The 65,552-nt window shown below is 42.4% G+C and overlaps 1 protein-coding gene across 1 annotated transcript; it reads right to left on the reverse strand.

Moving 5' to 3' along the window:
* Nucleotides 1-49,915: 49,915 nt before the first annotated feature.
* Nucleotides 49,916-52,621, reverse strand: LOC139925834 (toll-like receptor 4). The gene is made up of 3 exons (XM_071917326.2): nt 52,556-52,621; nt 52,246-52,409; nt 49,916-52,148 (listed from the first exon to the last, which is right to left on the reverse strand). Exons 1-3 carry the CDS (start codon nt 52,619-52,621, stop codon nt 49,916-49,918), a joined length of 2,463 nt encoding a protein of 820 aa, XP_071773427.2.
* Nucleotides 52,622-65,552: the final 12,931 nt, after the last annotated feature.

Below are 65,552 nucleotides of genomic sequence, written 5' to 3' on the forward strand. Positions count from 1 at the left end.
CAATTTTGGTTTGGCTGAATATCTTTAGCCAGGCAGGAGTTTCATAGGAATCAAATACAATTCAAACACAGTAATAATGCTTTATGCCAGAATATTGCAAGTCACAAATCTACTCTTATATCCAATATCCAATAGAAATATATCATGAATGTCTCTATATACCCTCAACCAACTAGTGCCTGTCATATCTTCTTCCTGCTGCCTGATGCTGTTTTCTGTTTAAAACGTTTTTTGATCGGATGTGTATTTCCTTTATTGAGAGATTTATTTTTATATGAAGTTCAGGTGCCATATCAGTGTATATGTACTGACTCATGCTGTCAGAAACTAACTCTAATACCTTCTCCGCCTCCTAATAGAGGTTTATTTCTGTATGAAATGATGAAGATGTGACTAATATTTAGTTGCCAGGCCAGTGCGTCTGCAGAAGTATAGCTACATGAACCTGCCTACTTGACCTCTGTCTGTTTTCTATTCTTGTTCAAATGAAATAAAGCTGCATACTGCATATTGCGTACTATTGATCTATTCCTATTCAAATGAACTGAATTATATATTATAGCAACATACTGCTTAGTGCAAAATACTACTTCCTTATTTGAAATGAGATAATATATTTTTATGGTTTATTAATATTCATCTCTACAGCACAGGATCCAAACTGAATTGTTTTCCCTCACTCTGGGAGTCACATATAAGTACATGTGGCACATTCTGTACATGCTATCAACATCTTTAAAGTGAGTATATATATACAGTATATTTGATAAGGTGTATTGTTTTTATAATGCTAGTCTACACGCCACAACACTTTATGTAAATATACTATATGGATATCTGTACACCTGTTAATGTGAATACGATGGGCATAAATGCTTCTTGAGGTTTCACATATCTCCCTCATTGTAACATTCTGTATATATTAATTAGATTGTCATCATGGTTCCACTATTTCATACAGTATACATATTTAAACTGTCAACAGATTACACTTATATAACACCACAATTGTTTTCATTGTTTACATTCTATTTGTAGGGGTCCAAGCATGTCCACCATGTCATGGAAAATACTGAAGCTCTACTTGTTTCAAACACAAGGGCTAAAATGGAAACAATGATAAAAACAACTGAAACTGTTAAGTACATAAAGCAGAACCAAAATATATGGAAGACCCACGTTTCACCTGCACACAAAGATAATAATCCATGGACAGTGACACTCAGCGTTCACTTTGTATTGCGAATGGCCTCGCAAAAATGTACAATTTAACACAACTTAGCAAGTCTTTCATCAACAATCTGAATAGAAATATTTTTGATACTTTATGATGATTACTAAGATAAACATGACTGAATTGTTTACGTTTGGAATGCCCTGTATTGTTGGGGAAAGATAGATATTTCCTTCAGTTGAAACACCCTCTCTGCTTGACTCAATTACTGTAATGAACATGTAAAAAGGGGGAAAAAAAATCTCATTTTCAGCATAGGCCAGCTGCCCCAGCATCTTTATGTCTCAGAGATAATGTTTGGATCTATTTGACCCGGTTAAGTGTATGGAGACTAAATAGGAGTAAATGGGTCAAAAGTAGGCCAAAACTTATTTAGGTCTTTGCAAATGTTAGAGATAAAGTTTATTGCCCACATCCTCCCTCAGTATTTATTTAACTAAATCTGTCACCACACACACGCACACATACAGACACGTACACTGAACAATGAACAGCATTGTCACCCTCTTTGATATATTTTCCTCCCCACTTCTCCTCTTCTTGCCTTCTCCTTCCTCTCCAGAGTCTTACACAGCTAAGAAACTGTGTGAGCTGAAGAGGGAACCAAGTGAGTTGATCAACAGAAGTACTTAAGACCTAAATGGCACCTCCACCCTAAGTTCCCTCCAGGGCCTGCATGAACTAAAGTCATTAAAAACTCTGTATTATAACTTCTGCTCCTAATAATTCTCCTAATCTGTCTCTGTTTAGGGGTGGTGACCCCTCCCCTGGCCGCTCTGGTCAAACCAGGGACGGTGTACAGCTATGAGTGGGTGGTGCCTGTGGGTGCTGGGCCAGTAGAAGGAGAGGGAGACTGTCTGAGTTATCTCTAGTACTCTGGAGTGGATCCTGTTAAAGACAGCAACTCTGGACTGGTGGGACCGCTCCTCATCTGTCGACCTAAAGCACTGAAGAAAGGAGCACAGGTGAGGAGAGAGGGAAACACAAAGACACAACAAAGGACCATTACTGGTCTGTAAGTCACTTTTCTTCTTCTCTCTCTTTCTTTCCCTCTTCTCTTTCTTTCTCTTCCCCTCCTACAGAAGAACTATGATAAACAGTTCCACCTGCTGGCTACAGTGTTGGATGAGAACTTGAGCTGGTATCTGGACGACAACATTAAGACCTTCACCACGGCAGGATGGAGGATGAGAGCTTTATGGAGAGCAACAAGATGCACGGTGTCCACCTCTTTCTTCTAAGCAATGAATATATGTATGTATGGTATCTTTCCAGGGCTGTCTAGTGTCCCCCCTCATCCCTTACTTTTCTTCATAATAGAACCATGTTTAACCTCTTGCTCTGCCTCCTCAGCCCTGAACTGCATCTTGCTCTGAAACCTTCCAGGCCGGTCCACCTGTAAAGACAGGGCATTCTATGTGAAATGTTAAGCCATCAATGGCTTTGTGTATAGGAACCTTCCAGGCCTGACCATGTGTAAGGGGGACAGAGTAGCGCGGCACCTGTCAGGACTGGGTTCAGAGATGGACATCCACAGCCTCTGTTTCCACGGCAACCGCTTCCTACCGCCAGAACAGACGAGACAGCATCATTGTGTTTCCTCACATCTCACACACTGTCACTATGGAGCCGGACAGCATGGGCATGAAACATTCAGCTTCAGCTTCATTTCATTTACTAATCACATCAGATCTCTCCAGTGAATCTCAATGGCCTTTCAGCTGTGGATCCACTGTCCATCAGTGCATTACATTTTAGTGTCAGTGTTTCATTCAATGTCCAGGTCCTGAGGAAGAAAAGCAGACAGACTCTACTGCTAACAAGTTTGTGTTGCACATTGCTAGTTTGCTATATTAATACTCTTATTGAACTCAACAGGAAGATTCATTTAGTGAAAACCCAGCTATTAAAGAACCCATGTAAGAGATTTTTCTCCACCTGCTTGGCTTGACTTGGACATTAACCAATCATCATTGAGCCAACAATGTATTTCACACTAGTAAAGTATTATAATGCAGAGTCATGAAACAGCTGAAAGTCCAATGAAATACATTGCAAAGAACACTAATATGACATACTCAGGAATCAAAGATATGGTTTCTACTACTTTTCACAGACATGCCATCTGCTTATGTAAACATGGTATATGTGTATTTGCAGGACATGACAATAACTCTTTAGTCAAACAGCCACAACGACGAATGGATCAGAATTTCAGAATCAGTTTTAGTTATTTATCAGTCAAAGTAGTTTTTAGAATAGAAAAGACTTTTTGAAAACAAGTTTTCTATCTGCCAAAGTGTCTAGAAGAATCATTTGGTTGGTGTCTAGTAGTGTTATTGTCAAGCCTAGCATGTGTGTGTTACATCTAATGTGTGTGTGTGTGTGTGTGTGTGTGTGTGTGTGTGTGTGTGTGTGTGTGTTTCAGGTCAGTTTGAAGTGGTGTCTGCAACAGTGAACCACCATCATGGCGGGATGTGAGCCAACTACACGGTGCAGAAGTGCAGCATGTTCAAAAAAGAGACAGAGAGACAGAGAGTTGGACTGAGAGACGATGGAGAGGATGCTGATGATGATGTGCTAGGTGCTGATGTGTGTGTGTGTGTGTGTGTGTGTGTGTGTGTGTGTGTGCGTGTGTGTGTCTTTAACAGGAAAGAGGAGAGGAATCTTTGGCTGAACAGTAGAGAGGAATGGATCAGCGTCTGGAAAGAAGGAAAAAACACATGTAAACAAACTCAAAAAAGTGGCTCCAAACAGTCATTTTGTATGGAAATGTGTATTTTTATAATTGTCTGACAGCTTTGATAAGACAAAAGGTGCCACATGTGAAACACAGTGAAGCACTATGTCATGTAAAACAGCTTATTCACTGGAAATAAAACCAGATGCTGCTGTGTTGCATGAATGAGATGATTTGAGCCAGGAGGTCTGGCTGAACACACATTGCTTCTTGATTTTTTCCTCTTCCTGTCTGCTGAAGCCGACACTTCAGTGATCTGTGTGTGTTTTTTGAGTGTGTGTAAGAGAGGAAGAGGGAGGGAGAGAGGAACAAAGTAACAAAGATTAAGGTATTTCCCTACCATGATCATCTGAGCATGAAAAGAAATGATTTTGAGCATGAAAGATGACTTGTTTTTGCAAAGAGCCATTTTCAAAAATACAATGAATGAATGATTTGTGACCAAGTGTAGAAAATGTGATCAAGAACATGCTGTCACATCATCAGCATGTAAAATATATAGATGGAGGTAAGTAGTGATGGAGGCCTAGTGGTTTGGTCATCAAAAATAAACAAATAAAATAAATAAATAAATAAATAAATAAATAACAATAAACAAAAAATCACCAGTCTTTATAGAAAATCATCTTCCCCCCTTTTATACAAGTTTGATACAGCTTACTACAGGCCAACTATTAATTTATATCATGAAGATTTTTGTCACCTTAAAAAATGGGTAAACTCTTCCACAAATATAAAGTTGGTCAAACTGGCTTTAGGTGGTTTACTCTCCTACAGAAATGAGTCCAGACGGCCAAATGCGCATTATGAATATATTTACAGATGAAAGATGTCAGAAAAAGAGACATTGTTGTAAAAAGGTCCATTAGTTATTTTATGGTTCTATGTTGCTAGCTGCTAGTTCTTAGAGTCAGAGAACAGCTGTGTCACATGTGATGCCACAGTGCAACATTCCCTGTTTAAATGCTGTTTCGAATGAGAATCATCACTTGTCCCAACAGACTTGACCTGACAGCACGCTTCGACTCAAGAGACATCTTCACATCGCTCGGCTATATTCATTTCTTCATACATTTAATCACTTATTAATTCATTTATTCTTTTATTTAATCATTTTTCGTTAATTCGTTCGTTTATTCGTTGATTTGTTTCGTTTTAGGTGGACTTTTTGTTTGTTTTTTGTCCGGTTTTTCTTTCGTTTTTTTTTTTTTTTTGTTAAATTTTCACAGGAAAAGCCGGACCTGGTTAGGACTTGGCACCATGGGTAGCATCCTCTCCAAACCGGTAAGACTGACTCATTTTCATCTTTGTAGTGGAACAAATTTGTCTTTCTTGTGCGTTTTCACGGTGTAACTTGAGCTACAAGTAAGAAACTTTGTGAAGGATGTGAAATGCAGTTCAGAAAAAAGTCGTGTGTCAAATGAGATGTGACGGTTCCGAGTAAAACACAGTAATTGTTTCATTAATTATGAATTATTGTGGATTTTTATGGGTCCGTGGGGTCAAAGTGTTGCTAGTTCACGGAGCTTCCCTCTAAGCTTCTCTACAGCGCGCGGACACTGGACTTGTTATTGTTTGAATGAAGCACGCGCTTTAGCTCGACCCGCTGTTCTGACTTTAGAATGCTTTTGACCTCAGAGCGAACATATACACACACACACACACACACACACACACACACACACACACACACACACACACACATGATGTTTCAATATTCAGAAGAAAAAAATGGTTTCTGCTGCAAGAGCCACGACCAGCGATATTATCTGTTTAGATAATAAATAAATAAAAACTTTATTTAGACAGCGCCTTTCCAAACAACCGTTTCAAAGTTCTTTACAAAGCAAATAAGATATTAAATAGATAGCATACAGTAAAAGTAGATGGAGGAAACAAAAACAAATGAAAATAAGAAAAAATTACAACAGGGATAAAACAGGACATAGAATTGCACATTATTATTAAACAGGGGCCATTCCTAAACAAAATTTTCTCTTTATTATATCTGAAGTACTCTTACTCCAATTAAGTAAATACTGTGTGTTTCAAAAGCGACTATACAATTTTTAGTTAACAATTACATTAAAAATAACAATTTCATGCTTCAGGATCCATTTCCTCTGTTCAGTCGTCCAATTAAGTGTACCTGCAGGAAAAATATTTAATAATACAGAGAAATATTATATATAAAACTGTATCGAATTTATTTGTATTCATACATTATGCCCTGATGAAGACATAGTGTAGAAACCATGGTCGAAACTTTGGCTCAGTAAATTATTATATGTATCCCATTATATAAGTGTGCTGCAACTCTCACTCTCAGCGATCTGGTGGAAGATTCTTGCTGCCTTCAGGTGCTGCTCGTTTGGTCGTACTTTCGATTGTTCCAGTCGTAAATACAACCCCTCGTGCATTCAAGTACTTTTTCAGTCAGAAATAACTAAATTGACCCTGCACAAAAGTAGCTTTTTTGGTGACTATTTTTTAAACCAAATGGTACAGAGCTACTTTGTGCTACAACAGCAGAATGAAGAGGAGAATATTCACAACAGTTTTGTAATTGATTTTTTAATAAGTGTATTAACTAAAGTTGTTGTGCGTGGCACCAAAAGTTAAACAAAAAGTGAGAATGTCACATCTTGGCTTCTTGGTTATCATGTAAAATTTGACTTTCCCATTGGTTTTTACCATTTTATTGGGTCGTTTAAGCGCGCTCTTCCATAATTACAATTTTTCTGACAGCATTTGAACGCAGCATCTGCTCGCTACTGTTGTGACTGTTGGCGCGGTGCAGAAGAAGTGCGGAAAATCTGGGAGATAAGGTAACCTAGGCCTGAATATTGGACTTTTGGACCCACAGTGCAATGGTTTGGCTTCAAAACATTTGTATTATGCTGTTTGGATTAATTTATGGTCATTTTTACCTTTTTGGAACTAAATAAACTATCTCTATTCACTCCAGTTGTTTTGGAAAAAGTTGCTATGAAGCTGCGCTAGCTAGCTTGATGTGTGTTATAAATACAAACTTCGCCAGTGTTTCAGCTGACAGGAGGGTCATTAGATAATAACAAAATTTCAATTTTTGGGTGAACTGTTTGTTTAAGAGAGCTAAAATCCACCAAATAAAATTACAAAGCACTTTGTTTAAATCCTTGATAATATTCATTGGACCAATGAGACATGAACAGATCTAGATATTCCTTCTGCTTTGGACAATGATACCAGACCAAACAAATAAATCTCTCATTAGCCATGGATTGGATTTTTTCTTCAATTGAACAAAAATAGGATTAAAATTCAAATCTCTCTGTGGTTCATCTTTATATATAATTATACCCAGGTACATTGCAGTATATTTTGATATTCACCTTGTTCTTTCTAACAGGCTGTTGATGATGGCACGTGGCCGACTCCTAGCCGTGTCTCATCCACCGTGGGGAAGAGACGCTCTTCTCTCAGCCTTTCTCCCCTCTCCTCTCCTTCCTCCTCCCCCTCCTCCACTTGTTCTCCCTCCTCCTCTCCCCTCTCCATCACCATCTCTTCCCTCTCTGCCTCCATCTCTTCCTTCTCTGCCACTATCTCTTCCCTCTCTGCCACTGTCTCTTCCCTCGAAACTGCCATCTCTCCCCTCTCCACTGCTTTTTTTCCCTCCTGCTCTTCCCCCTCCACCCCTGTTCCTCCCTCCTCCTCCTCTTCCCCCTCCACCTCCACCACTGTTTCTTCCTCCTCCTCCTCTCCCCCCTCCACCACTGTTTCCTCCTCCCCCTCCTCTCCCCCCTCCACCACTGTTTCCTCCTCCCCCTCCTCTCCCCCCTCCACCACTGTTTCCTCCTCCTCCTCCTCTCCCCCCTCCACCACTGTTTCCTCCTCCCCCTCCACCCCTGTTTCTCCCTCCTCCTCTCCCCTCTCCACCACCATCTCTCACCTCTCCACCCCCATCTCTTCCCTCTTTGCTTCCATCTGTTCCCTCTCTGTCTCCATCTCTTCCCTCGAAATTGCCATCTCTCCCCTCTCCACCACTCTTTCTCCTTCCACCTCCTCCCCCTCCACCTCCACCCCTGTTTCCTCCTCCTCCTCTCCCACCTCCACCACTGATTCTCCCTCCTCCTCTCCCCCCTCCACCACTGTTTCCTCCTCCTCTCCCACCTCCACCACTGTTTCTCCCTCCTCCTCCTCTCCCACTTCCACCCCTGTTTCTCCCTCCTCCTCCTCTCCCACCTCCACCCCTGTTTCTCCCTGCTCGTCTCCCCCCTCCACCCCTGTTTCTCCCTCCTCCTCCTCTCCCACCTCCACCACTGTTTCTCCCTGCTCGTCTTCCCCCTCCACCCCTGTTTCTCCCTCCTCCTCCTCTCCCCCCTCCACCCCTGTTTCTCCCTCCTCCTCTTCCCCCTCCACCACTGTTTCTCCCTCTTCCACCATCCGCCCCTTGAACTCCTCATCAGATCCAGACAGCCAGGACCTGGGTGTGGAGAACAGCGCCATCGACAGGTAGAATATGACGCAGGCTAATTAAGGCTAATGATATATTTTTACTGTGGCTTTCCAGCAGGAATCCAACCATCACTGAGAGCTCCATTCTCTTCCATTATTCAATTTGTCTGGTCAAACCAACTTAAAGGGACACTGTGATGTGTTGAATTCCCACTAAATACTGCTTGTTAGCACTGCTTTCATTCATTATGGAATTGGTTGCCATGGGTAGCCAATGAGGTAGCTGTCGACACATCAGTATCCATGACTTTCCATGAATGATGCTGCCAATACAAGCATGCCATTGTTTAGTTGACTGAAGTGTTTAGTTGATTCTCTGTTTTGTGTCCATCGGCTGAAGAAGAAAAATAACCCTTCAAGTCAAAAAGTCAAGGTTTCCCTTTAAGTGGCTTGTTTAAAGTGAATGAAAGTGGTTCCTGCGATGCTGAGAAATGTTGTGGGGTGATATTAACATTTTGAGATGAAACTGTAAGCATCATGTATGCCTCAGTATCATGGTCAGTGTGCCTGTGTAGCTGCTTTGTCCTAAATGAAGGTACACTGTTTTTTAGGATTCCAGCAGTTCCTGAGGCGCTTGGCCAGGAAGCACCGACCGAGTCTCCTGGCATCGCTGCCACAGCAGGTACATTTAATAACAGACATATTATGATATATATGTATGTATGATATATATAGATTTATTGTCCATGTGCCACTCCAAAACTGCTCTCTCATTAGTTCATGTTTTTCTCCTCATAAGTCTCCTTGGAGCTGCATTGCTCTGGATCTCTGGAGAGGTATTACTGTTTTTCTCCATGAAACAGGTTTCTCATACAGCAGTGGAAACCTAGGACAGTTTAGAGATCAGATATGTTGCTTACAGATACATTTCCAGTGAATATTCATGTTTTTCTGCCTTTGGCTCCATTATTTTTTGCGTTGCTCAGATCACATCCCTGCTAGTCTGCCTCTCTCTTACCCAGCCCCTCTCTTTCTCCTTCTCTCTCTCTCTCTCTCTCTCTCTCTCTCTCTCTCTCTCTCTCCATCTTTCAGGCCAGTGCAGGCAGAGGGCAAATCCTTCAAGTCCAGGAGCCTGCTGTCGTTCTTCAGCTGGTTCAGGAGGAGCAAGACCCAGAAAGGCCAGAAGAAGAAGCTGGGGTATGAGACAAAAATGAAATTGATCTACCTTCATTCAATTCCTGTTTAATTAGTATACGGCAAACAAAATCCAAGCAGGAAAATTGTAATTATTCTAATTGCACTTGACAGTATTAGCATATTGGAAAAGCAAAGTTTTAGACTGAGGTCATCTCTAAGACTTGGCAGAGTTCATTTTCTCATCACTGCCTATTTAGTTCATTATGCCCATTTGGTAGACTGGACAGTTTGGATATCTGAGGTTCAGATAAGTCAGTCATATCACTGCCATTACAAACCATGATTTTTCATCAGGTGTTGTGCATAGTTTCAGTCAGATCAGTTTTCATAAAGAATTGCTCTAGGTTCATTAAAAGCACCTTGGGCAACAGAACATATTATAAAGTATATATATTTTTATTGATGTGCTTTTCGTCTCAGGTTGCCAAACGTTGGGAACACCTGCTTCTTGAACGCCACTCTCCAGGCCCTGTACAGCATCCCAAGCTTCTGTGCTGACATCATGGGGCAGGAGGTGCTGTGGAGCCCCAAGACCAAAACCAGCCTGAAGCTGCAGAGGTACAGTAGAGCAAGAGATCTTCACCCCACACACTAGGCTACAGGTTGACTGAGTGATTCATTGCTTTACTGATTGTTCCCTTGGTATTAAAAGCAAGTCATAAATACTTGTGCTCTCAATCTCCTGTTCTCCAGGTACTTTGGGGAGCTGTACAAGGCGAGGCAGGGTCACAGCTCCTACCATGGAAAGAGGAGGCTGCTGAGGTCGGTCAAGAGCAGCTTGGCCGTGTTCAACGAGGAGTACGAGGAAGACTTTCAGCAGGTACAAAAATGAGTCTAGCATTCATGATTTCTTTTGTACTGCAGTATTTGTGTGATAAACATATTTTAATGGCTTGCTGATCTCTTACAGGATGCCCATGAGTTCCTGATGCTCTTCCTCATGGGCATGAAAATGCAGGGCGAGACGCAGCAGGGGACGTCCACAACACCGGACTACGTTTGTCCCACTCTGAACTTTGAGTTCAAGCTGCAGTCTGTCCGCACCTGCTCCAGGTAACTCAACAGCAAACTGCATTTACTATACTCATGATGTTTTATCTGAACAATCACAGAATTAAACATGAAACAACAAAGTACATCACTTATCACTGAGGTTCACAGAACTGTCCGGTGATCTGAGTTAAAGTATTTTTCTCCTCCATGTTTGTTTTTAAAGCTGTGGTGACAAAGTCTTCCAGGAGGAGGGGCACAACAACCTGTCTCTGGACCTCTCCTCCTGCCTGACCGACAGCCTCGCACTCTACTTCAAAGTCAGTATACAGAGGATCAGTTCAGTTCTCCATACACACACACACGCACACACACACACATCTATGTTAGTGACTCTGTGTCTTGTTCCTTAGGCATCAGAACTGGAGTGTACCTGCTGGCAGTGCCTTGGCCACCAGGCGACAGTGTCCAGAGGTTTCCTCACTCTACCCAGGTAAGTCCCATACATGAACCTGCCCATGATGTTGTAAACTACACTGTCTTTCTATAGTATGTGTTAATGGTACTCTCTCTTTTAATAGAGTGCTAGTGCTTCACATGAAGCGCTTCTGCCACGATGGGGAAGAGCTGAGGAGAGTGGATGATGCTGTCTGCATCCCTCCAGTCCTTTCTCTGGCCTCCCTGTTGGAAGAGCAGCAGGATGTACTGAGGTAAACCATTACACTCCATATTGGAACAACTGCAATAATAACTTTAAACATACTATATACATATTTATTGAGTAAATTTCACCAGAAATACCATGAAACGGTTTAATGTACATTAAATGCATGTTATACCATCCAAAACAACTCTAAACAATGTAATGGAGTTATTTTGATTATTCTCACTTCTCTGATTGAAAAGCTTTTCTCTTTCTAGTTCTTTTGAATGAGCTCATGACTGTCTGTCAAACTGGCTTATACAGGACTTATAGATTTAAGAAACTATAGTCTACTAGCATGAATGAGCACCTGCCTATTACTGTACACGTATGTCAGTTTCCTATATATATTTGTCTTGAATATCACAATGATCAAAATGGATGCTCTTTCATTCAAAGCTCCCCAGGAGGCAGGAAGGTGTCGCCTCAGGCAAAATCCCTCCCAAGCACAGGTAAGAGAAATTGTGCAATTTAATCTAACTAGAAACACCCAACTTTAGTTTGTAAGTTTCCAAGTAAAAGAAGATTCTGTGGTGTGTTTCTCAGCATCAGTCGATCAGCTGGAGAGCTCAGGAGACAGAGACAGATCCCAGCAGGGAGCTTCTGTGGTGAGAGAGAAATAGGGAGAGACAGCAGAGATGGAGAAAGAAAATAAATGTATAAGAGAGAGAAAACAGTCATTTTTCAATGAACTTTTGAGAGAAAATGTACTGAATAGTTACTCATGGATAGAGTAGTTTAAGAGCCTTATTAAAAAGGAAATGAACCCCTCATCACTCACCATGTTTCTTTACAGCAGGATCACAGTGTCCAGAGCAGCTACCGCCTCTCTGCAGTCGTCTCTCACCTCGGGGAGAGCATCGACTGCGGTAATTAATGTCACATACATCAGACATAAATATGGATCTGGGACACACACACACACATATAAACAAACACACCAAATAAAGTTTAATCTGCACTGTGTTTCATGTGTCCCACACAGGTCACTACGTCAGTGACGTCGTCGAGGGACACGGCGGGGAATGGGTGACCCTCGATGACTCCCGTGTGACGAGGACAGACGAGGCCGCGGTCCTGAAGGACAGAGAGGACACCGCTTACCTCCTGTTCTATGTCCTCAGGTAAGGCTTTGCCCTCACTGCTTACAAGAGGAATCAATGAACTGGTCTGTTTTAGCCTTCAAGCAAACTGTAAGTAAGAGTAAGTCTTCTTTGTCCTCTTTTCCTCTAGTGGTGCAGGTGAGGGGGACCCTGCACCTCTGTAGCAGGAACAGGAGTCATCAGGAGCTGTTTGCACCACCACCAGCTGTTTGCTCCTTAGTACGGTGGCCATTTTAGGACATCCTCAGCCGCCTTTGTCATTCGTAGATCTACTTTGTCAGATTTAGATGGACTTGTATCAGGTTTAGCTGTGTTTTGTCAGACTTAGATGGAGTTGTATCAGGTTTAGATGACAAAACACAGCTAAACCCAACACAAGTCCATCTAAATTTGACAAAGTAGATCTACGAATGACAAAGGCAGCTGAGGATGTCCTAAAATGGCCACCGTAGTTTAGTTCTTTTGTACATAGTTCTTTTTTCACTTGCACCTTTAAATTAGGCACTTAAAGGATAACGCTGGTGTTTTTTAATGCATTTCTTACCGTCAGCAAATTCTATGAAAATAACAAAATCAACAATGCGTGTGCTCTACTCTCATTACTTTTCGACTTCCCACGTTCCCTTTTTAGCCTTCAACACGGAAGTCACTGGCTCCAGTTGTAAGCTAAAAACCTTGAAATACAGCTCACAAAGACATAGTTTCTTTTTTAAAGATCGCTAACTGTTACCACGAAAAGTCAGACTGTTGTAGTTATTACCAAATCTAATTCAAATGGGAACAAATTTTTCATTACTATTTTCAGTGCTACGGAACTACTTTCCTGAGATGGAAAACGTGTTTACGGTCGGCTTATTAAGTTGTTTGAGGAAAAAGTCGGCCGGCCCGGTGCATCGTGATGATGAAATATGCTGCCAGAGCAACGGCATGGCTCTGTGACGTGTTTTTAATAGTTTTTTTAATAGAATGGAGTTCTATGGCTGCTGAGACATGGCTGTATTGGGCATCGGCTACACGGACGAGACTTGTTGGCAAATCAAAATCATTGCTGATTTTGTTATTTTCATAGGATTTGTTGACGGAAAGAAATGCTTTAAAAAACACCAGCATTATCCTTTAAGCAATAAATTAGTTTTTCTGAACTAAAAAAGCTTTTTTGTCCTAGCCTTTTATTTGCAGTGTGCAGAATTATTTTCCCATTTTTCTAGTTTGCAATACTTTGATTCTGTTTATCAATTACAAGATTTGACAGTATTATTGTTTTGATAGTCAAGACTGAAACAAGTCAATGTTACTCTCCTAATTGCTACTCTATAAACTTTACGGTATAGTGCATGGATTTAACTATAGAATTCAAAGAAATAAAAAGTCAAAGGTTGTGTTGTAAAACAGAATCAGTACAAGCTTATCAATATTTTCTTACACTCCTAGAAGATACTGCCAGCCAAACTGATACTGCCATTAGAGTCTTTCACTTCACCAAGAATGAAAGTGAAAACTTAATGTGCAACTTGATTGCAAAATTTAAAGTTCAACTTAAATGTTCCACTAAGACTTTGGTTCTCAATCTGGGTTCAACACAAAACTGTTGTCCTTGAAATACACACCAACCTGAAAGCATTTGTATATTCCCGTCTCTGATATGAGCTGAGTATCTAAAGCCTTGTCAAGAATGTGTTTGACTTAAAAGCTGCTGCAAAACTTTAACAGTGGAACATACTGCAGCGTCCTTCTTTCTTCAGCATCCAAGATAAATTCTGTTGGCTCCACTACTTTGAAATGTTCTTATTAGTAGTTTTTACCCTTTAAAGCAGTGACATGATGACAGCCTTCCCAATGTCCTTGTACACAGGATTAGAAATGCACAATGCAGATACGAGTTCTTCAGTGATTCTCTGGTCAACCTGTAGGTTCAATGTGTCACATATCATTTTTTATACCAGACAAAGATGCTGTGCTTTGTTCAAGACGTGTCAAGAGGGTTGCAAATGTCTAAATTATACACAAATGTCAGTCGATGTTTATATTGAGCCTTATTGAGTGGTTTAGTCCGCTAAATGTGATATGGCTAAACTTAAAGACCAACACTGATTTTGTTCTTCAGTCCAGAACTCTCACATCCCATTTGCATAAGGACCTTCTGAATAAATTCATAATAATATCTGAGCTCTTTTGGGTATGCTAAATTCAGAGCGTAGATTACTCCCAGCATCATAGCCTGTCCACCTTCCTTCTTGATGGCCTCTATACCCTGATGCTCCTCTGTCGGTCCCTCATGATGAATATATTCTCAGTTCAACATAGTCAGAGTATCTCTGTGATAGCCGGCTTCACAAAACCAAACAGCAATTCTATCTAACCGGTCTCAAGAAGGAGGTCGTTAACTGGCTCTGTCAACCCAGGATTTACCAATCCAGCTATGAGCTCACATGGAAGAGGCGGGATTTGGAACAAATAACCAATCACATGCAACATGGACAGATCAAGAGCAGCATATTTTAAAAGATAAGATGAAAGGAAAAGTAGCATTATTCAGTGGGGAAAAGGCAGTAGAGTGTAAGCACACAACTTGAAGATAAAAATAGTAGAAAATAATCCAAAAATAAAATCAGCAGACTGAATAATTGTCATTAGGCTTATCTCTGCCCCATCATTAAAACACACTGTTCATTCTTCTCACTTATACAATATTGTATCGTCACACTGAGGCTGTGAAAAGATTTTATATTCATAAAATCTACCTCATGTTCTCAATGGGAATATGAGTGCAGACGTCTATTGCATATGGAAGAATTTCAATACTTAATATACAACATCAAATTTCATTCACCATTGATAACTATGGTTAACTAATGTAAGCGACCTGCTATTTGTTAGATGTCCTCTTTTATAACCAGAGTGGGTGGAGCGGAAATGCTACAAACATTTATTATATCTCTGATCTAATAAATGATGATGAAAATCAAAGTGGTTCTGCTGGTCTCTAAATACGTGGACCTGCGAACAGTCCTTCTTTCTTGGCCTATCTGTTTATTCAGCAGTTTCTCCCTGTACAGTTCTTGTTGTTACCTGTTACTTTCATTTGAAAGCAGTGTTGTTGTTCATATTGGGATCCTGTAGGAATGGTGACTCCATTTGTCCAGAGAGCTGATTGGTGCAGATACGGGCCTTTTATAGGTTTATTTTATAGGTTTATATATAACCTGCTCCAGAGCAGGTTAGCTGTGCAGCATAGGTTACCATGGCGATCTACCAAGGTTAAAAGTGAGTCACCTTCATGAGACAGAAAAGCCCAAATTTAGCTCACTAAACTGGCTTTGTGAGACAGGTCCCAAGTCATTAGTGTCACCTTTAGATTGTTGTTACCCACAAGCACCTTACAGACCCCAGCCTCTAAGTCAGCAGTGTTTCCACTGAGGTGCATCAGTAAGAAAAACAATTCAGAGCTGTTGGTATTTAGCAGTGATCAACTCACCAATATTACACCTCAATAGCCAGACTGGTTACCCTCTTCATCCCTGTAAGTTTTGTTTACGCATATACTGTGTGCCCTTGTTTCGTTTCAGTCAGTGGTGTCAATCGGTAAACTGAACACCTGGCACAATGAAAAGGTTACTTTATATATTCATTTATACGCATAGAGCTGACAAGACAGATAAACCAGGCTTCAGAGGAAGGTATGTACTGCTGCATTAAATATATGACAAGGTGAACGTATTGAATGCACTTACCAAGGGCTTCTGAGGTCCTCGGGAAGGACCTCAATATGACACTAATACTACCACCAAACCCAATACCACATACCAATTTGGACCTGGCTCCAAATTTTCAAATTAATAATTGAACCAATGGCACTCTATAGTAGGCCTAGGGAAGACTGGCACCAAAAGCAAAATAGATTTGTCAAACTTGAGAAAAACATCCAATTGAGGTACAAAGAAATGCTCTGAACTCTTGAGTGTATAGCAGAATTAGCCAAATATCCACTAATAATCAACCACCAAAAAACAAGCCATCAAATTTTATAATAATCATTTAAAAAAGCAGCCCCCACTCCTGCCACTATGAAGCCCCGAAATGCTGAGAGCTGAACAGAGAGAAGATCCTGGGACTCAGATCAGCCAACACCATCAAACCCTCACTTCATCTGACCCAACCAAAAAAATACGCTGCTTAAACAATATAAAACCATGAAAATGTATTTAAAATGAAAGATAAATTCTGATTGTACACATTATACATTGCCAGCATAAACTGTATAAAGACTGGTATTTGAAAAGCCTAATTCATAGCCTAACATATAGCTATAAAGTTGTCTTAATAATTATTTCTTGTTTACTTTTTTCTTTTTGAAGTTTAAAAATAGTATAACGATGAGTTAGATATTTTTGTGACATAAAATGAACACTAGTTCACAAAGAAAAACTGTAAAAATATATCTATTTACATTGCCTAGTATAATTTTAATAACATGATGTACCGTTTTACTTAAAATATTATTTGAATGTAGTTACTATTCATTGACTGTCAAATTAGGCTTTCTCACTATCATTTTTAGCCTCACAACAACTTAAAAATGACACTATTTTGGATGACTTTTATGTGCGGACCATAATGACAGTAGTTAGTCAGCAGGCGGTGCTGAAGGTACATTGGTATGGCATTGCATGCAGAATCAAGTATGTATAGCTGCAGAGTTGCTGGAGAGACCTTCACAAATCATTTATTACACTAGTGAAAGTAGCTCTTTACAAACACAATTCAATTTTTCTTGCTTGTGTAGTCTACTTTTTACACTCAAATAATATGATAGAGAATTATCTTGATAAGAGAGTGAAGATGAGTTGAAAGAATAACTAAACCCCAAACCCAAATCTGTGTAAAGCCTGACACTTGCTCTTTAACCACAGACTGCAGTTCTACTATTGACCACACGGTGGTGCTCTAGATCCATTCGGCCTTATGTCCATCGGGCACCGTTTAGGTGCTAGGAGTGCTGAACAGATGCTTATGGGAATAGATGGATGTAGTTCCTGCTGTTGCTGGTAGAAAAATCCAAGGAAGGCATTGTTAAATGTAAGGACAAAATTAATGAAAATGGAGTCCAATATTCATGATTTTAATGGGAGTCCAGTGATGGTGGGCTTCTCTCCTGATTGGGAGGCACAACAAGCCATCCTGCCTGTGCTTCTCAAGTCTATGTGGAAAGTGAACATTGTCTTGCAGTTTATTTTTAATCTGCACAGCAACTTTTCAGAGGATACCAGTAGGCACTTTTTTTTATCCTCTCCATCTTTTCCCCTCACTCCATGCATTTTTAGATTCCATTTGTGGCTAAGATGCTGCACTTCCTCTAAGATATTCTTGAGCTGTTTTAGCAGAAAATCTGCCTGATTCCTTATTTAGATATATTCATGTTATGGGACTTTACCTTGGAAATGAGACCTTCCACAGTGAGGACTGATTTCGAAGTGGGGTCTGTCACTTTCGCAATGGCAACACCTTTTTGATGTATAGCTTCATTTTTGATTGACAGAGCTTGAATGCTGGTCAGCGTCATACTGGAAACGTCACCTGCAATTGTTGTTTTCTTTTCTGGAGGGCTTTTGTTTGGAGTCAGGATTAGAGGAGTAGACTGAGAGGAATTCATTGTCACTGGTGGATGATGTGCATGGCCTACAAGTCTCTTGGGCTTCACAGGCTTGCACAAGTGGAGGACCACCAAAGCCCCCAGAAAAGCTGCACAGAAGGCATCAAGATGACTGGATCATTCTACTCTGTTACGAGCCAGGGGCCTGGCTGGGTCACCATCAGGTGGCACTGCTGCTGCTTGAATGGAGATAGGGATTTAGCAGTGGTGGCACTCTGCAATCTGTGATGCATGATCACTACCGTCCCAGATCAGAATGGAGGAGCTCAGATGTTGCTGACACATCTATCTCATTGTATGCCTGCTGGATCGTGTATCGGATCATGTCTATTATCTGGTGTGACTGGTCTGGCTTCCTACAAACTTGTGTACAATGAATGTGCACCTTCATGGCCCTGTACGGACACAGTGGCAACAGTCTCTACTAGTCCCTCACCGTCTGGGGAGTGTGTAAAGAGTGGAGCGGACTGCCCGGTTTAGATGAAACCCAGACAGCAATTTAGGAAGGGATCCTTGGTTTGAATGCGAAGACCACCCTGTGTGATGCGGCATGAAGTTGCAGAGACACTCAGGCACCCACAAAGCCGACAGTTACCCCATTCTCCCGGCTGATGTCACTGCCAGCAAAGCAGATTTTGAGTGACAGTCACCCCAGATACACGGACTCGAGGAGCTCAAAGGTGGTGTGCAACAGCGTAACTAGGACCCTCTCAAAGTCCCACAGAGGGACGTTGGGGGGGTTCCACTGGGAGCCGTAAGCCTCCAAGTACTGATGAGAAATTGCTTAATCAATCTTGCGTTCTTCCACGCGGGCCACTTTAATCGCTGCTGCCATTCCTCTGAAGATACTGCATCCAACAGCTCCCGCAAGCTGCATCCATATCGAATGGCTCTTAGCGTCTTGTGGAGGCAACTGCTCTTCACTACAGCTTAGTATTCTGTTGAGAATTCCATAAACCGAAGATGCACTGAGTCATTTCAGATGCCCCAGATTCAGATAAGAGCTTTGAATACATTTTAAAAACAAAATTGCAGTTTGTTAGGCTTGGGGGGGAGCTACGTCATACTGATTTTGCCTCTTTTGTTTGTTCAAAGGAATCTGTGATTGTGAAGATTACCTATCATCACCTGCACATGGCCCAACACAGCACACATACACACAGCCACACACACACACACACACCCCACACATACCCTCATCCCACATGGACACACCACCCCACACACATATACATGCACATACACACACACACACTTTACTTTGTGCAAATCAGTGTCTAAGCAGCCACCTGCAGTCCTCCATTAGCTGGCAAGGAAATGGAATTTAAGAGATTCAGACCATGAAATGTGGCCAATAATGCCAGCTCTAATATAGAGCTGTGCTGAATCCCAATGATGCGATAACTGTTCTGTCAAATTCAACTAGTATAACATTACCTGGCTCTCTCTCCCCTTCCAAACTGTAGCGGCTTTACCTGACTCTCTCTCCCTTTGCAAACTATAGTGGCTTGACCTGGTTCTTTCTCCTACATCAAAGTATTCGTTGTTGTTAATTGTCAATCATATACCCCATCGAACCAGCTGTATTAATATGCAGTAGAGCTGTCAACAGTTGAAGCCATTAAATTAATTAAAGCTGTACTCGACTAGTTCGGCCAGAGAAGAAGTGACAAAACAAAACTTAAGAGTAAAATACAAAACTGTTTCCTAAACAGTAGTGAGGAAGCTGGACACACTAACGATGGCTGAACCTGCTGCGATAAGATGTTTTTTCACCACCTCCACCCCCACCAGCCACTAAGAAGAAGACATTTAGGTCCGAGGAGTGTGCAGTTAACTCCTTCAAGTCCTTCAAACTTTCAAAAATTCAGTTATCTCTGCCACTTGGGGCCGCCAAAGTGCGAAGTTGAGTAGTGCAGCTTTAGTACAAAGACAGGCTGTCCATTCAAGCATCACAGACAGCATATATTCCAGTTGAGGCTTTAAGTTGGGTGCTGCTAATTGTTCTGTGTGAATTGTGATTACATTTCATGGAGATGTCTTTATGGTCTTCTAGTTCAAGTTCAAGTTCGTTTATTTATATAGCCCTTTATCACAAGCATGTCTCAGAGGACTTTACAGAGGATGTGTCTAGCTAGATCTAACTAAACACAATCAATGGTGAACAAAATTATATAGGAAAAGCATAGCGAAAAACACAGGGTAGGCAAGAGCAGATTTTAGCAAGACAAACAATCTACCTATTCTACATAGCCTAACCTACCCGGCACCCCCAGCCTTAGACCCTAATGCACACAAGGAAAAACTCCCAAGAGAAACCTTAGTAGGAAAACTTGTAAGAAACCTTGGGCGGGCTGAGGCAGATAGGGATCCCCCCCGGGACGGCTTAGCGTGCAATAGGTGCCGGGCAAAACATTGACAGAGTCATGGGCAACAATGATGACAGGAGAAAACAGAGAGAGACAAAAAGAAGGAGAGGCAGCATGCGGCGATGAGAAGGGGCTGAGGTCAGCGCTAAAAATTCAGTGAAACGAGGGCAGCAGTCGTAATTCAGCGTCCAGGTGGGAGCAGCGGAAGGGAAGAGCAAGGCCAGCACTGATGACGAAGAGCCAGGGCAGCACCCGTCACTGCCAGGTAGAACACTGCACTGGAGTCAGAGAAGAGGAGAGAGAGGAAGCCGCGTACACACACACAACACAACCAGACACACACACACACGTACAGAGGAAGGGGAGAAAACAGCTGCACACAGAACACACAGGGTCAGAGACACGATAAGTGGGAGCAGCATCAGGGATGGGACCGAGGCCGGCGCCGACGACCACTGCACTGTACTGGAGTCTGAAAAGGGGAGAGAGGAAGGGGAGAAAACAGCAGCAACAGAACACACTGGAGACGCGTAGGGTGGGAGCAGGACCAAGGCCGGCGCCGACGACCGCCAGGCCGGAGCAACACCTGTCCGCTGGCAGGTGGAGCACTGGACCGGAGTCTGGGGAAGGGGAGAGTACCCGTCTGCTGACAGCTAGAAGACTGCATGGGAATCTGAGAAAGGGTGGAGAAAACCAGCCGCACACACACACACACACACACACACAGAGCTGTGCAGAAGCAGCACAAAACCCAGACGTATTTGGGCACAGACACGCTCATACAGACAGCAGATAGAAAGTGATTAGACACAGTGTAACCAGGAGGCAGCCCTATGCTTATGTTCCCAACGGCAAATTTCTATATAAATACTGTCTAGGCTAGGGTAAGAGAAAAGACTGTCGAACCCAAGCCAACAGTGCTAGGTAGGTCGTATGATTGCGAGAATAAATAGGTTTTGAGTCTAGATTTGAAGATTTCGACAGAATTAGCTTCCCTGACCGTAAGAGGTAGCTGGTTCCAGAGATAGGGAGCTCGGTAGGAGAACGCTCTACTGCCTGCTGATTTTTTCTTGATTCTAGGGACAGTAAGGTAGCCAGCATCCTGCGATCGGAGGGCACGAGGGGGAATATAAGGGATGATGAGGTCGGACAGATATGATGGTGCAAGCCCATGTAACGATTTATAAGCTAACAGAAGCACCTTAAAGGGTAACTTCGGTATTTTTCAACCTGGACACTATTTTCCAATCTTTTTGTGTCTAAGTGACTAGAGGGGACAACAATTTTTGAAATTGGTCCAGTATTGAGTGAGATCGCAGCACAAAAAGATGGGAAAATAGGGTCCAGGTTGAAAAATACTGAAGTTACCCTTTAAAGTCAGATCTGGCTTGAATTGGGAGCCAGTGAAGGGAGGTTAGGATTGGAGTAATGTGGTCAAATTTTCCAGTTCTCGTTAGTATTCTGGCGGCAGCATTTTGCACGAGTTGTAGTTTTTTAATACTGCAGTTAGGTAGGCCAGAGAGTAAGACATTACAATAATCGAATCTTGATGAAACAAAAGCGTGTATTAAGGTTTCGGCATCCTTTCAGCATTCTGAAGTGTGGTGTTTCCAAATGCAGCCTATTAGCCCAGTATCCAGGCTCTGAAGCTCTGAAACAAAGGCTTGCTCTGGCTCTGCCTGGACAGACGGCCTATTAGGAAGGATCGGCTGCCGCATCTGCATGTTGGAAGCAGATGGCTGCTATTGCCTGCAGTCCTATCCCTCTCTCTCCCACACTAGGCTCTCTAGGTAGATTTGACATAAGCTTAATTAATGATTTGATAACTGCAGAGGCGTTAAGAGGAGCATGGAGACAGGCGTGAAGTCCAAGTGTAAGAGCTAAACTGGCTAGTAATGCGATGTGAAGGGATTTCTTTCCACATGGTTCTCCGCATTTTCTCTCTCTCTCTCTCTCTCTCACACACACACACACATTCAGGTCAGCCCAGCATGAGGCCTTACATCATGTTAGGAATGAGTAGGAGAACTAAGAACTAAACTGAGAGTAGATATTATTTACTGAGTCTTGTCCTTAAATCTGGACAGAGTCAACACAGTGCCATGGATATCTACAAGTCAGCTTGGATGAATAAAGAGTCTAAAGTTATGATATTTGATTATTTCTTCAGCAGTGTTGGGCTCATTAGTCAGAAAATAGTAAAACGATTGTATTTTTTACTCCCTGAGATCAGTCATTTTTTCCACTACTCATTACTTTTCTGTTACACCTCCAAAATAGGTGATTGTGTCCTTTGTGTTGTGATGCTATTTAAGAAGGTGCTTCAGGAGACTTGGTGTTTTGTTACTTGCATTGGAAAGATTTCAATTTACAATCGACATCAATGTTCTTGGAATCCTTTTGATAGAATCAAAAAAGTGGGAATACTTCCACCTAGAGAGATTAAACGTTTCTGCCATTTTTCATCTAGGCCAGCTCAGAGCATCCCTGCATCAATTGAAAGGACGACGACTAATTATCACGGAAATGAACCAGGGTTGGGGATGGTTGCCAAAGACCTGCTGCTGTAAAACATTAATGAGGTCTGGACAGATTACAGTATTATTAAATGAACATCTGTATCATGGTACCACAAATGAAATTTAACATTGGCTGATAATATAGTGAAACTTTTGAGCCCTGTACGCAAATTCTCTTTTCACTTTGCTTGTGAGTGGGGAGGTCAGAGGTCACATTTACATGTAATTCAGCATGGCATATTTGGTATCTTTGGAAACCTTTGGATCTTGACTAGAATTTAAAATAAAATTCTGTGGGTTTGAACAAAGCTTGGCCGTGCAGCATGCTTTTGTAATGGTGGACCCACTGGTGGGACCGGCAGGGTTGAAGAGATTTTAAGCATCGTCCTTGTCCAACTTTTCAGGTACTGGATTGTACTTATTCAGAAACAACTGGATTATCATAGCCTCTTAATATCTGCCTCAATACACATTACTGCACGTCTGTATCCATAACATCACTGGTGAAAACATAGTATCTCCAAAATCTCAACTTTTCAGGAACTAAGAAAAACTTTTTTCCAGATTGAGCACCATGCATTTTTGAGTTAATTCAATGTGTTTTTTTTTTTTAAGGGTTTCATCTCTCCATCTCTGTTTTTAAATCTAGGCTGAAGACACATTTTTATTCTCTGGCCTTTCTGGCCCACTAATATTTTAATCTGTTGTCATGTCTATAACTCTGTATTTTAATGTTCTTTGTACAGCACTTTGGTCAGCTCAAGCTGTGTTTAAATGTGCTCTAGAAATAAACTTTACTTACTTACTTATAAGATCATGGGTGATAATTCTCAACTCACAGAGAAGCATGTAATCAGAGGTCAGACAAGACCAACCTGAAGTGAGACAACCATAAGAATGATGATAATGATGGGGATGATTTATCCTCCATCAGCGTTCCCTGCTAGGGAAAAACAATAATCTACCAAAATGTCACCACCGAGGAAGAAAAGGTCCTGTTTCCTCACGCCAGGCTGTTTGCTGGAAGGAAACAAGCTTGTGGCCTTACATGGTTTCTATGGAAACAGAGCAGGTCCAGTGTCAGGGGACTGTATGTGTGATCTCTGTGGCTCTCTGCTGAATATAAACCCTTTGAAACACACCCCATTCATGCCTTGGTCTCCCATGAGAAACAAACACCAAACAGCCACCTGTCAGCTAAAGAAAATCCCCCCAGGCCAGGTTGAGTCTGGGTAGCCTGTGAGGGAAACCAAACAACCAATAGTCAGCAATAAAATCCCTCCACCATCCAAAACCGTAATCATCCTAATCCCACAAGTATCTGGCTGGATGCTGGAGATTTTGGCCTGAATCTGTCCCTCCACTTAGCCATTCCTCTGCCTCTGTGCTTCACTGGCTGGCAGTGTGTGAGAGCCATCTGTTGTTGGGCATTAAGCGCTTTCAGCTTCTCTTTTTTAAAAACCCTTCGCAAACACATCAAATAGTCAGCTTACTTAAGCAGAAGGTTCATCATTCAAATGCTATGCAAATACGTGTCAAAACAGCCAGAAACTCACACACCATTCAGAGTTCATCTGTTCCTTGTTCTGAGCACTAGGTATACTGCTAGAGTTTAATGCATAACTCGAAACAATCAGTAAGTTTCTGTTGTTGCACAGGAGCATGAGGTGCGTCACCTTGTTGCTCTGATGACCGGGAGATGATTTCAGATGATGTGAAGGTAGAATGTTAATTTCCTAAATTCTGTCTCCAGAGGAAGAGTTAGCCAGGCATTCCAGGTGTATTCTTTCACTGACTGATAAACAGATTGGCCCAGACATGCTCAAACCAGTCATTTAAAAGCTTTCACTTCACACAAAAACATAAAAACACACAATTTGCAGTGGCTACCTAACTAGGTCACTCCCATTTACATTGGAAATTGATTTTCCTAGAGACAACGGCAGAAACAAACACTTACACATAGCAGTAAAATGATGAGGTTCTAACTCAAGCCGGGGCATCAGCTTTGGGCTACAACTTAAGTTCAAAAGCGCACAAATATTGATTAAAGTGGCCTCCCCGTCAGGATTTAATTCTTGTTATCTGGAGTTATAGTAACATAGAACAAAAAGGAAAGCAAAGTGACTGCCTGGGGACTTTAAAGTCCAGCTGGAGTTTCAAAGCTTCTGCTTTATCAGTGCCAGCTGGTCATTCTGTCTGAAATAAGACAGTTAGACTGGAGTTTAGCCAAGGACAACTGTGCGCTCTGACATCTCTATTCTCTGTAGTCCAACTCTCCTGGTGACAAAAAAACTGAGAAAAACACCTCTTGTGTGTTGTTGTGATTGAATGACCTTGGATTTGTTTGTTGCTGTCAGACTTTGAAACAATGCTGGTGGATGTGCTGTTGGAGCCGGGGACTTTGCTTCTGAGGACTTGAGCTTTTCATCAACATTCAGCAACAGCAGATTAAGACTCCCCAGAGACTCACGCATGCACTGCTGTCAGATGTCCTGTTTGTCTTTCATTTTTCTCCAAAAGGGTACACATGCTGTATATTGTTCAGTCGTTTAGCAACACACAGGCTTCATTAGCTGCTATCGACTTTCCCTAATTACATGTTTAATAGGCCCTTATTATTGTAGGCTCTGCTTGGCATAAGTACCAGCTTTTATCCAATCAACTCCCTCTCAGCCGCAGCCATTTCTTCCAGAAACGGTCACTCTGTTTCGGGTCATTGAGAACCTTTCAGGCAGCTCTTTGAAGTAATTATGAATTCTTTGTTGTGAGTGGCTTAAAGTCACAAAGTCATAAAACATTTCTGTCCTCTGCACTAAGCCTGAGCAAACTGAATGGAAGCTATTTAGTGAAGAGGATTTCCTTCCTCCATCCAGTGATTAAGGCACGTGGCGTTAAAAAGGTTTGAATGCACAATGAGCTGCAGGTGACTGTGAGGGTGGCAGAGTGGCCTATAGGTGTCTTATCACTGATCCCACCCATAGATCTATAGAAGGTGTGTTCATCAGCATCCATGTGTGTTTGAGTGGCACATTGAACCCATACAAGCTTTTTGCCTCTACAAAAGAAATCAGAGGTTTTGTTTTCTCAAGAAAGTTACCGGATTTGGCTGAAACTTGGTGGACAGATGGCCCTTGGCCCAAGGATCAGTTGATTAGATTTTGGTGATGATCCAGATCTGGGATTTCCACAATAACTATTATGCTGCGTTCATGTACTGGTGGGAAAGTCTGACATCCAGGATATCCAAGTCATCTGCTTAACAGTGTTGCATTCACAGTAGGGCTGCACGATATATCGTTTCAGCATCGTCATCGCGATGTGCGCATGCGCAACAGTCACATCGCAGGACGTGCGATGTCATGTAAGGCAAATTAACTCAAACACGTCATGCTACAACTTTTTTGCTGCTTGATACAAAAGGAAAACTCGCACGGTTCTCATTTTCCATGACTAATCTACAAGAGAAGTCTGTCTGATATAACTGATATAAGGATTTAAGGGTTTGTTATAAGAGTAGCGTATGTTACCTTTCCAGCTTTCGCGGCTCCGAACAGTAGTTGGGAAGCCTCTGGTGTTGTGCTAGCCTATTTTAGCTTAGCCTGGCTAAGCTAAAAGATGCTTTTAGTATTATATTAAGAGTCCAACTCTGACCAACTCTGCAGTGGAGAACTGGCACTTTATTTCTGTACAGCAGCGAACATAATGCACAGCCTCTTGGTGACGTTGTAAGCTCTTTTCCCGCTAACTATGCTAACTTTACTCACTTAGCATCCTTCAACTCACTCTGGCTGCGGCTAAAAACCAAAAACACACTCACTTCCTACAACGTCACCCGCGCAGGTTACCCACAAGGCCACCTTCTTAAAGGGACAAGGCTTGATAGAGCTATTCAAGTCATTTGGTGAAAATTCCTGTATTTTTTCATATCGCAATATATATCGCAGAAAAAAAATATATTGCAATGTCAGTTATTTCCAATATCGTGCAGCCCTAATTCACAGGCTATTTTGTCGGAAAATGAAACCGAGAAGACAAAACAGTAAACAAACATAAACCTTGCCGCTTTGCAAGTTGGAGAATTCTTCAGTGTTGGCAGAGGTTTGCGCTCCTCCAAGTGGCTTCTAGTTTATTCTAAGTTGCTCTGTATAAGAACCTCAACAAAATGCAAGGTGTGATTAGGTGTGGTAAACAGACTGTGAGTGTTTCCAACTAGACACCATGGTCCTTCTTCAACAGGTGCTCTAATCTACAGTAATTCATCTTAAAGTAGATATGTAAAGCAGAACCAGATCATGAGCTCTATGTAACTTATGCATCGTGAAAGGCCTCCTTCCTAATTCTCCCTCTCTCCCTCCCACATGCTCTAACAGTAGACTCTCCACCATATCTCCCTTCTGGTGAAGTATTGAGTAATTTAAGAACGAAACTCTGTCTCAGAAAATTGGCTGTTAGCCCAGAAACCGCAGCCAAGCAGAGATATTGCTGTGTTTCTCCTGAATGCTTGTTTTCATATATTATGCTGTCTTTTGTTAATATATTTCTCTGACTCAGACAATTTAAACCCATTCGCAGCTAAGTTGGTGGTGAGATACAGAGAAATAGTACAGTATGTTTGGCAAACTCCCCTGGTTGCTTTGCTAAGCTAAAGCTTTCTGGCTGACTGCTTTCTAATAGAACCCAGTGGAGACTGGTCTCCTCCAAAGCTTTATCAGCAGCAAACAGCAACCAATGACACAATCTACAATGGAAATGTTGACTTCAAATATAAGATGGAAGTTCACCTAATTGAGAATGACTGTCTCTGTTGTCTGTTTCTCTCTCTTGCTCTTGCTCCCTCTCTCTCAGCACACACATACAGACAAAGCAGCATCGATGCCTGTTTTCTGATACGGAGTTAAACCTTTTAACATGTATTGCGTGGATAAAAATGTTTACCCAGATTGATCAAGATTGCCTGTAATCACCAGGGACCATTGTGTTTGGTTGTGAGCTGATTAGTGATGGATGGATAAGGAGTAGTTACACACACATTGAATAGGTGCTGGGCTATTTCAGCAACGGCAGATAAAGAGAGTAGAGCCCGCACACTAGGAACTCCATTCATACACCTGTATTGAACAACATTTCAATCCTACATAGATCTTTGTCAGGTGTGCAAGTGTCAGCTGATAGGCTTTGTAGGGAACGTGGAGTTAGGTGGTCTAGCAGTCCACGCCAAATCAGACTCTCATGAGGAGTAAATGTCATGCAAATAACAAATTACAATACATAAAATGTATTGTGGATGTACTGATCACAATACATAATGTATTATAATATATAATACCGACCCTGCTGTCATGGGATCGAATCCCACAAGGAACTTCTTCTTGTTCAAAAACAAGCTCTCATCCTTCTGTCCTTGACTAAAGAAATGCTATACTAAAGAATTTCATGGAATAATTGGAAAGTTAATTGAATCTAGGAATCTGTGAATTTGCTTCTCCCCCATTATTATTTCTGCAAACAAGAATGTTATCATACAAAATGACCTTTAGATTTAGTTTTCGTCTAAGAAGGACAATACAAATTTGTGAGAATTGCTCTGATGGCGTAGATGTGCTTATAACTTACTAGTCACATCCAAAAGTCTTAGTTGAGCTTAAAAACCATTTAGTTGACTTGACAAATCAGGGGCATTCCTACATCACTGGACATGACAATAGTTTTAAACAATGCATACTGAAAGCCAACTCCTGACGTTTGACATTAGCATCTATTTTTACAGGGCTTTGTTGAATACTCTATTCTGATTGGCCAATGAACACAATCGCTGTTTCATATAATCAAATCACTCTGCAGTCAAGAAGTCCAGTCGATTTTGTTGATTTCTAATGAAATGAACTAGTGACACCTTGTGCCAAAAGACGTTAGCTTGTTTCTCCTTGGTTTCTGCAGAGAAACACTCTGCTAACCTAGAAGATTTCTCCTTTATTACTTTTAATTTATTCAGAGAGAACTCCTTTGGGAGGCAGACAAATACACAAACACAGACGCACGCACGCATGCATGCACGCGCACACACACACACACACACACCTTTGATCATGTAAAGCAATTCTGGTTACATGTTTGTCCTCTGTAGTCGTAATCTTCAGCCGGTGGCTCAGGTCTGCTGTTCGTGCCACTTATTGATCCATCTAAAGGCGGATAAATGTCAGTCATTTCATTGTCGATCAACAGAATGGCCTTTCCGGATAGCTCTCATTAACTCAGTAACATGCCATTCTGCTGTCAGTCACCAAGCCGGGATATCAGAGAAAATTGGCACCTTTGCCCCGAGTGCAGAGAGAATTGAAATGAGGTGATCAAACATTTAGAACCCAGACACTTTTTGTTCATTGTCATGTGGAGCTGGGACTTATGATTCACTCCATGTTCATCTCAGCTTGGCTCAATCCCCAAGGCTGCCTGAATCACTTTCTGAGTGAGACAGAGGTGAAGTCGGAATTATTGTCAGATCAGATCACATTCTTCAATTAAAGGTGCTATGTGTTGCATTTTAAACATCAATATATCAGTCACATTCATTGTGATACCTTGGTATAATTACTGTAAACAAATGAGACCATGGTGCAGATGAGTGGTAGCCTCTGTCTCACACCAGTGGTATTGTTAGCGCTAGTGTTTCTCAAAATGAAGACACTGTTGCTTCCCGTCACAAAGAGAATCAGACTCTTCTTCCATGTTAGTTGCCTGATTCTAATGGAGAATAAAAGATCCTCAGATTACAGAGCAGCGTTGTGAAAAGCCATATACCCTCTTGAAGAGGGGGTTTCCAGCTGGTGAACTGGCATCCCCCTCAGCATTGTTGCAGGCTGTTTTAAATTGCCTCCCATCATCGGCAGACACAGAGAGGTTGCTCAGCACTTGGAGCCGTAGTCACTCTGACCTATCTTAATAGGGATCTCTCTTAGAGGTTGAATAAACCATTGAACCTCATCTCTTTAGCGGTCGATGCCCTCCGAAAAACAAAAGATGGCCACAAGTTAAAACAAATGCCATTGGCAACAGTTTGACTCTGGCAGGGACACAAATAAAAGCTTTAATTATAGGAAAACATGGATTAGAGACTTCTGAACAGGTTCAGCATTTCAGCCAACTGGCCAGTTTGCACAGTCCCTAAAATATTGGTTTAGATGTTTACACTGGCTTCCTGCTTGTTCAGTGATGCAGCCATGGGGACAAGCTCACACTGTGATTGGTCGAAGGACAGGTTCAGCATTGTGGTGTTGCATAAATACTCCAGTATTTACTGGCATCTTTGTCATTTTTGTATATTTTTATGCTAGTACTATATACAGTAAGACATCTGAATGTAAATTGTATTTATTCAGCAGGTAGCAGTGAACCGTGAATTTCAATCAAGCCAAAGAGTCAGGGGTCAGTTCAGTCTTAATTCATACAACCAGTGAGTGGCCTTGCAAATGGATGCATTGCATTCAGAAAATGTTTTGGCAGTGCGAGCCCTGTTGGCGTTAGTAGACAGGGGGCAGCACTGTGATGTATGAAGGTAACCCATGGCAGACACATGCTGAAGGCCTGTCTGTTCTGAGGTTGTCTCTTCCATTTGATGAACCCTCTGGTGGAGTGAACTGCATGTCAACACGCTCAACCCATCTGGCTATTGGCATTCCCACTGGGCTAAGAGCAGAGAGGTGTGCTGGTGCGGGCTACATAAATCACTGTAGGGAATGTAATCATCATGCAAAGCTGATAGTAAGAGTCAGAGGGGAGGCCTTGTCTGACTGTGGATATGTATGTGTGTGTCGGGTTCTCCTGGGGTGGGCTACAGACCACACACACACACACACATCATCTGACTGCCACTGTCTGCTCTTCTATTATTGATGTTCTTCATATCCCTCCATCCATCGTTGGCCAGCACCGTATATTATAAAGCTGTTTAATGAAACATAAACGCATGTGGTGAAATTACAATAACATGCCCCTCTGAAAGTCTGAGAGTGAATCCTCATGGTTGGAGGGCCGCAGTGCAGCTGAATGGGAGCTAATAACTTGTTACTAATAACACAATATCTGTCAGAGATCTCCCAACGCCTCTTTAGCACTCAAGATATTAAGATGTGAATCATTCATTTTCCCCAAATATAAAAACTTAATTGAGACCGTTTCAGGATTTCCATTATTCATGTACCATCTAAGCCCTGTTGTCTAGCTGTGGTCAGGCCCTAGATGGGCTGGGAATCCAAAGATCAGTGTAATTACAGGATGAGGAATGGCCGACCGATGCATCAGACAGAAGTGATTTTCTCCCAAGGTCCTGCGTATTATTTTTGCTCCTTCATTCCTCAGCCTCTCCCCAACACCAGGTACCTCGTAGATCACACAGCCACGGCGCTACTGTCCTTAAAGAGAGCTTTGCCTCCAATGTGTTTCATTTTCAGAATAACAATGGAGCTCGTGGCAAGATTCCAGTTTCAAATGCGCTGATAGAGTGGAGGGAAGTGTAAAGTGTGTTTATTATCTCCCATGCAGGCAGCGGGCTTAGCAGATATTAGTCTGCCCTTATCAGCGGGAGGCACAAAGGGCCGAGAGTGAAGTGGAGTTTCAGTGGTGAGAGGGGGGAACGGGGTCCTAGGGGAGCAACTAGTGATCCTCCCCGTAGACGGAGCCTGACAGTGGGCCGGGGGCGCCGCAAGGACAGCCTCTCTGTAGAGGACATCCACTGACAGGAGAAGAAAAGAAGAAGAAGAAGAAGGAAGAAATAAGACAAGAAGACAAGGCACCCGCACACACAATGTGACAGCAGTATTTTAGATGCCGTAATTTGTCATTTCCCCTCGGACCTCTTCAAGTTTTCAGCTTGAAAGCAAACAGATTTGAATCCGATGCTGCGTGTGGCTCTCAAAAATCACTCAGCAAAACAATAGAAAAGTGACTCTGTGCAAATACGAGTATTGATATTCTCTTTCTGAGACTTCTCTCTCTCCGCAGACAGATGGTCCATTCATCATGATCTCTGTTACATACTGCACATAGACGTAGCCATATGTCATATAAAACTGTCCTGAGGTTCGCTGTCTGGCTGCTGAATATGCCTGTTTGACTGTCTGTCTGTCTGCCTTCCTGCCTGTCTGCCTGCTCACCTGCTTGTATGTCTGCCTGGCTACTGTGTAAACCTCTTTCTGTCTGTTAGTTTACATGTCTGTCCGTCTTACTCATCTTTCTGTTTGCCTGCCTGTCTCGCTCTCTGTTTGTCTATCTGCCTGTGTGCATGCCTGCCTATCAGTCTGTCCGAGTCTCCCAAAAGCATCAGATCTCATGTCAAAGGAAATCACTCTGACTGGCAGACAGCTCTGAAATCCTCCTAACAACCCTCCTCCTCTCCTCCTCCTCCATACTGCTGACCTTTCACATCCATCAGCACTTATTCTGTCAGGACAGCATTTTTATCCTGCATCTTGTTTGGTCTTGTGACAGAAAGACGAGAGAGCGATAGACAGAGAGAGAGAGACAAAAGCTACATAGATGCTGTAGACAATGGCGCTTTCATTGCCTAAGCCCCGAAACGGGATTCATGCTCGCTGCCGGTTGATTAAAGAGAAGCAGACCTGGGAGAGACGAGCCTGAGAGTGGAGGCGGTATTTTGGTAGCAAGGCTAAGGTTGACCTCAGGGGGGTTTCAGCATAATGCCTCCGCTTTGTCCTGCTAATCTGCGTCTGAGAATAGACGGCTCTAACAGAATGTCAAACTAGACTGGCTGGGATATCTACAGGATGCTCAGTAGGATGTCATATCGCCAGCATCACAGTTTCCCGCAGAGTGTTCTGAGCCACACTATCTTTCTGCATGGATTAATTTGATCTCTGTGCGTTATTTCATACATGTCCAGCTCCCGGAGATGCTCCAATAGGAGGTGTGGCAGCTGTCGCACACTTGAATGGGTCAACAGTTACGGCTGTGGGCAGATAACCCCTCCGAGCCGCTGTCATTCGGCGGTTCCAAACCACAAAACTAATCTGAATTTTCTACTCTGCGAATTTCTAAAGACGAGCGGAGAGTGGCGCCGCCTCTGAAATGTGTCTGCAGGCGGAATGAGAGACATCAAATAGATTTCATGTGCAATCTTTCAAGAGCAGATACTTTCTGTGGCGGGGATCTCTCACACAAGAGTAAGTCCGATGGGGCTTGTGAAGTTGGCCTGTACCGGAGATTCAGTGAGGAGGCAGGAGGCAGATCAACTTATTTTAAGCCCATGGTGAGGCACATTTATTCGAGCAGAACTTTTTACAGGTACTACCGCCAGCTCAAGCAGCATTACCCAAACAGCCTTGTATCCCCACACACAGTCACTCCTTATATACCTCCCTACCCAGGCGCTTAATTAGTGGACCAAACTACCAACAGGGGAGCTCCAACAAGAACATACTTAAACATATAAATTAACACATTTACAGTTATATTTAACAGTTATACAATTTGTAGTTTCCTATATATATATTACAATAATTTAGGAAATATTAACTACTAACAATAAAACCTTATTTAACTCCCCCCCCCTTAGGATGTCCCCCCTTCAATTAGCAATGGGATCACCCAGAACTATAAATTCAGCTACCGTTGCTGTGGGACTCTTTTGCCCGAACACCAGGCCCTACAACACACACTGGTAAGTACATCCAGAGAAACAGCAGTAATGGTTCCCGTTGCAATTATATTAGCAGTATTTAGACTACCATCAAACAATAGACAGCCGGCATGCCTGTTTGTGGTATTGCCCCAACCTGTCTCCTGCCTTGTGTCGGACTGACTTCCATGGCTGCCAAGAACTGCAGACCAGTGAATCCTCCTAAGTTACACAAGCACAGACATTAATAAAACACACAACACACAACATGATGTGAGGGAACTCCATCACAGGGCTGGAAGCTGAGACAACAGAAGAGAGCAGAGAAACATCAACACACTGGACAGTCTCCCCAACATCCTGGCTATTTCCGGGAAAATAACACAAACTTGTCCCAATTCCAGCACTCAGCAGGAGGCGGTTTCATAGTGATGCTGGCCTCTGAGTTGAGTGAGCTAATATCCATTAACAGGAGTATGCATCTGCCCACACATCTACAGTATCTGGTCATCTTATTGATAACACTGCAAGTGCTGTAGAGGAGAGCTCTGTGGCTGTAAACTGTTAGATGCTCCTTTTAGGGAAGCTGCGATGTAGCGCTTCCCGCTGCGAAGGCTCATTACCCTTCTGCTTCACTGAGATGGCAAACAAATAGCCAGAAAATAGCGCTCTTTAGATAGGCCATCATGAACCTCAGATAGCCAGGGGTCATTAGATAGCCAGGTGCCAGGGGAGACATGGAAGTCATTATAAAGCCAGGGACCGGCCACCACCAGGATTCACTCTGTTTCCCTCTCTAGATTATCACATTGAAGTGCGATCACCTCCCTGTTGTGAAATCTTACAGTCGTGCTTCGCTCTGCGAGCCGGAGAAACTACTATTATGTTTCCTTCGCTATGACCTTAAAGTTGAATGTCCAAGTTTTTAAAACAGCAAATCATAAATGATGGGCACCACCTCATTCTCTGAGTAGACCTAGTTACTCTCTGCGGAGCGACACTCGCTCCGACAGCATAATATATGTTATATATGCATTCAATGAGTGTATTTCTCTGTTGGTCAAGCAGATAGCGGTCGGCTGCGGTCTCAGTAGGATTAATTATAAACCCTGTAACAAAGCAATCTAATGCAAACCTGTCAATCTGTCTGCCTGTCTCTTCCTCATTAGAACAGCACCAAATAGCACAGGAGAGCGGAACTAATTGTCATGCCAAATCCATATTTCCGACATGCTCATGTTAAAGGACATGTGCTGCATCCTTGAGCAGTCAGACATACTGACACATCAGGACACACACTGGTGTAAGGGCAGTGCTTAATTTGTGCTGGATCCTGCCGGAACAGGATCTGGCACCTCGCAGTTTTGGACTACTTGCATTCCAGTACTTATTTGCGTGGACCCGGCACCTCTGGTGGCATGAAAGTTTTGTTTTTTTTGTCTGCCATGTAATAATCCCAGTAGTTGACTCTTCCTTTCCCCTCCATTGCAAAACCTAATTGGCTCATTTCCATATGAAGACAGGTGATTATTAGAAAGTAGCAGCAAGCGCAGAGTAATCTCGTCACATGAGTGAGCTGCTCTGCAGAGTGTGTTATGGTAAACTTCAGACAGCGTCATGGCTAAAAGACAGTTGAATTTGCTGTCCATATGTTCGCTGTGTGGACTATTTTTGGAAAATTAGACAAGGTAAGCATGTTTCTTTTTTTTTTGTAAACGTGTTACAGTTCTCAGCTGGGACAATAACATCTAAATTCATATTTGCATAGATGAAAACAGAAATTATTTGGAGTGCGGACCTGTATGTCCCACAGTTAAATATGTGGGCAATTGCGCATGCTATGTTGAGTGTCCAGAAATAATTGGTAATATAATTGGTTGAGTGAAGGGCTGTAAGCCCCACATCAATGTGGGCATTTCAAAACCAGCGCGGTCCAGCTGAGTGTCGCATTTAGGCCGACTTCTAGCTGCATGGCATGACCATGACACGTTTTATTGCTGTCATTTCATTATTCGCTGACATTGTTTCCTACGTTTAAAATAGATATCCTATTAAAGTATTTGTGTTGAATATTAATGCGTAACTACTCGAGCCAGAATTTGTCTGGTAAATGGTTGAAGCCATTGCAGTTTCCTTGATGTGTTTATGTATGATTAGGATATCTCACAGCCAAGTGTGCAGGCATTTTTATGTTGTGCACAGCGCAGTTATATCTTTAGTGGGGCAGGTTTGTAAAAACCCATCGGTTTGGACAAAATGAGCATTATGTAGCCTATACAATAATCAAATATTGTTATAGGTCCCCAGTAGTCGGAGCTCTAAGGTCATAGTCGGTCATTTAGTAATGTTTAGGCTGTTGGGTCTACAGTAAGCTGTATGGCTGTACTGAGCACCACCGTGCCTCCAATGCGCTTGTCTTGATATGTTCCGGAACCTTTTCCCTCCAGACGGACTCGCGGGAACACCAACCCCTTGGTGTTCCGGGACCTCATCATTTACAAATTAGGCACTGTAAGGGGCTGGAAGGTAACATGTTTGTGCAGCTTGCATGTGTATATATGCTGTGTGTGTGTGTGAGAGAGAGAGAGCGAGAGGCTCTGTGGAAAGTTCCCCAGAATTACCATGCTGTATTGGTCATCCTGCAGTGTTTAATGATATGCTGTACTGGCCATATTGGGGAAAATACACAGTCTGCCATCCCTGCTCGCTCCTCTCCAGCCTTGAGCGGTGCCACAGTTAACACTTCATAAGACTTCCTCATTGACATTCATTGGAGACATTGGCGCGGCAAACTTTTGCTGGATGATTTCACAGCAACAAGCTTATGAATTCAACATCAGTTATACACTTATCCCAAACACTGTTATTTCATCCCTGTGACATGCCGGGGCGCCGTTGGTATGTTGTTTGGAGAAACCAGACATTAAGCAAGAGAGAGGAATGCTGACGTCTTTCTGGTTTCTGGTTCATCTGTTTATTTTAAACTCTTGTCTCTCCGGCGGATCTGCGAACTCCTGGCCCTCTCTGTCCCGTGACGGAGGTGTCCTCCACAGCGCTGGCTCTCCCCCTTCAAACTCCTCCGCTGAAATTCAATGACTTCCATTCCGTAACGCACCCTAAGGCATCCTAATGGCTCGGGTCTGCCGCATTGCTATGCTTTGCCTGTGCCTCTGGCTAAAATATGACTAAATAGGCTGTGAATACTCTTTGTTAGAAAATGTCATGTGAATTATTTTGGATAGAAGGGGTGCAGAGGGTGAGAGAAGCCCCCCGGTTGGACTGCTGGACAAGCCCTTGCATTTTCTTTTTTCAGGCCTCGGATGATTATGATTCCTAAGAACTTAGCTCACTTTGCCCCAATTAGGGAATATTTTTCGCTTCTCCCTTGTACGTCATTGCCCTTCTGCTTGACCTTTCAGTGGAAGTTGTCTAACCATGGCCATGCTGTCTCATTTTAAGCAGGTCAGGTGTATTGTGCTGGACTTGGCAGCAGAACTAGCTGAAGATTTAAAGCTGCTTTGCTGATAATATCGCATAAGGTCCTCTGTGTACTCCAACACTGAGTTCATACATGAATTAGTAAATCTATGTTACGCGATGCCTGACAACTGTGGGACTGTCTCAGTTTCAACACACATGTTGTCCACACTGATTCCTAAAGTATCTTTTAGCATTTTAAGAAGACTGAAATATGAGGATGTGAAGGTAGTCCCTCATAGGGGTTTAATTATGAAACACAAAGCACTGTTTATTTTAAAGTCCTGTCCATTTTATAGGAGAACACTCTCAATTGAATTCACACCAGCACCCACAGGAATTACGATGCCTGCAGTAGCGAGCCACTATTTGACATTCTGCCTGTGTACAAGCTTGATTTGAGAAATTTCACATCTTCCTTGTGCTATATTTCTGTGATATGGTGATTTCCTCCTCCAGTCCGCTGCTTTCGCACAGTATCCTAGCAGCTCATTAATATTCTGCTCAGCTAAAATCAACTTTCATATTGTCTGTGGTCTCATGCGCTATTGGTCACGATCTCATCCCTGTAGCCTGCAAGTGACCAGAGCATTTAAATTAATATTAATTGCATCCGACATATAGAGGTGTGATATGATTTGTGAAAACAGTCACATTTCCTGGCCAGTTGATTTCTCAATTGCAAGCATATTAACAATTTTGATCCTTAAGGCCTGCCTTAGTTTACGGGTATTATGGTATTTGTGGGAGTAAGTACTTCTTCGTGTGGCTGAGCTTATAGTCAGCATGTTCTTGTAACAAGCCATATTTTTTATCCTCATTCAGTGTCATCACTTTCCATTTAAGATGGTAAAGAAGGCTCCTGTCAGGGGCTGGGAGAGACGCTGGCACTGTGTTCAAAAGCAATGGCTGCAGGCGAGATGTGGGAGCTCTGATTGGAGCTGTAAGCAAAAGCAAACAGAGAGACAGAGAGAGAGAGAGAGAAACAGAAAAGCCTGCATTTCTTCTCTCCTGCACTGCGAGGTCCCAGCAGGGCCGTCTAGCAGAGGGACGAGGGAAACAAACAGGTCCCTTTAGACGCAGGCCAGTAAGGAGCAGCCATTTAATTTCAGTGCCTTCCACCCCTCTAAGCATGGTCAGGGAAGTTATCTGAAGAAAAGGAAGTAATTATGGGATGTTAGTGGAACTGTTTCAACCTCTGTAGATTGCGGGGTCCCTTAAAGGAGTGTTATTGGACTGTTTGTTGTTCGTATTTCATGCAAATGAGGTGAAGTCAAAATGATTGTATGAGCTTTTTATGTATGCAGATAACGCGGTACTGTGAGTGCAGACTTACAGTGCTACACTGAATTTCTCTCCGTGCAGAACGACAATGTTACAACATGTTAGCATGTGGATGTCTGATAATAGCTTATCATTCTATTTACGTTTCAGTGCAGGGTTATTTCTGTGCAGCAGGGATTTATCACCAACACTTGGTGTCTTGGTATTGTGCTGTAATAACAATAGGTTGTAGCTAAAATAGGTTTTTAAAGTTTTAAAGATGACTAATTAGCAGTAGACAGCAGTTTGGAGACTACAAGCAGTGTTTACTCCGTTGCCATATGTGCAATGCCTAAAATATGCCAAGCTCTCTCTTATCCTCATATGTGCCCTATCAAAATGTATCTGCAAGTCTGATGCACATGCCAGGTACAATTAAGGCACTGTCTTTTGCTATTGATGACAAGATTAATGGCTGCTTAGTTATGTTAGAACTGGGATTCCAACCAACCACTCCATGGAAATATGCAACCTGGATGCAGCGCCTTTGACCACTCAGCTATGCAAATGACCAGATTGCCCTCTTCTCTGTACGTACTGTGATCACAGAAAAGACACAAGTCCAGAATGCAGCCATTTCTGAGTCAGAGATGAACATGAATCTGGCTTGTTGGTCTAGGGGAATGGTTCTTGTTTTGGGTGTTCTGGATGAACCCAAACTTCTGTGTGAAAACATTCAGAAATGTACTGGCTGCACAAGGCTATCATGCATGAAAGCGTTGGGGGTATTGCTATGGCAGCGAAGAAAGCTGCATTGAGTATAGCTCTAGAGAGACTGAGCTGGTTTTTACCAGTCTATCCTCAGTCATTTATATATATTGGGTGCCAGAGATGATGAATTTGGATACAGAGTAAAGCATACACTGGCTGGGAATCCACAACAGGTGAATTGAGTGCGAAGCAGCTCAGAGAGACATGCTGACTGCCCACAAATGGCACAGAAATCATGCTGTCTATGCTAGAGAGGTTCAGCACTGCAGGCAAACATATTGCATTGGGTAGGAATAAAACCCAGGTCAATTTCCTAACAAGCAGCTATGCTCTCTGCTGTAATAGCAATGCATTTTCAGTGACAGTAACAGCTGACAACATGGTCCTTTGGGCAAAAATAGTATTAAATCTGTTTCCCTACTGAGATATACATGCCAGCTACAAGTAAGGGCTTTCTGGTAATTATAGTTAAGCCAAGTAATAGGCTAAAATGGCAATAATTCATTCAATGTTTGGCTTTATTGATGAAATGTTTGATTCATCATCACAGGATTATAATTTGAGCGAAATCTATCAAATGAATGACTGTATGGCCACACATTAATCATGAGGGACATAGATTTAAAAATGAAAAAAGAAATAGCATTTAGCATATGAAAAAAGACCATATACAGTATATATGTATATGTGTGTAGAGAAACAAAAGTCTATTGTGCAGGTACATTGCCCAGGGTAATTATGATTTTTATCACCATTTCCATAGAAAAAAGTATAAATATAGTCATTATAGTAATATTTAGTCCATTTCTTATTTAGTTTAATCCATCATGGAAGTTCTGCACTGCTTTATAATAACTATTATATGGACAGACTTAAGTGGTTGTACTTGCAAAAACATACAGACAGACTTTAGTGGCTTTGTAATACATGTAAACCAATGTGTTTACCTTTTGTAAAACGTGTGTCTGTGAGCCTGATGAAGTGAAAGCTCCTTTCATCAGGGACTCTTCTATTGGCCAGATCCATGTAGTTTAGTGTCGTGTGGTGATTCCTCCAAGCTGTCATTGACTAATAAGACCGGGTCACAGGATTGCCATTGGCTAATGAGGCTGGGCCACCTCTCCCTCCCATCGGGCCGGAAAAACCGTGGAGCTGTCAACATCACGGGGAACCAGGAAGTGGCAAACCAAGACAGATGTGTCCCCACAGAGGAGCCGTAATGGCCTCCAGCTTCTCCGGGGGATGTTTTTTATCTGATCCCTAGCCCTCCTGTACACCAGCATAATGCGTATCAGAACTGACCCTTAACCAGTCTGTTAGAGGGTTATTATCTGTCCTGGGTGCCTTGTTTCCCTCCCTGAGGTGTGCGTTGCCGAGGAGACCAGCGGAGGGCTTGACCTTTGCTGCGGAGCCAGGAAGAATAAGGCCGTCTCGGTGTACGAGCTGACCTTTCATTCTGAGCTCTCTCAACGCCGCGTGTATGGATATCACGCCGCCGAGCTCCACTTGAAATATTTCTGTGGCTCATTCAGCAACAATGTAGCGCTGTGCTGTCTGTTGCTGCTGAGTGTGTGTGTGTGTGTGTGTGTGTGTGTGTGATGGCGAGTGGTACGGGGGCTCCCAGATGGACCGGGCCAGCCTCTAATTACTCCCCAAGAGGGATAGAAAGCAACTCCTTTGTGAGTGTGTGTGCTCGTGCGTGTGTGTGTGTGTGTGTGTGTGTGTGTGTGTGTGTGTGTGTGTGTGTTTGTGCATGTGCATATGTGGTACAGTGCCAGGCTAAATGAGAGTCCGGGGAGCTGGGGGCCAGTTGTTCTTTTTCTCCCTGAACACCAAAAGATTTTCTAACTCAAATAAGCTGCACATCCCACCATGAAGGCAGCCAGAGAGGCTTTCTATTGGCCGGCTGCAGCTGGTCATGCAAAAAGATGAAACTGGCTCCTTTTCGTATATGAAATAATAGGATACAGTTAGATATATACCTGTATACAGTGATATAATAAGCTCCAGGGTCGTCTGTAGACCCTGACCTCTGACCTGTGGAGGGGGGGAAGAGAAAAAAGAGGATTTCCATACAGGGATAAACAAAGTATCTCATCCTTATTATCAGGTTAAAGCTGCACTAGGGATTTTTTTAATGTATTATCAGCCTAAATCACAAAGTAGGACTGCAACAGAGAAGAGCGTCCCATCCCTATTATTTTAGATTGTAGATTCTCTTTATTCACCCAAATGAAATTCTGAAGTCCTCAAAATTCAAACAGTTACCTCTCGCTGCCATTTGGGGCTGGCAATGTGAAAATTTGCCTAGTGCAGCTTTAACAACAAACATTACTTATCAATGTGGATGCATTAAGGAAGCATCGCACATAAATATCCAGCATATTGTTTTGCATATTTCTCTTGTGTGTCTGTGGCTCAGTTATGAACGTATCCCAGTCATAATTGACTGCAATCTTTCTTTCTAACCTGTCTAACCTTTTAACCGATCAATCAGAATCGGGAAGATTAGAAAGTAGACGGTCTGCAATTGCTTCTGCTCCACAGAGGCTGTTGTGATATTAACTTCTCTCTGTCCTCTTTTTGTTTCTAGATTTGTAAGAATAGACACTGTATCTAAGAACTGGAAATAAAATTGGGAGAAAAAATAAACGGTTGACTGATGGTGAGAGAGTGTTATTGAGAATCCGTCATAAATTCATGTACGTAATGTGTGTCTGTAACTCAGATCAAATGACAATTAAATCCACTCTATGCAGAATTCAGAAAAATAATCTCCAATTCAGCAGGATTGTCAGCGTATAATGATTTGTATTTCTTCATTTATCAAAGTTTATTTCATATGGCAAAGCCTACGCAACAATGAACAAAACTCCTCTTTGACTTTTATTGTATTCTCGATGCAGAGTATGATGTCCAGCACAGCATGCCTGCTTCTCCCACCATATGGCATCATGAAAAGCAGACTGCTGCTGGTTGTTACGCTGCGCGCTCTGTGCAGACCGCAGCACTTCTATAGTGTACTGGATGCAGAAACTGTAACATTTACAATGATAATCGCATGCAGATGAGACACTTCAAAGCATTTCCTCTCGGCTATACTTTACATTTGGTTATCACTAGTACGCAGACCTTTGATTCATTTAGTTAAGGCTAGTTCAGTTTCATTTAAGTTAGTTTACTTTTGTTTACTTCTTCTTACTAAAAGAAACTAATCTATAGTCTCAAGAGATGAGCAGAGCTGGAGGCCAAATTACCCAAGAAGGTCTGTACAGTAACTGAACAGAAAGGTACTGAAGGTAAAACCTCATCTATAATAATGCTAACAGTCAGCTACTTCATGTTCATGTTATATTTATCTCCAAACAAACTTGATAGACCAAGTTTGTGTAAACTGTAGCCTAGAGCCAACAGTATCAGCTTTAAATGCCTACATTAAGTGGGTGGCTGTCAAAGAAGCTCCTCTAAGGATATGGAGCATAATGTTAGGGTGTATAAATACAAAACATCAAGGCTGTAAATGTTGTCAGTGAATAAGAATTCACCCTGGTTGGTTTGGTGGCCCAGGCACAATTAGCCACACTGTTTGCTGCTGCTGTCTCGGCCAGATTATTGATCTCAATGCCGCTAACCTGATTAGATGAAGGTTAAATAAACTAAAATATCCATAATAAAACAGCAAAGAGGTAAGTCTAGGGATTGATTAACCAATTATTTCCTGCTTCAAGTGAGTTTTTAGCTCCATTTTTACCGCGTCCATCCTGGTCTCAGTGGGAGAAGAGGAATGCTCTGGGGTCCGGACAGCTGCTCCTTAACAAAGGTGTTTTCATGCTTACCTGCGTCTGCATGGGAAGGCACTGATTAATCTGCCTGTCCACAGGGAGAGTTTATCTGTTTTTTGGGGGGGTCATTTCTTATCTTGTAGGACGGTGCTTTGAATCACAAGGGCATTCTGAGGACAAGTGGATTCTGCGGGACGCCGCGATAACTCACATCCACTTAAAAAACACAAGCTCTGGGTTTAATCTCATGTTTTGTATTTGCTTTTTCCCTCAGATAGCCTCGCTTCACAATTTCGTGAAGTTGCTCCGTTCTGATGGTGCCCGACCTTGCGTGATGCATCCGTGTTGCACGCTGATAACTGCCTGGTGAGCACATTCCTCTGTGCTGACTGTGGTGAATAAGGGCAATAAGCAGTTGGCTTCTGCTATGCGGTAAGTTTTTCACTTGTTGTCGACTCTCCACTCAATCAATACACTCTGCCCTCTGCCATTTGTTTGGAAGGGACATCCGTGTTGAGAATAATGCCATTTATGGAAAATCCATGCAGTAATGTGGGTGATCCACCCAAATAAACATGTTTTATTGTGCGGACTGTGTGTGGTTCCCCACAGACAGATATGTTAATCCACTGCAGCGCTGGAGATTGAAAACGTAATTACGCTTTAGTTTAAATCTCTGTCTGTCGTGTGTCTTGGGAAGAATGTTTAAGCTCCATTTGAGTATAAATCCACGCAATCTAACAATCATCCTCCTCCCTGAGGAGAATGGGAGATTATCTGTGTGAGTATTTTTGATGCAGAAGACCAATTATATGTAATTACAGGCAAAATCACTCATGAGATAATGAGGTGGGGGGTTAAACAAAGACAAATCAGCAGTGATAAGACCCTCAGAAAAAAATAAAAAAAATAAAAAACACAACTATGTACTGTGTCAATATTAAACTAAACTGTTTACTGTAACAACATTTTCACAGCTGCAAAAAAATGAGGAGGAAACATTATTCCATAAAAATCATAAAAGCTTACCGGTATTCCCTGAGGTGACTAGAGAGTGAATAGATGGCTTTTAGATGAAATACAAATAAAAATAAAAATCTCTATATTTGTGATATATCATTAGGCTGATGCTGATGCTTAGGCTGATGCAAAACTTTAGCTCTGTGACATATAAATATGCAGAATGGACAGTTTCAGTGGGACTTGGATCACTGAATGTTGCAGTGATCGTTTAAATCAAATGTCGTGTGCAGATTCTGAAGCAGCACAGGTGGAGCGCCACTGACTCACTTAGTGACAAATATAAAGGTCGAGGAAATGTCATGTTGACAGAGCTGTGGGCTTTCTCTAGATTTAAGGTGTACAGTCAAACTTGGGGGGTAGCTTGAGTTAATATCTATGAAAGATTCCCCTTTGTTTTATCCTGCCTTCAAGTGGTAAATACGACTCGTAAAGTCGGATTTGAAAGCTGTAGGATCTATGTTTATTAAAAACCTTAAAAGGACGATTTTGTGTCTGTCATTATTTAGATACTTCTGCTGGTAATGTGGACTTTGGTATACATATATACGCAAGTAGCATAATTGTTTTAGGATGTAACGCAAAAGTAATGTAGCAAGTAGCGTAACTAATTACTTTTCTCAGGGAGTAATAAATAATGTAATTCATTACTTTTAAGAAATGTAACGAGTAATGTATAATTTATTACTTTTTTCCAGTAACAACCCCAACACTGCTCTCAACTCTACTATGTAAGTGGAAGTATGTGAGTGTGAGATATTGAAACATGTCAGCGGTCAAGCCTAGTGTGTATGTGGGTGTGTTACATATGTGTTGCAGTACTGACAGCTCTATCCTGGTCACGAGTCAAATGAGAATGAGACTCACTTTGATTACCAAGAACAATAAATGTGAAGGAATTTGCCTTGATGACACATGCTGACACATTCTGTACAAAAGGACAATGGAAAGCATACTATGGATAGCAAACTTTTCCCGTCTCTTAACGGTTCACAGTTCAGACACCAGGGAGTTTAACTGAACAACCTCCAGAGCCAAGGCGGCTGACGCTAACTTCACCTTGTGCAGCGCAACACTGAACCTTTATGGGAAGGCCTTCAACCTCAATCACTGTCCATAAATTCACAAATTAACTACCCACACTGTTACCTTGAGGCTTTTATTCCAAAACATTAACTTAAAGAGTGTTCCTTATCACTGTAAATTACTTTTGTTACTGCCATTTTCCATGGCACTCCGCATCAAGCACATCAAGCACAATAGTAAACAAAGCTCACAGCGCACCTCTCCTCTCGTAAAGAAATGCACCATATTCTCCATACAAACATACAGTATATAAAGCAATGGAGAGCGTACGTTCTTGAGCCTGAAAAGTATCATGGTGTGCAAAATCGGAAGTATGCAAGGTTGTAGAAAACCCACTTGGGTAATAACAGATAGCACAGTAATAAACAGTGACAGCAGTCAGCTTTATAGACAGTAGTTTATAGTCTAGTGTATGGGGAGGAAGACCCACTTTATCACTGGCATTAACATGCATCTTGGGCATTTGGATTTGATCTGGATCCAGCTTATCCATTTCATAAAAATCCAGGTGTAAATGTGCAACAACTGCACAAGCAGAAAGAAATAGTCTTTGTTGTTGTGTGCTCCGCTGCATTGCCTGATTTTTTGTATTTGTCCTCTTACAGGAGATCAACAATAATACACACTGGCGGCTCGCTTAGCAGCGTTCACACACAGAGGACCAGCTGAGGCCGGTGTTGTGCTAAATGGCAAAGACAAATATTACAACCTGCAAAATGATGCTTATAATTTTACACTTGCTGTGAGAGAAAGTTGTCAGGCCGCTGATGTGTACTTGCATTTTCAGAGGGAAGAGCAATCCAGTTGTATTTGGACAGTTGAGACACATGCAGGTACCTCACATCTGGATATTATCTGGATACAAGATGCATTAATTCAAGGTGTACAGGGGGCCAAGGAGTGTGGGGATTGTGCGGGCTTGAGACATGAGTCTGAGGAGTGCTGGTTAAGTACGGTGAAAGTTGCTGGGAAGAAGCACTTGAGATGTTGGCTGGTCTGGAGGGACTGGCAGTGCGTCAAAGCATAGGATTTTTGGAGCAGATGGTTGGTGTTGATTACTAGTCTGAATGATGTAGCTGGAGTTGCAGCCATTTAAAATCTGGTAACACGCTCACCTGAGGTTGCCAGAGGGCTTTTACCTTAGGAGGCGTGATGGAAAGGGATAGCCTGGGGGTAAACTGGGCTACCTCTCTATACTTTCCTGAACTTTCCACATGAATATAGCGAGGGGGCATGGGACCACTCAGTAGCATATGGTGTGCAGTCAATGACCTTAAATCAACACATAACGAGTTGAGGCTGCTGATCAGCCAAAAGATGCTGGCACTCTGGGGAAAGAGAGTGAGGGGAAGAGAGAGAGCGAGAGCGAGAGCGAGAGAGAGCAGGTATTTGACTAGTTCCTCAGCCTATTTTGACAATGGTTCCTGAATGTGAGAGGAACTCATGAATATTGCATGGGGCCTTATGACTCCATTAAGCGTGATATATGCAACTTTGAGCCAGCCAGCATGAAATGATGCAGTTTAATGTAGCTTTAAAAGAGTATTTATCATGTTCACATCAGGGAGGCCGTCTATAAGGTAGGGCTGTTTAGCAGGTAGACAACCCACGAGGAAAGGCTTTCACGCCGAGACCATCCACGTAAGGGCATTCCCAGCCCACCATTCCCAGCCACACAATAGGCATCTGATCCTCATAATCGGAAATGTTGGCGAGTCTTTATCAGTTTGTGTTAGTCATACCTGCCTCTGCATCCGAGAGGAAAATATAAACACAAGTAGCAGCAGAGTAGGAGGGAGAGTTTGGAACTATCTGCGATGACATCTCTGCTTAATATGCACCTGTATCTGTCTTGTCAGCATTTTCAAGTGAAGATGACTCATAACAGTAGTTTGCTTCCATGAATAAATCCTGTTAGGTAACATAAAATACTTTATATTGATGAAATATTCAAAATACCCAATGAAAGTAGGCACCGCTTCAGCTATTTTTATTGATACGATAAACAGTGCATCCTTTTCCCCGAACAGACATTTTGAATGCACACCTTGAGCAGTCTTCAACGGCTGATGCACTTAGCTCATCGGCACACCGACTCCGTCAGTGTTCCAGCAGAACAAAGCAAAACAAAAACAACTGAACTGTACAAACTGAGTAATTAAAGTTAATTTCACGCATCTGCAGTTTGTGATCCAGCAGACGCGGAGCCATTAATCATAATTAGTTTAGATGCTCAGATGCCCTCCAGACCTATCAATCAGTCGACCACCTCTGGCCCCGCCGCCGCGCCGCAGCGTGTTGTCCGTGCTGCTGAGCGGGCGGCGAGCTGTCAGCCGCCGCTCACCGAGGAGTCGCGCAACACCGGGGGCGAAGAAGAGGGCAGGGGGGATCGCCACCAACCTTTCTCACCCGGGCAACCACCTGTTCCAAAACACCTTCCTGTGGGAGACGGCGGCGGTCCATACTGACCGAGACCACCTGCCACCGCACCAGCTTCTTGCCAAGAGCTGCCACCCGACTGACACCCGGCGCTCCGAAAACTCACCCAGCGCAAGTCCCGCAATCCCCCACCACCCAACAGAGCTGTCTGCATACCTTATTACTGCCATTGTTTATTACCATGCCATGTATCATTATTACCCCAATTTTTTTTTTTTTTTGCACTATTTACAATGTCTTCACAAAACTGTGTACTTCAGCCACTTTTCACGGCCAGTACAATATGTTCTCTAATTTATTTCAATGAATCTTATTCTATTCTGTGTTAGTTCCTCATGGCACACTAGACCGATGCACTATTGTGCACTATCACTACACTTCCCTCTACCACATTGTATGCCATGCTGCTCAAACACACGCTATATGCAGAGATATATGTATAGTTTACTATTGCACTGGCCCTTTATACATTATGTGAGCTCCTTTTGTCCTGTAACATATCGTCACTGTTGGGTGAAAATCTCATACCTCCAAAATCTCACCTTTTCAGAAACTAAGAAAAAGAATGACTTGTTTTTAGCTTGATGACATTTCTCAATGGAGTTTGGTTTTTCCTCAACCCAAAGAGCTATAATTATAAGCTATAACCTATAATAGCCATAAGCTATAATAATAATAATCCTTCAACTGAAGTGAAAACATGAACATTTCCAGATTTTGAGTTACGTGATATGTGTGGGTGTGTGTGTGTGCAATGAAGCTCTGCACGCTGTCAATATGCCTCTGCAGGACAAGTTACTGCATATGTATGATAGTTGATGGTTAAAGTGATTCTGATGACTGAGAAGCGGCAACTTTAAGCAGATGCGGTTAGCGCCTAATGACTAGTGATCTCCATTTAGCGTTCCAGTGATAAAGCACTGATGAGTTGGAGCAGTCGTGGTGATCTGCTCCGGCTTCCCTGTGGTGGGAACTCTGTTTAAAATGCCGCACAGCGTACCGCGAGAGAAGGCCTATCCATCATGATGAGATGAGATGAGTGAAAGCTATCCATATGTCACACTCAGTCCAGTCACAGCCGTTAGTCGTCTAGAGATTTGAATAATTCCACCAAGCTGATATGTCAGCCGAGGCTGCTGCCTGGATGAATGGAGAGTCAGTCCACTGGTATGAATGATATGATGTGAAAACATATAAAAACAGTAGGACTGACTGTCTGCCCTTAGTATTCCTGTTGTATAGCATCATTTTGATTTGTTGTCTAACAGGCTGTTCAGCCAAATAAGCTACAAACTCATTTCCATTTCATCCCTGAGTGTGAAACCTCATGGTATATCAACTGAATGGATATTAGAGGGGAAGAGACAAGAGATGCTCTCTCTCTCTCTGTCTCACACCCTAATGACAGCAGAATCCTGTCCTACTCTTCACACTGCAGAGTGGATCTTTACAAAGCTCTAGCACAGAAGATCTCTCCATAATATCTACACCCACAATGACTCATCTAAGATGCAAATACTAAATGACACAAGGTTAGGACAGCATCAGTTTTATTGCACATAAACAGTTAAACTCACAGTATCGTCAGCGCAAAACATGCATCTGTGCACCCTTTTCTGCACACTTAGATGAATCAGAATCAGTCATCTGTCTTTTCTACAATGGATGAGTCCATATTAAGTCAGAACTGATGTCATTTCAGTATGTTAGTAAGAAAAGGGGGAATATGGCCATGTGGAACAGATGAGAAACTGAAACATGTAGGCACCAGAACTGTAGAATATGGAACTGAATTTTTTCTAGTGACACACTGTTTGATTTGTAAAAGCCCTCATTTCCACGTGAGGACCTTCCTCTCTCAAAAATGTTAACAAAATGTTGGATTATGCTGGCATTCACAAATAAATGTCACACTTGAGATAGCAGATTGAAGCTTTAGTTATATAAACATTTCTCGGAGGCAAAGCTCCTCTGCAGACAGAAATGATCTTATTGGTTGAGTTAATCCTCAATCGGCTGAGCCAAAGGACCACAGTTTTTGCGTGGAAAATTACAATAGAAGAACTCCGGTCAAAATCAAAATCAAAAATATAAATGGCAATGACTTCATTCATGACCATGGCATCATTCATGATGTTGCAGGTGAGCAGGCTAACTACCTATCTTACCTAGGTAGCTATAGGTTAGCATGGCTAGTTTGAACTTGGAAGGTTAGCTAACTAGACAATTTACGATGGCTAGATTGGATTTTTTCAGTTAATAGCAGAGTGCTAGGATTCATAATATTAGCTAGCTCCTCTTACCTCTTGCCTTTTTCACTGGACTTCAGTCTAACATCACATTGTGATTCTTTGGCTCCGCCTATTGAGGTTTAACTCAATCAATTATTTCTGCCTCCAGAGCAGCTCTGCTTCCGATTAATGTTTTTTCTAACTCCAATCTGCCTTGAGATAGTGAAAATAAGATTTTTTTTTCTTGGTGTAGTCCTTGTCAACCAGCCCTTCATTTTCCTGTCTCTGAGATGACAGCTTTCCTGAGCCGAGTCCAGAATCTCACATTGCTAATGGGGTTGTCCTTCCATTTCAGATAAGTGTTCCCCTGGAGGTACCTGTGGAGTCCAAAGACTTTCTTGCTCCTGTCTTCTTCCACGTCCTCCAGTATAATAATAATGATGTTAGGGTTCCCCCCCAGCAGCAGCGAGGACTGAGCCATTTCAAACTCAAAGCGACACCAGGAGCTGTCAACAAAGTGGCGTGAGACCACCGCGATGACTTTACGGCTACCCATGATGCCCTCTTCCATGATGTTGGAGGCGATGGGTTTTCCCACCTTAAAGTCCCGCTCATGGATACACAGCTGGATGGGAGGAATTCCTTTTTCAAGATTCTCCACTAGTTCCTCGATTACCCAGACCTCGTCCTTGCTGGAGTAGATGACAAAAGCATCATAGCGATATTCCTGTTGTTGGGGTGCGATGTAACATTTCAGTAAAACGAAGCAGTAACGCAAGTGGAATTGGAACCTGTACACCAAGGCAGATGTGACTAGTAGGAAGACTACAACAAAGATGGTTACAAAGATTTTAACCCTGAAAATGTGTGTGCAGTACCCAATATCAAAGTCAAGTACTCTGATCTCAGTGGAAGTCGAAGATGATCTACAATAAGTATGATGCAGATTTTTCAGAATATTTTCATGTTTCAGGATCCATATGACAAAATCAGTCTGGCTACAAGAGCAGTCAATTGGATTAAAGGACATGTCAAGCATTTGGAGCGTTTTGGGAAGATTTTGAAGAACATTGTCAGGAATAGTTGAAATGTGATTCCTGGCTATGTCTATCCTAATCAGTGATAAAATGTTAGGGTTTTGGAGAAAGTCAACAGCCATTAATTTATTTCCACTGGCAATCAAGTGTGTTAATTTCTTTAAATTACCCAAAGACGTCAAAGGCAGGTGTTCAATGCCACAGAAGGAAACATCTAACATCTCCAGAAGAGTGAGATTCACAAAGAGATGTTGTAAAACGTCCCTGTGGAAAAGGCTGCCAGACATTTTGAGAACTCTGAGATTATCCAGTCCCTGCAGTGACAGTGGGTTGACGAACGTGCTGCCTGTGTAGGAGATATCCAAATACTGCAGGCGAGCGAGGTCCGTAATGCTCGCATACTCTCCTATAGCGATCATCTTTGTGCGGTGAAAGTCCAACACCTCGAGATTCCTAAAACCCTGCAGTCCCTTGAGATCAAAATTGACCACAGAGTTGAAGCTCATGTTAAGGTACTGAATGTTAGGAGTCTCATGAAAAAGTAATTGCCAGTTACTTTTTGTGATGATTTGGTTATTGCTCAGATCCACATATTTGAGTGATGGCATGTCGGAAAATCCATAAACAAAGAAAATCGGATGTGCGCTGTCTGTGATTGTTACTCTTTCCAAGGTGTGTTGGTGAGAAAGCTGCTCAACCGGCATTGTTTGCATTTTAGTCCTTACCAGGATAAGCTCCTTCGTTTTCCACAGTTGTACCCTCTCCACGAATCTTATGTCCCCATGCACAACAGTAATTTTGGTCGCATTTGACATGCACTCCAACACTGGTAGTTGTCCGACTGCCCGCTCATTTTGATAGAAGTAGATTTCTTTAAAGTTTATGAAGCACAGTCCATCCAAGAAACCATTGTCATGAAGATAAATCGTCCTTTCGAATTGGTAGTGTCCTATCACCAGTTTTTCAACAGTGAGCCCCACTAGGGCTTTGAGCCCTTCTCGGCTTGCATTAGGTGTTACAAAAGCACTCCGCAGTTGGAGCTCCTGTAGGTAAAAATTTTGAAAAGCTCCCATTTCTATATATAATATTGGATTTCTGGATAATATAATAGTAATGTTGTTCTGCATTTGCCCCAAGACAGCCGTTTGATCTGTTCTAATGACAGATATGTTATTAGAGTGGAGGTCTAGCGTTCGGAAGTCTTTAAACTTGCTGAAACAAGCTGGAATGGAGATGGAGGGAAGACTGTTCTTCCCGACATTCAGCTCCTGCAGATTGGTCATATGACACATATGAACGTCCATTATAGAGAAAAGACCGGTTTCCACCAGAACAAGCTTTTGTAGATGGTGCAATACAATGAAAGTGTCGTTTGATGTGTGAACAAGAGGATTTCCTGTTAAAATCAAAGTCGCCATACTCCTCACATGTTGGAAAGCATCATCATCAATGTGTTGGATATGGCATCTGTGGAATCAATGAGTATGTGATTATTGGCAGAGGGGAACCAACTAACCGTAATCACGATCAAATCAGCAGTTTATTTAAATTAAAATCTGCCTACCTTGTCAGATCAAGGAGGTGCAAATCAAACAGCCGAGGGAAAAAGCTCTGATTTAAAGATGGGAAGTAATTGAAGCTGAGATCCAGAGTTTGTGTCTTGGGATTAACATCTGGTATAGAGCGGAGGTTTCTTCCCACACAAGCATAATCGATATTGGTAATCACCTGAAAAACAGTAGCGCATAACATGATTATTTGGTATAATGTATGAACATGCAACTCTTGACAGCACAATGACATTGACATTTCACTTTTACTTTTATGTCAATTAACCAACCATCACAATCACTGTCAATACATCCATACTTTACCTCTGTGCACATGTCACCCTTCACCACATGTGGGAGAATAAACATCCATAAGACAGAGGAAAGCATCTTGTTTCGTTGTGTGTTAAATGCTAGTGCAATGAGAACTGTAGACACAGCACTGTCGTCTCTGGGAAATGCTTTTGTTTTACCCTTAGAAGAATGCTCTATTGTTTTAATGCGGGTATGAAGCATGATCGCAACAACGTATTCGTTCCTCCTTTTTGTTCCCCAAATAAAATTAGTTTTTTTCACTTTTACTTTTACTTTTACTGAACAGCTGCTCCTCCACTCACACAGTCAGCCTCTGTAATACTCTATTCAGAAATCCACCTTGATTTTATGAATTTGAAATGAATCACATGTATGAACTATATATTGTACTTCATAACTCATATACAAAACATGTTTCCAATTCAGACTAACAAGGATTCCTGTTTTTACTATTGGTAGATTGTAATACAATCTTTTTCCTTAACCCCACTTTTTGTCAAAAGGCAGCACATGTATTGCGCCACATGTTGTCTATCTAATAAACATCTTACAGGAATACTGTTTTGGCCCATAGGGTATGCCATGCAATTTATGTTCTTCTTACATAGAGCTTCAGCCACAATTTCACTGATTTGTTTTTTGAATGCCAGTGCATCCCATATTTTTAATGGCGCTGACTTCAAATTCCAATGGATAACTTACTTCACCTGTGTATTAAGCACATCAGCCTTTTTTTGGCCTTGTGCTTTATATCTTCTCCATAGGTATTCACATTTGAAGACAACAGTCGGGTTATATTCCAGCAGGGAGTAGTGCTAGTGTATGTGATAGCCTGCTGAAGCCCATTCCAATGATTTGTTTTGTCTCACAGATTGAGTTTCCTGCTGTCATTAAAGCAGCCATTCAGAGAGAAACAGAGTTTCTGTGGTGTGCCATGTGTCACATGCCCCAAAGCTGCTGCGCTGGGTTCACTTTCCCCCTTCTCTATCTTTTTCTGATTCTCTGTCTCTGTCTCTCTTTCCTCTCTCTCTCACCTATTAATTTAGTATCAGGGTTCAGCCTTGTGCGTCACACTGCAGACAGGATCTTGACCAAAGATCTCTCTAAAGCTCTACCACACTGGATCTTTCCAAAGCTTCGGCATACAGGATCTTTACAAAGTTCTCAGAAGCAACAATAATCCTTAATGTCCAATCCACATCGATCAATTGAGCCATCAGTACTTTTTGCACCTACTGCTACTTAGGAACCTGCACTGATTCACAGCTGACTTGGCACAGGTCAAGGCAGGCAAAGCAAAACTTCTGCGTCGCAAACTCCTAAAATTTCATGTCAGCAGGTCCAAAATGGTTTATCTGGCCTTCGTTGAAGCCGTACTCTAGTTCAAATGTCTCGTCCGCTTTGACTCGCCTACAGTCGAAAACAAAATTACACCACAAATAGAAGAGCCTGCTCGTCTCTCTTCTCCTGGTAGTCGTAGAGATTATTACCCTCTGTGGAGGAAATCAGCCTGCAATCTTTAGCAGGGAAGAGGGATGTACGGTATAGGAAGGCAAGGAGATGGGCTGGGTATATAGGTATCTATGGATTCCAGGAAAACGGGCTCAGCCCAGTCATTATTCATATAGGAAGATGGTAGAAAAGCCATATCAACACAAAAGCTGTACCTCGCCTGTGACAGAGTGTATATCTTGTGAGGATGCGTGTGTGTGTGTGTATATGCATGTCTCTGTGTGTGTGTCCGTGCATCTTTACCTGAGCATATACGTGCCTGCTTGTGTGTTTGGGTGTATGTTTACTATCAATCATCTCAGTTGCCCACCTCTCCAGGCATTTCATTTATTATATATATATGGCTCAGTGTTTGACAGCACAATCTATAATAAACCTGTTCCGACTGGCCTTTTTATTTCCATCTGTCTCTTTGAGTAATCCATGGGATGGAGCCACATTCTGCTCTCTGCTGACAAGTGACTCGGAGGCTCGCTGTATTGTGTCCCGTGCTCCATAGATTTCCAATGTAACGATCCGTTCTTTTAATGTAGAAGATGCGAGCTGGGAGCATGTCTGCTGTTCCTCAAGGCACATCAAGCTGGTCATCTCTCTGCCTGTGTGTGTGTATGTCTGTCTCCCAGCCTGCCTGTTTTACGGTGCATTCACACCAAGCATGTTTGGAGCGGTTTATTCAAACTCTGGAGGATTTCCTCCTTTAGTTCAGTTTTTTTGGCCAGGTGAGAACAGTGCCATTTGAACTCTGGTGGTACCAGATAAGCTCACGGAGACGTCTAGAAATGCGAGTCTCAGTCCTCTAACAAGACTGTGGTGCGGTTTGTTAGGAGTGAGAATGTAATCTGAACCAACTACAGGAAAGAACTCCTAAACACAAGGGTTTATGGATAGAGGGAGACAGATGCTGACATCTCATAGCCAGCAGTTTTGACGCCCCACCAGCTGCCAAAATCTCTAACCTGACAGGATGACAGGTCACCAAAACTCTGTCCAAAAAGCGAGCTACTTGTGAGTCATGTGACTTTTGTTTACAAGCCCTGGTTCACTTGCAGCTGGTCATTGTGAACCTAAACGAACCAAATACAAAAGTTCAACAAAGTCAACTTTTCCATTATGGATCGGGCCAAACAAAACGAACTGCAGGTGAGATCGCACCCTGAATCACGTTGTTGTTCTGGCAGCCTCTAATATCAATTTCCTAACAACCGCAATTGGACAGTGAAGACTGCAGCAGATTGTCTCACTCCTCACAGCCAAACAAATGAAATCCACCCAATGCCAGAATCACCCACCCATTACTTCTCCTCTTCACCGCTGCAGATGAAGGTGGAGTTTTTCATCACAGCCTCCTGACTGTCCACAGAGGAACGTTTTCATCCAGCAGCCAAATGAAACTTCAGACATGGAGAAAGGAGAGGTCAGGGTTTGTAATATTTCTAATACTTTCACATTTCATGCCCACAAATACAACTCGGCACACCTCAGAACAGATGAAAATTATTTGTATTTTACACTCTTGTCTACAATATTAGCTGTGGTTTACCTATTTGAATACAGACGGAAGTTTATTCTGTGTCCTTGGCAAGGTGTCCTAGACATACATTTGAACCAGAATTGCTGAGCTGCAAACGGAGGAGAGATGGCGTTTTATGGTTTAAGACTGTTTGAAGCTTTTATAAACACAATGCCTTTATTAATATGCAAGGTAGCAAAATGTTTATTAGACAATGAATGTTATCTAGGAGAAGCACAGGGGCAGAAAAATGGATTTCTGGGGAATAAAAAGAGGCATATTGTTTATTCTGTACAGATGGAGGAATTAAGCAGGACAGACAACTGTGAAACCAAGACTTTCATAGTTCTTGTGGAATGCAGCACTATAGAGTGTAGAGGTAAGTTGTCACTGCGGAGAAATTACTGTTGGCTATTTTGCACCATGGGTCATTTTGTTTTTACTGAGCGAGCAACACATAATGCTATAGTGTAATACAAAGCAACTCCCTGAAAATACCTGCAGATAGTGTGTATACATAGCACTACAAAGTGAAATGTCCATTCAATACATATGGACAATATAGTCTCACACATACTGACTGACTGACAGAGTGACTGAAACACTGCAGTCACAATCTTTTGAGATGAAAATGGCTTGTGCATCAAATGGGCAAAAGATGTACTGAGTGAACACAGTGACTGATGTCAAAGTGGTTGTTCTACGATGGCTGAATAGACTCTGCAGCCAGAATAGAGCTGTTATTGATCCTGTCTACCAAGCCAGCCCGCTATACAGCTTGATCCCAAAACTATGGACCCGTTGTTTCCTTCCCTGCTATCTAGCTGTAATGACAGATCAAAATGATTGGTGCTGTTGCGGTGTGTGTGTGTGTGTGTGTGTGTGTGTGTGTGTGTGTGTGCAGACAGGCAGCTGGACACCTATGCTTCATATTACTATCAGCATGGTTCAGTTGCAGCGCTGTTTGTCTGTCTCATTTTTTTTTGTTTTCATGATTGTCCCATTAGTCAACTTACCCATTACAGTAAGTGATGAGAACATAGACAGCAAAATCATCCTCGTGTCCCGCAGTAGATCATTGGCTCTGGTGCTCCATGTTAACACTTTAGCATACTATGCTGAGTGATAGTAGGCAACTAGCTTTATCTCAAAAGTGAGAAAATGAGAACTTGTGGCAGCTGTACAGCTAAATGGTAAGTCATTTAAAAGTATATGCAGCTTAGTCTGGCAGTTTTGTGTAGGAGGTTGGTAAAATGTACACAAAATACGATACAAAAATAATTGTTTTGAACTACCAGGTGCTGCTCTCCCTGAGGGGAGGCCTCTGTTCCTGCCACACTTGGAGCGTGACTTGTTTTGTTTCCATAGGATCCTCTTAGGGCTCCAGTAGTAGAAAGACAGAGAATCAGTGGAGCTGTTCCACCTTGAAGCAGCCCTGCCAGTCCTGACAGCTCATTTCAAGCCCTCTCTTCCACAGCATACAAGCCCTCCACTCCTGGCCCCAAGCCAGTGTCCGATATCTCCCCCGGCCCGAGCCCTCGCATTGAGCTCTGGACCCCTTTGTCCGGCTCCAGTCGTCATTCTCAGATCTCTAGCCAGCCTTTTCTTGACTCATCCAGCCCCAGAAACTCTCACAGGTTTCTCTGTTTCATCTTCAGTCCCAACTCTCACCTCCGGCCCTGGACTCACCCCTCTCCGCAGGGACGCATCCAGCCTCAGCCCAATCCGCTCACTCCAGCCCTCACCTCCGGCCCTCTGTTTTTATTTCCCCCTCTCTGTAACCGCAGAACAATCTTTTCCATTGACCCTTGTCATCACAGGTCAAGCGGAGAGGAGAGTGCATTTTATTTGCCCCTGGACTGTGGAAGCTGAATTGTGTTTTCTGTTGCATAAGGTTTTCTATACCCCAAAGCATATAGACAATAAATTATTACTTTTTTCAGATTGTGAACATCCCAAAGTTATCATAACAATCAGAAAAAGTTTCTACCACCTTTCAAAATTAAGATGACCTGATGAAAATAGACCTTGTGAATCAGCTTATTTTTTAGTGCTGGTTTGCAGTTATTTGCGAATGAAATGTGTTCATTGTTTCTGATGAGTCATGGGCTTTTTGGTATGTGGCCAACACTAGATTTATGCTTCCATTTGACAAGCTGCTGTGTTTGTTTCCATTTGGCAAAGACAATGTGACTAGTAACAATGAAGTATGACAGACTCCGCCGTCTCTCTCTGAGTCATCACATCAGTAATCACCACTCCTTTTGTTTTATTGTTGGAAAAGCCAGTAACTAACAATCTACACATGTCTGTGTTTTGACAAAGCCCACTAATGACAAAAAGGGTGAGAGAGGTTTTATTTCTACCAGCATCTCTATCCATTTTTCCCCCTCTCTCTTCTTGACAGACAGGTGAGCTGGTTGAGAAGATGATAGATGGTCAATGCTCTCTCCAGCAGCAGAGATAAGGACAAATCAAGGTGATTTGGTGTCTGGACATAAGAAATGATATCAGCTGGGTTCTGTGGACTGATAACAGGTTCATGGCTAGGGCGCCTGAAAGCTTTCTGTTTGCCGTGATGGACAGGTGTGTCACCGAGCCTGAGGGAGCTTTGTTTCACTTTCTGTGTCTGGGTCCTATAGTCCTATAGAGGAAGGGGATGGTGGGCGGTGTAGGGATGGAGAGAGAGAGAGAGAGTCTATCTGTGGGGTTATGTGTAAGAGTACAGATTGAGCTACTGTATGTGATTGCATTGCATGTCAACGAGGGAAATGGCAAGGAAGAAGAAATAGTCCTCTCACCCTCCTCCATCTCCTTCCCCTCTCTTCCATGCTCACCTCTTCCTCTCCACCAAGGTAATTTGACCAGCGAAACGTGGATTGCATGTTCCATTTGAACAATATAACGTGTGTATGTGCACATGTGATAGTGTGTGTCAGTGTAATATATGTTCTGGCTGCTGCTGGCTCTTCTACAGAGGGATAATAGTTAAAGGAATACAGAAAGTTTTTGGGAGATTGGCCCATTGGTCAACTTACCTGTTCAGTGATGAGAACACAGACACCAAAATCATCCATGTGTCCCCAGTAGATCATTTCCTCTGGTGCTGCATGCTAACACTTTAGCATGTTGCACCGTAGCATGTTGAGTAATACTAGGCAGCTAGCTTTATCTGAAGGAAAAAGATAAACCTTTTCGTAGTAGAAAGTTGGCAGCGTATTTTTATTATATGGCTTGTTGGTTTGTAAGTGTTAAAAATGAAAAATCATTTACTCAACATAGATGATGTAGCAGGATTATTTTTGTCTACTTCAGGTGAGCGACTACATATTCATCTGCTACTCAGTGATTTTTAGCTGTAGGCCTACAGTCTTCCATCGCCCACCACCTTCAATTCATATAGAAAAATCCAAAGTTCAAAACAGTATGCTGTTTTTATATCATATTTTGTGTAAATTCACCTACACAAAACTAGCCACATACCATTTACAATGACTTTTATTGCGTTTAGCTTTAGTTCTCATTTTCTCACTTTTAAGATAATGCTAGTAGCCTACTATCACTCAACATAGTGTATGCTAAAGTATGCTAAAGCACCAGAGCCAATGATGTACCGGGGACACATGGATGATTTTGCTGTCTATGTTCTCATAAATTAACGGTTAAGTTGCCTAATCTCCTAATACTGAGTGTATTACTTTAAGGCTGTACTATAAGGCATCAGTTAATCGTGGCATTAGAGGACAGTCTCCGGTGAGCACCTCCAGATCCCTGGACAGTAACACTCTCTGATTGAAACTTATAACAATACACAGCTCTGGAAAAATGTTTGGGAGGTAAATATTTCTCCAACATCTGAATACTGAAAATGCCTGGATGTTATACTGCTGTGTGACACGAGGAGCAATGAAATTAGATGGCACTCATTAGAGCACATACGCCAACGCTATGCAGTCAAGATATCAGTTCCACATGCCGGATTTACACCATTAATTAATAGTTTCTTCTATGCCACATTACCAACTTGTTTCACATTAGGAGATGCACACATTTTCATGGCTGGACCTGAAATACGACATGAGATCTGCCTGTTCAGTGGCCATTAGGGCTGCTCTTCTACCACTGGACCAACTTTTGGAAAAATTAGCAGGGCAGTTATGTCTAAACAGGAAATAAGCTCTCCATTGCCCCCATGTTGTTTGATTGAGGCAATAATGGAGTTATTGCCTCTTCTTCTCCTTACATCTGCTGATTGGCCACAAAATTTGATGGTGTTACATGAATCCGTTCTGAAGTTAAATGCCTTTTTGTGAGAAGCCACGCCCCCCTTTGGCCAACTAGTATGAAACGCTAATCGGTAGCACTTTATTTCAATGTTGATACTCAACTATCAGGTGACAAAAAGTAGATGTTGAAGTAGATGTAGAAACAAAGTGTCACTTGGCGATTTGGTGCATCTCCACACACTGACCCGAACCCTAACACTGACCCCATTTTAAACAAAATCCAACCCTAACGCTAAGATTAACCCCAGCCCAGACATTGAATATCCACTTTCCATACAATTATCACTTGAATCACAGACTTTTTAGTGACACATTACAGTCACCTGATAGGAAGCTGAGTATCAACATTGAACTTTCCAAATAAAGTGTGACCGGTTAATCAGTTCTTCCTTGCCCCATGACCAACATTTCCACAAAATTTCTTGCAAATCCATTCATAACTTTTTGAGATATCCTGCTAACAGACAACAGACGGATTGGGGAGAAAACAAAACCCCTGTCCAACTCTGTTGGTGGAGGTAATTAGCATCATAGAAACAATGAACTATGGAGAAAAAAATAAAAGCACAACAGATGAGATGCATTGGTATTTGGTCCTAGCGATCAAATATAGTATGTTAATACTCATGTTCTGCACATGAGTATTATACTGAATGTACACTACTCATATCATGATATTTTTAGTTCACAAAAGACACTGCCCAATTCAGGATGCTAACACTGTGACTGCAGAATCTGGACTGAGCATGAGTCAGCTAACTGAGGGTAGATACCCAGTCCATGCACTGCAGCCAAAAGGCACATGAACCCAGATACACTTAGGACCAATTAACTGATGACTCATAGTGCAGCCTTATCCATGAGCCCTGCAGGAAGGCACAGACTGTCACTGTGAAGAGTGAGGTGAGGAGACCTTGTCAGCTGGTGCGAGGTCACAGCAAGGTTCAGCAAAGTGGTTACTGGATCCTCCTGAGGTAGGTGGGGAAGTAAAGACCCTAATGGGAGGTATTTTTGTTTGAATTAACTCTGCTTTCTTTTTTGGAATAATTATTACAGTCTTTTAATTAAATGTGCATCCTGCCCCTGCATGGATCACCGAGACAGTATGTATCGGTGTGTGTGTGTGTGTGTGTGTGTGTGTGTGTAGTCTGTAATGCATTTGTCTGAGCCTGGCTAATGAGCAGACAAACCACTGTAGGCCTTTGTCTGTGCAGCGAAGACCACAAGCAGCCCCGCTCTCCATAGCCGCTTCTACATGAGCGCACACTGAGGAGAGGCTTGTCAATACCGCAGTACCTCGCCAACACTAACTGCTGCTCCGGACTAATTGGCCATGCAGCCGCTAATATCTGCACAAGAACATCTCCGAAGTGATCAATGCAATGCTGCTCTTTTCCCTTGGCACAGTTCCCTTGTCTTCACCATTGCAGCCATTTGGATGGAAAAACAGAGAGAGGGAGAGAGCGAGAGAGAGAGAGAGAGAGGTCAGGGAAGCCTTCGAGAGAGACAAAGGAAGGAGGAAGTTTCTTTTCTCTCACCTTGCCTGCCGTTTACTGGCCTTGTCATCTCCGGTCCCTCTCCTCTTGTAACCACGAGAGAGGGAGAGGGAGAGAGGGAAAGAGAGAGAGAGGGAGGGAGGGGTCATAGGTGGCGCTCTTCCCCAGAGCACTAGCTTAAAGTTTCATTATGCTGATTGCCTCCATTTTGTGATTGTAATTCCTCTTCCATTGCCCTGCTGAATGTGGAGCTGAATCATTAAAGGTTGGTAAAGAGCAGTGATGTCAGAACAATCAGTATGTCAATAAATCTCATGGGGACTCATTTCTGGGGACCATTTATCACACACACACACACACACACACACACACACACCCACCCACCCACCCACTCACTCACACACACACACACACACACACAGATTCTAGTCACTGAACTTATAATTCTTAGCAAATCTAACTGAAACAAATAGGTAGCACATGAATATTGACCTTACACGACATCACAGCCTGCCTAATCCAGACTGGCAAACGCACCCTATATGTCCTCTAGCTAAGATACCAATCAGCACTGGAACCCGCTTGTTTTATATTTAGCAGAAAATGGTTCACTAGATTGGTATACTGTCATTTTCAATTTGTGTGAGACTTGCTGTGGAGACGTGAGAGTGAGCTAGACGCAGAAAGCATTTCACGTTTAAGAGCTGACAACCTCGCAAATAATTCAACCACTCAGCATGATTTACAATTCACATTAAGAATCTCTAATATGATCCATTGCACAGTGGATGTATGAATATATAACTATACATGCAACAGAATAATTTACATGCTTTTTCATAATTAGGACAGAGCATGATTGTCTTATGCTGTAATTACATGCTTTTCCTATAACCAGTTATACTGAGTGGGTTGACAGGAGGGAGTGGGAGAGATTCGTGAATAGCAAACAAACACCTCTAGTTCTTTAACAGATGGAAATATTACAATAATGTTTACTGGGGGCTTTAACATTAAGTCAATTCGAATGGCATTGAAAAGTCATTAGTCACACTTCCACCACTGACAGTATGAACTGTGTGAATTTTGTCTCCATGTTCTAGCGTTGTGGTGAGGAGTGGGTGGGTGGGACAGAAAGGATCGGAGAGGAGAAAGGAGAAGAAAGGAGGCGAGAGGAGAGGGAAAGAGGTGAGAGAGTTGTGGGACACCAGACGGATAGCTGGCAGACTCATCATCATTGTCATCATCATCATCATATTGACACAATACCTGCCTGAAGAGGTCAAATGCTTCTTCTTTTGCCTCTTCTTCCAGTCTCTGTGTTTGAATTCACTAATAGCTATGAATCAGATCTAAGCCACGCTGCCTTTACACAGAGCCGCCACCTGTGATCTCCAGAGGGTCCTTCAGGGTCCGCCGTGCTGTGAAACTGGAATCCCACGTTTAACCAACAAATTGGTCAGCTTCTCAAATGTGGACTCAACATCAGCCTTGACAGGCCATATTTCCCCGGGGAATCTCTGGCTTATAAAATTCCTGCTCAATATGTGGAACTAACAGCAAATTTCACAAGAATAGAGCTTGCTCAAATCTGCTTTAATTTGCTCCTCATTGCAAGATTCTGGATGTATGACAATCTAGTTGTAGGAAACACTTGGTTAAATTGGGTAACATCACTTCAGTGTGCATACATGCATTTGCAGTCAAAGCAGTCCCTGTTTCTCCACCTGGCACAGACATGTTTGGGAGACTGGAGAGTGTTGATTTGATTCTCTGTAATCATAGATATGGGCTTCAATATCCAAGACCCATTTAGCAGATGGTGTGGTATTATACAGGATTTGCTTCAAAACAAGAATCCTGTCCTTGTGAAACAATATGCTTTGCGATGGCACCGTCTCAGCCTCGGAGATCTTCTGAGCATGGAGTGTTTGTACAGTTGGCACAAAGGAGATGTGCGATGTTGTCCAACCGTATCACAATGTTCTGCAATGTTCTTGATTTATATATAATGGGGTTTGACGTTGTGGTCTATAATTGTGTTCTGCGTGTTGTTTTATATGTCATGGTGTTCAATGCTGTTTTGTAATGGTTTCTCAGCCACTTCCATTGGCTCCAGTCTCCAACTCTCCCCCTGCTGTCTGCGACTGTCTAAATAAAACTGATATTGCAATGACAGCGGTAAAAAATCGTATCATATGCAGAGATTATTTAAAGGGGCATTAAGAAATCTATGAATTGTATTGACCTCTATCAGTGACCAAGGAATTGCAACATCAACAGATCTGCAGCACAGTTTACGGTGGCCTCTGACAAATAGAGAGGAATAAACTAGCTAATTAGTTACCAAAAACGGCTTGTGGACAGGTCATTTGCTTTAGCTTATTTGGATTGCAGCATGCTGGGAGATGGGGGTGGGGGTAGGGGGGCATTAGTTGTGGTTTGATCAACAACCCTATCAACCCCTCTCAGAAATATTATGGTCATTGTGTGCTATGGGACAGTAAAAATCTTAGTAGTATACTCTATATTAGTATACTGTAACAGGGTCTTTATGGTTGAGGGACTTCATGGTCAGTCACTTCACCTTCATGATCATCATTAACTCTCCACTTTAAATATTTTACTTTTGAAAGTTGAATTCGTTCAGTTGACTTTCACACTTCTAACTCATAACTTCTACATTGAGCAATTATCTTTTGGCCAATTATTTCCCCCTGGAAAGCTTCTGGCATGCTTTAGGCCTGGCAGTTGGCCTTTGATAAGCGTGCTGGCCGAATAGAGAAATAATTACCACATTAGCTTTCACTTTACACCCTGACTGGGGACATTTAAGTGACACTCAGTGGGAGTGGAGTTGGTGTCTGAGCCAGAGAGAGAGAGATGAGCAGAGTGGGGTCTTTGCCAGTGAGGTTGACAAATTAAGTATGATCATGACAGCACAGTCTACACACTGCCACTGAATGCATGAGCCTCTGGGACCAGGCCATGGGATGCAGACAAAGGGTCGGGTCGTAGCCGAGTTGATAAAGCAACAGGCTCTTAGCCAGGGGCCGGCTAGCGCCAGGCAAACATGACACACTATATACTGAGTGGAAAAAACTGACTTCCTCTCATGTAGTTTTTTGGACCAAATACAAATGAGCAATTAATTGCATAGCTCACTTGGTGTTTCTCAGGCTGTTAGCATTCTCTCTCAGTTTTCTCTCCAAGATAGTACTGGCCTCAAAACCCACGACCTGCACTTGACCCTCTCTGTGCAAAATTTCTCATAGAACATTTTTTAATTTAAGAACCCTCAATGCTTAATATTATCAATTTGTCACTTTCTGTTGGCATTGTGCCCCACGGATCAAAACAGCCATGATTAAGCCTCTACTCAAAAAACCAAACCTGGATCCAGAAGTCTTTCTGAACTATAGGCCAATCTCAAACCTCCCCTTTTTTCCAAAATACTTGAACGGATTGTAGCCAGACAACTTACTGATTACCTGCCCAATAACAATCTATTTGAACCGTTTCAATCGGGTTTTAGATTTTTTCATTTCATTTTCAAACTGCACTCACAAAGCCGGTCATTGATCTCCTGCTTGCTATTGATTCTGATTCAACCTCAGTGCTATTATTACTTGACCTGAGCACAGCTTTTGATACGGTTGACCATAACATATTCTTAAATTGCCTTGAAAACTACATTGGTATTCAAGAATGCATTATGTCTTCCACAACAATATGACCCCAGATTATTGTAATGTGGACTTAGGCGTACCACAAGGCTCCGTTCTGGGCCCGTTGCTTTTCTCTATCTACATGCTACCACTTGGAGAAATTATCCATAAAAATTCTCCGAAATTCTCCGTATCTGTGTCTTTCCTTGCTGGTGACACTCAATTCTATATACCTATTAAAACAAATGACCGGTCCTAATTCCTAAACTTAGAGTCGTGTCTATCTGAAGCCAACGATGGATGTCCCTAAACACAATCTTGACTAATAGAGGAACATTTGACACATAACGCCTATCCTGTCCTGCCTACACTGGCTCCCAATTCATGCCAGATGTGACTTCAAGGCCCCTCTGCTAACATATAAAATATTACATGGGCTTGCACCGTCCTATTTAGCAGACCTCATTGCACCATATATACTGCCACATTCTTTCTGATTGCAAGACGCTGGCTCTGTATCTCTCCCAGCAGTCA

The sequence above is a fragment of the Centroberyx gerrardi genome, chromosome 9 (assembly GCF_048128805.1).
Source record: "Centroberyx gerrardi isolate f3 chromosome 9, fCenGer3.hap1.cur.20231027, whole genome shotgun sequence".
Taxonomy (NCBI): domain Eukaryota; kingdom Metazoa; phylum Chordata; class Actinopteri; order Beryciformes; family Berycidae; genus Centroberyx; species Centroberyx gerrardi.

What these genes read in the sequence shown, in the direction of transcription:
- LOC139925834 (XM_071917326.2), bottom strand. Translation starts at nt 52,621, where the DNA reads ATGCTTTCCTCTGTCTTATGGATGTTTATTCTCCCACATGTGGTGAAG. An exon ending in AGGGTGACATGTGCACAGAG is followed by an intron (nt 52,410 to 52,555) that starts GTAAAGTATGGA and finishes ACTGTTTTTCAG; the next exon opens with GTGATTACCAATATCGATTA. An exon ending in CACCTCCTTGATCTGACAAG is followed by an intron (nt 52,149 to 52,245) that starts GTAGGCAGATTT and finishes TTGATTCCACAG; the next exon opens with ATGCCATATCCAACACATTG.